This window comes from Phoenix dactylifera, chromosome 8, assembly GCF_051530095.1.
Source record: "Phoenix dactylifera cultivar Ajwa chromosome 8, Ajwa_hap1_PhDact_Kaust_v1.1, whole genome shotgun sequence".
Taxonomy (NCBI): domain Eukaryota; kingdom Viridiplantae; phylum Streptophyta; class Magnoliopsida; order Arecales; family Arecaceae; genus Phoenix; species Phoenix dactylifera.
The window spans coordinates 5905584-5976251 of record NC_143197.1 but is presented as its reverse complement, the minus strand read 5'-3'; the positions used below and the strand labels follow the sequence as shown (position 1 = coordinate 5976251).

General features: G+C 45.0%; 4 protein-coding genes across 9 annotated transcripts; all 4 read left to right on the top strand.

The window, feature by feature from the left end:
- Window positions 1–9753: 9753 nt before the first annotated feature.
- LOC103702189 (uncharacterized) lies at window positions 9754–17073 on the top strand. Of its 5 annotated transcripts, none has more exons than XM_008784519.5 (11): window positions 9754–9984; window positions 12112–12235; window positions 12372–12442; window positions 12525–12574; window positions 14606–14679; window positions 14764–14826; window positions 15165–15255; window positions 16147–16209; window positions 16282–16361; window positions 16442–16513; window positions 16663–17073. In XM_008784519.5, the coding sequence occupies exons 2-11, from the start codon at window positions 12204–12206 to the stop codon at window positions 16745–16747; spliced, it is 681 nt and encodes a 226-aa protein (XP_008782741.3). In that variant the 5' UTR covers window positions 9754–9984; window positions 12112–12203; the 3' UTR covers window positions 16748–17073. The 5 variants fall into 5 exon arrangements, with proteins under 5 accessions (XP_008782741.3, XP_008782745.3, XP_089780844.1 ...); XM_008784523.5 differs by having other exon boundaries at window positions 9756–9984; window positions 15168–15255; XM_089924718.1 differs by having other exon boundaries at window positions 9800–9984; window positions 14606–14689.
- A 14611-nt stretch (window positions 17074–31684) lies between these two features.
- On the top strand, window positions 31685–36305 carry LOC103702188 (chromatin-remodeling complex subunit). Its single transcript, XM_039124451.2, has 3 exons — window positions 31685–32065; window positions 33670–33737; window positions 35963–36305. Exons 1-3 carry the CDS (start codon window positions 31891–31893, stop codon window positions 36092–36094), a joined length of 375 nt encoding a protein of 124 aa, XP_038980379.1. The 5' UTR covers window positions 31685–31890; the 3' UTR covers window positions 36095–36305.
- Window positions 36306–39658: 3353 nt separating this feature from the next.
- LOC103702241 (leucine-rich repeat receptor protein kinase HPCA1-like) lies at window positions 39659–46625 on the top strand. 2 transcript variants are annotated; one of them, XM_039124452.2, is made up of 20 exons: window positions 39659–39977; window positions 40059–40148; window positions 41406–41529; window positions 41602–41673; window positions 42034–42108; window positions 42221–42292; window positions 42425–42568; window positions 42666–42740; window positions 42820–42891; window positions 43012–43083; window positions 43184–43252; window positions 43344–43418; window positions 43516–43587; window positions 43772–43906; window positions 44008–44435; window positions 44519–44659; window positions 44884–45023; window positions 45111–45330; window positions 45421–45656; window positions 45943–46625. In XM_039124452.2, exons 1-20 carry the CDS (start codon window positions 39779–39781, stop codon window positions 46459–46461), a joined length of 3030 nt encoding a protein of 1009 aa, XP_038980380.2. In that variant the 5' UTR covers window positions 39659–39778; the 3' UTR covers window positions 46462–46625. The 2 variants fall into 2 exon arrangements, with proteins under 2 accessions (XP_038980380.2, XP_038980381.2); XM_039124453.3 differs by having other exon boundaries at window positions 39686–39977; window positions 45421–45624; window positions 45943–46558.
- A 10877-nt stretch (window positions 46626–57502) lies between these two features.
- LOC103702185 (leucine-rich repeat receptor protein kinase HPCA1-like) lies at window positions 57503–63938 on the top strand. The gene is made up of 20 exons (XM_008784517.5): window positions 57503–57968; window positions 58119–58257; window positions 58786–58909; window positions 58980–59051; window positions 59372–59446; window positions 59548–59619; window positions 59740–59901; window positions 60048–60122; window positions 60201–60272; window positions 60392–60463; window positions 60551–60619; window positions 60713–60787; window positions 60883–60954; window positions 61065–61199; window positions 61306–61778; window positions 61852–62001; window positions 62272–62411; window positions 62498–62717; window positions 62812–63047; window positions 63310–63938. The coding sequence occupies exons 2-20, from the start codon at window positions 58176–58178 to the stop codon at window positions 63814–63816; spliced, it is 2883 nt and encodes a 960-aa protein (XP_008782739.3). The 5' UTR covers window positions 57503–57968; window positions 58119–58175; the 3' UTR covers window positions 63817–63938.
- The last annotated feature ends 6730 nt before the right edge of the window (window positions 63939–70668 follow it).

Sequence of the window (70668 nt, the reverse complement as noted above, 5' to 3'; positions counted from 1 at the left end):
CCCCCCGAGCGACAACGAGCTGCGGCCGAGGAGGTGGACAAACTCCTCGGAGCCGGCTTCATCCGGGAGGTCTTCTACCCGGACTGGCTCGCCAACATAGTCCTCGTAAAGAAGGCCAACGGAAAATGGCGTATGTGTGTGGACTACACCGACCTGAACAAGGCCTGCCCAAAAGACAGTTTCCCCCTCCCGAGCATCGACCAGCTCGTCGACTCCACCTCGGGACACCAACTGCTAACTTTTATGGACGCCTTTTCAGGATACAATCAAATCCGAATGGCGCCAGAAGACGAGGAGAAGACGGCCTTCATCACCGACAAGGGCACCTACTGCTATAAGGTGATGCCCTTTGGCCTAAAAAACGCTGGGGCCACCTATCAGAGGCTGGTCAGCCAGATTTTTAAAGACCAGATCGGCCGGAACATGGAAGTCTACGTGGACGACATGTTGGTGAAGAGCCGAGCGGCGGAACACCACATAGCCGATCTCGACGAGACGTTCGCCAAGCTCAGAAAATATCAAATGAAACTCAATCCGGCGAAGTGCGCGTTCGGGGTCACCTCGGGCAAGTTCCTGGGTTTCATAGTGACCCAGCGCGGAATTGAGGCCAACCCGGAGAAAATCCGGGCACTGCAAGAGATGTCGCCTCCAAAGACAGTTAAGGAGGTGCAGCGGCTCGCGGGGCGGGTAGCCGCCCTGGGAAGGTTCGTCTCTCGGTCAGCCGAGCGTTGCCTCCCCTTCTTCAAGAGCCTCAAACGGCCGAAAGACTTCCGGTGGACAGAAGAATGCCAGCAGGCCTTTGAAGATCTTCGGAGCCTTCTGGCTTCTCCCCCGCTGCTCACCAAGCCCCGGAAAGGCGAGGTCCTTTACTTATATCTAGCCGTCTCCCCAGCCGCAGTGAGCTCAGTTCTCGTCCGGGAAGAGGACAAGCTCCAAAAGCCGGTCTATTACACCAGCCGGGTTCTCAGGGATGCCGAGACCCGATATTCTAAACTTGAGAAGACCATCTTCGCTCTCATCATCTCGACTCGGAGACTCAGGCCTTACTTCCAAGCCCACACGATAGCTATATTGACCGACCAGCCCATGAAGCAAATATTGCAGAGGTCGGATCGTGCGGGGAGGATCGCCAAATGGGCGGTCGAGCTCGGGGAATTCGACCTCGAATATCGGCCCAGGCCGGCTATCAAAGCTCAGATACTCGCCGACTTCATCGTGGAGTGCACCCTTCCGGACGACCCCGACCTGCCATCTGGACCCGCGGAGGAGGCCCCGAGGCAGCCATGGGTCCTGCACTCGGACGGGTCTTCGACCTCGGGGGGTAGCGGGGACGGACTTATCCTCACTAGTCCAGACGGAGTGGTGGCTGAGCAAGCCCTGCGCCTCGAGTACCCGGCCTCGAACAATGAGGCCGAGTATGAGGCCCTCATCACCGGGCTCAAACTGGTGAAAGAACTAAACGTGGGAGACTTGACGGCATTCAGCGACTCCCAGCTGGTGGTGAACCAGGTCCAAGGAGATTTTGAAGCTAAAGAGCCATCCATGCAAAAGTATCTCCAAAAGGTGCGGGAACTCATATCTGCCCTGAATTCTTTCAACATTCAGTACATTCCCAGAACGGAAAACCTCAGGGCAGACCAGCTATCCAAGCTGGCAAGCTCCCGCATGAGCGAGCTTCCTAAGGGAACCGCGCTCGAGTATCTTCAGACCCCCAGCACGGAGGAACCCGAGCCTACCATGTGCATCGGCTCCGAGCCAAGCTGCATCGACGGGCTCGTCTGCTACCTTCAGGACGGAACCCTACCTCATGACGAGATGGAGGCTCGCCGAATCAAGCGCCAGGCCCTCCGGTATGTCCTATACGAGAACAGGCTCTATCGACGATCATTTACTTCCCCCCTTCTCAGATGCCTCCGCCCCTCCGAGGCGGACTATGCTCTCCGAGAGGTCCATGAAGGGATCTGCGGAAATCACCTGGGGGGCCGAGCCTTGGCCCATAAGATCCTGCGGCAGGGATATTACTGGCCCACACTCCAAAAAGACGCAACAGATTTCGTCCGCAAGTGCGATCGGTGCCAGCGAAACGCCAATATCCAGCGCCGACCTTCAGCTCTGCTGACCTCCATCATCGCCCCCTGGCCGTTTGCCCAATGGGGGATCGACATCCTGGGGCCCTTTCCCCTCGCCACCGGACAGAGAAAGTTCCTGGTCGTCTCCATCGACTATTTCACCAAATGGGTCGAGGCCGAACCTGTCGCCCGGATCACCGAGCAAAAGATGCGGGATTTCGTGTGGAAGTCTATAATCTGCCGATTCGGACTACCCCGTATCCTTATATCTGATAATGGTCGACAATTTGACAATATTCATTTCAGGGAGTTTTGCTCTGAACTCGGCATTGATCATCGCTTCACCTCGGCTGCCCATCCCCAGACAAACGGGGAAACCGAGGTAACTAACCGAACTATTTTGCAGGGACTTAAAGCTAGGCTTGATCGGTCCAAAGGACAGTGGGTCGAGGACTTGTACAATGTCCTTTGGGCGTACCGGACCACGTTCCGACTACCCACGGGAGAGACCCCCTTCAACCTAGCATACGGCACTGAGGCCGTCATCCCGCTGGAGATCGGCCTGCCTTCTCCCAGAATGGAGCATTACGACCCCGACACCAATTCTTCCCAGCTAAGGAGCAACTTGGACCTTGTCGAAGAAACGAGAGAGGTCGCCCGGGTTCGCATGGCGAGATACCAACAGCGAACGGCCCAATACTACAACTCCAGAGTCAAGCCCAAGCTCTTCAAAGTAGGGGACCTCGTCCTCAGGAGAGTCGAGGCTTCTCAACCGACCGAGCAAGGAAAGCTCGCCCCAAATTGGGAAGGGCCGTATCAAATCGCCCGGGTACAACGACCAGGGGCGTACAAATTGAAGTCCCTGGAGGGGACTCTGATCCCACGAAGCTGGAACTCCGAGAATCTACGGATGTATTACCAATGAAACCCTAAGGGGTTCAAAACAATCAGGACAATGGACTCAGCTCCTTTTTCTGCAAATATTTCTCACGCCTTGATAACTGTAATCCTCTTTTAATATTGGGTCGTCTGTGATCCTCAGATTCCCCGGCCAAAATCGGGATGCCTCGAGGCTCGACCGTAGAGTCCCAAACTCCCTCGACCTCGGGAAGAATCGCAAGACGACGAAACGTGGAATGGAGCAGGATTCCTCGACTAAGGCCGAGATGCCCCGAGTGTCGACAGTGCGTGCCCAGACCCCTCGACACTTCGGGAAGACGGGGTAGTACCTTCGCGGCCCCCCGTGGCGCTCATCACCAATAACGGGGTAGTACCTTCGCGGCCCCCCGTAGCGCCTCCTCGACTAAGGTCGGGATGCCCCGAGGGTCGACCGTAGAGAACCAGACTCCCTTGACCTCGGGAAGGCGCCGTGAGGGGTGGAAAGGGTGGCTCCACCTGGGGCGCCACGAAGTGGACCCCCAGGAGCGGTCGACGATCCCCGATCCCCGAAGCGAGCGATCCCTCGACTAAGGTCGAGATGCCCCGAGTGTCGACAGTGCGTACCCAGACCCCTCGACACTTCGGGAAGACGGGGTAGTACCTTCGCGGCCCCCCGTGGCGCTCATCACCAACAACGGGGTAGTACCTTCGCGGCCCCCCGTAGCGCCTCCTCGACTAAGGTCGGGATGCCCCGAGGGTCGACCGTAGAGAACCAGACTCCCTCGACCTCGGGAAGCGTCGCAGGTCGACAGTGCGTACCCAGACCCCTCGACCTGACGAACGATTCCTCGACCAAGGTCGGGATGCCCCGAGGGTCGACCGTAGAGAACCAGACTCCCTCGACCTCGGGAAGGCGCCGTGAGGGGTGGAAAGGGTGGCTCCACCTGGGGCGCCACGAAGTGGACCCCCAGGAGCGGTCGACGATCCCCGATCCCCGAAGCGAGCGATCCCTCGACTAAGGTCGAGATGCCCCGAGTGTCGACAGTGCGTACCCAGACCCCTCGACACTTCGGAAAGACGGGGTAGTACCTTCGCGGCCCCCCGTGGCGTTCATCACCAACAACGGGGTAGTACCTTCGCGGTCCCCCGTAGCGCCCCCTCGACTAAGGTCGGGATGCCCCGAGGATCGACCGTAGAGAACCAGACTCCCTCGACCTCGGAAAGCATCGCAGATCGGTAGAGCGTGCCCAGACCCGCCGACCTGACGTATGATCCCTCGACTGAGGTCGGGATGCCCCGAGGGTCGACCGTAGAGAATCAGACTCCCTCGACTTCGGGAGGTACCACAGGTCAGCAAAGCGTCCGCGGACCCGCCGACCTGACACAAGACCCCTCGGCCAAAGTTGAGGTGCCCCAAGGTCCGACCACAGGGTCTCAAACTCCCTCGACCTCGCAAAGAGCTACAAATCAATAAAGTCTCCCCAAGCCCTCTCAACCTCGGCGGGTGCTGTCGGGTCCGTGAGAAGCCCGAGCCCCCTTAAAGTCAAAAATGACTCCGCAGGTCGACGAGGAAGGGAAGCAGCCTACTCCACCATGCGAAGCATAACTCTGAGAATGAAAGAGGTACATTCAACTGGACGCCCTCCTTGTCAAATTTTATTTACATATTGCTGAGCGGAATCTTAATGTTGAAGCCTTATCTCGCCCCAAAGTCGGGCCTCTCTAACGGGTCGGCTTAGGATCGACCTCCTAATTACATTATGCATGCACCGTTCGTCAAGCCTCCGAAACTGGTACAGAGGATTTCATAAATTAGTGCCCGACTTGGCTCTTCGACGTAAACTCCTACGTCCGGCTAAAAAGTGGTCCCGGCCACGAATGCGCCAGCCAAACACGGGTACCAAGGCAATCTCTGGAAATCCCAGCCTTGCTCACCGAAGCCTCGGCAGAGTCCGAGAACAATAACTACGAAAACCTTCGGTAATAACCTGCCTATTGGCCCGCGCTCCCTCTGAGGAGTTTGGAGTTAAGTTCGGAGACCCGACTAAACTCCCCGATTAGCGGCACGCACAGACCTAGTCCGGTCTTAGTTAAAGGGCTAAGGCCCGACCTCGACACCTTGGGACTTCCCTAAAGGCTAAACGCGATGACCTCCACGACTCCCAAATCCGAGCTACAGGACTTAGAGAAATTTTCTAAAAAAACTCAAGACTCGGAGCTCCTCTTCGTCGGGATGACTGGAACCCGAGAAGGCTAAGACGTAGCCCGGGAAGAAGGGCAACTTCGTTAAGCAGCCCGGAAATTAAAATGCAAAGCTAGGCCATCGAGGCTGTTCGCTAAGGCCCTGGCCTCGGTCACGACAACAGAGGGAAAGATGAACACGGAATGGCAAAAATACTTTTTCATTAACAAAGGGCCGGAAGGCCAATTACAAAATTGGAAGTCGGCCGCTCAAGGGCCGACCTCGGATACAATGAAAAAGAAAGAAAAATACGCTAAGTCCTAAGCGGCGGGAGCCACATCCGGGGGGTCGTCCGGCACATTGATGACCTCAAGACCTTCCTCCGGAACAGGCTCGGGGTCGGGAGCAGGAGCTTCGGGCACCACCTCCGGGACAGCGTCCGTCTCGGCCGCCAGAGCCACCTCCATGACACCGTCCGCCTCGGCTACCCTCGTCGAAGGCTCGGCGGGGTCTTGCTCATATATTCCCGCCTCGGATGTCAGGATGGTGGGAAGGGCTCGCACGTCGGACCCCCAGCCCCGGTCCTCCCTCGGACGGACCGTCGAGAAGTCATACTGAGGGCAGTACAGACGCACCTGCTCTCGGAAGTTCTCGAAGCCTCGAAGGAAACCGTCGACCGTCTCCTCCTCCAACATGTCGCGGAACTCTTGCGACTCTTTGAAGAGCTCCACGGCGTGCTCGGCTCGTTCGAGAGCCCTCCTCTCCCGGGCCTCAAGTTGCTCGAGTCGGAGGCGAAGGGCCCTCTCCTCATACTCGAGGGCCGCGACCCTGGCCTGGACCTCCCCCAAGCGCGCCTCCGTGCCGCGCATGGTTGCCTTGGTCATGGCGTGAGCCGCCTTCTCCTCCTCAAGCGCCCCCACCACGGCAAGGCGCTCGGCCTCGGTGGCCGCCCACCGAGCCTCGGCCGCGGCCGACACCGCTTCTAGCTCGGCGATTCTTTTCTTGGCCGGCTCCAGCTGCTGGCCGAGCTGCCGAACTTCTTCTCGATACCCGTGGACGAGGAACGCCATGGTGTCGAGCTCGAGAATATGCTGAAAAAAAAAAAGAAGCGAGGGTATTGTGAGTTGAAAGGCACGTATGCACGCTAATAACTCAGGAAAATTAAGAAGGAAACTTACCCGGGCGGTGCTGCAGTAAGCACTGCCGGCGACCTCCTCCAGCGAAATCCCCCGGAACATGGCCCGGTCCGCTGGGAGCACTGCACGCCGCAACATGGAGCGTGCAACCTCGGCGTCCTGAAGGGCCGAGCTCCCCTCAGGAACGGAAGAGTCTGGCTCAACCGACTCTTCTCGGAAAGCTCGGGAAGAGCTCGGCACGATCGGACCCGAGGTCCCGGAGCCGCTCGCCTCGGGGCCTCGGGCAGGCCCGGGTCCTGACTGCTGCGGCCGGGCCACGGATGATTCCCCCCGCTGGGCAAGGGGGGCAGGGCAAGGAGGGGCCGATGGGCTCGCACCACTGACCACCCGCTCCCGCCTCGGGTCGGCTGCAGGGGCCCCCGCCTCGGGGCCACTCGTCCCGGCCGACGAGGAAGCGTCGTCTGTCCTCGCCCTCCTCCGAGGCTGGGGATTAGCCCCCCCGGCCTCGGCCTCCCGCCTCCTCAGGCGGGAAAAAAGCGACGTGTTACTGGTCGGCATGCGGGGAATATCTGAAATCAAAAATTTTGTTAAGTGTCAGGCCAGTGGCAGTAAAAGCGAAAGACAAAGAATGAAAATAACGTAGCCGCCCTTACCCTCGGGGCGCGCCGAGCTCAGACCCACGCTCGCCAGGGCGTCCTCCCGCAGGAGCTCGGTCAGGTCGTTGCCCCTTCCGAGGGCTCGCACAGAGTCTAGGATCCTCAGCTCCCTCCCCGTGGGCTCGGAGAGTCTGTTGAGGGCCTTCAGCCGTGGGTGTCCCCACCTCGGCTCAAACCCCCAAGGCGCCGCGGACGCCAGGAAGAAAAACTTCACCTTCCACTCGTGGATCGAGGAAGGGGCGCCCCGGAAGAGTGACATACCGCCCCGAAAGGCGAAATATAGCCACCCTGCGTCCGCCGGGTTCTTCTTTAACAGAAAACACCGGCGGAAAAGGCCTACCGTGATCGGGATCCCGTGCCCGAGGCACAGGGACAAAAACCCGATTATGGTCCTCCATGAGTTCGGAGCCAACTGCGCCGGGACGAGCTGGTACTCGGCCAGCAAGCTGCTCACGAACTCATGGGTGGGAAAACGCAGGCCCGCCCAGAGTGTCTCGCGGTAAACCGCGATCCGACCTGGGGGCGGCTGCGTCACCCTGTCCCCCGGCCCTGCGGTTTCAAGACGAAACCCGGGCTGGAAGAAGAAACGGGAGCGGATTGTCTCCAGTTCCTCCTCTGACATATTCGACCCAACTTCTTCGGGACCGAGACTCATTCTCACAGAAGAATGGAGTAAAAATTAAGAGCAGAAAATGGAAGTTGGCAAGGAGAAGAAAAGAGGAAACTCTAGTGAAAACAGGAAGAAAACCTACTGGACATTGCCAGAAATTGCTCCGGGCACCGCCGGCAAAATTCGGTTGAGGGAGAAAACAAGGGAAAAAAGACGACGAAAATGAGGGGAAGCCAAACAAGACCTTTAGGGCAGACTCGTGGGGTTTATATAGACCCCCCTGACGGCCCAGATCGATGGGGTCGGTTCCCATCCCCCGATCGGGCTGCGCCACGTGGCGACCTCTGAGGCCGAGGCACTGCATCCACTCCGGATCAATAAATCGAATACGAAATCAAAGTGTTGTCCCATCGGATCTCGGGACCTCATTATGGGTCCACAGAACCCCATCGCCTCGAAGAATGAGCGGACGGCACCCCCGCTCCCCTCGTTTAATAAAATCTGGGACACATGGAGCCCCGGTGTAGCCTCCACTCCCCCGAAATTATGACCCGGTAACACGAAATCGGAAGCGTCCGACCCCTGGTCATGCCGCGTGTCCGTTTTGAAACCCAAAGTGGCACGCTCATTGATGAGCGGGAACTCTCGATTGTGGGGCCGAGGCGCCGCCTCGTCGAACCCGAGGACCCTCATCCTGGGTCCGCCTCACAAACCAACCTTGGTAATCCAAGAGACACCGCCCCCGCTATAGTCGCCTCGAAAGACGTAGGGATATGGACCCCATCATTAATTCGCCGAACAAAGTAACCTCGAAACGCCCAAGGGCGCAGGTCCTACCACGAAAATTCCAAGAAACATGAGGGTGCGGACGAAGTTCGCCCCCCAACTTTAACGATGGACTTTACTTCCTACGTCCGAGCCCACAAGCCGCTCGAACTCGGAAGTCGGGGGGTAGTGTTGGGGGAATAAGGTTTTTCCCCCAAATGACACGAATGCCCCAAAGAAGCCGCACAATCGTCGACCCTGGAAGGCCGAAGTCGGCACCCGAACTCGGAACCTCCGACCTAAGAGAAACCCCAATGCCCGAGGCCTACTTTTGTCAGCCACCTACTACGGCTATACGTCTCCGAGGTCCGGCCAGAGACCGTACTATGACGCCCCTCCGGCATTTATTGCGCATGACCGCTGTGATCCTCCGGCACACTCCACAATAAATATGGATCTCCGGCTTACTCCACAATGAATGCGGATCTCCGGCTTACTCCACAATAAATGCGGATCTCCGGCTTACTCCACAATAAATGTGGATCTCCGGCTCACTCAACAATTAATGCACGTGACTCCTGTCATCTACGGACTCCCAGCTCTCCACGGCAAATAAGCCAGCAGAGTCTAGTCAACTGTGATAAGTCTCTGATCTCGGCCATACCTCCGACACTGATGCAATAAATTCGCCTGGTAGCGTGCTAGTTCGGGTTGTACAACGCCCTCATCGCCGACATCAGTGCAATTATTCGCCTGACCAAGCGCCGACCTGAACGACATGCCGAGCCGTACTACGGCTTCGCCCCGTTACATCGCAGGTAAACCGACCCCCGGTCTATAAAAGGGGGTTGGAAAGTCGATACTGGGGGCGGGCACTGTTTACCTCTACTCTACACGATTTGCCCCCTCCCTGACTTGAGCGTCGGAGGGCCGGCGCCGGAAGACCCGGCCACCGGCTCGTGTGCAGGCACCCAGACGGAGGACGCCGCCCACTGTCGGATCGTCGCCCAGCCGCGGGAATCAGCCGCTCCTTCTCGCCGATCGCCCCAGACGAAGGACGCCGCCCGTCGACGGACCACCGCCCCGCCGTGAGTAACCACCTCCCGCTCCCTCTCCTCGACCGAAGATTGCCCCCGGGTCCAATTTCCAGCAACAATATTATTTCTATATCATGATGGACCCAAGGAAACCGATGGCCCATGATAAGCTCTGTTGTATGATTTGATTAACGGTCGGGTTTTCAAAAGTCCATTTTGCCTTGCTTTGTTGAAAATGAAAGCACGAATTCACGCTGCCTCGCTCGGTTGGCCCGCTGGAACTTTGGGCGGGGCGGGGCGAGGCGAAGGACGCGCTTTCACGTGACGTGCGCCGTTCACACCTGCCAACCGAGAAATTATTACCCGGACCACGTGTGGGGCCACCGTTTCATCTACCGGTCCGGCAGCAGCGCAAAGGCGTGACGACAACAACTTCCTTATCCGAAAGGACTCCCCACCCGCTTCATCCCATTTGGTCGTCGGTCCGAACTCCGGACCAAACCGATCTCCCCTCTCGTTTCTCTCTATCCCCCCCTTCCTTCGGAGCTTTCCGCTGGCGATTTCGGCAGGAAGGCGAGGCGTTTTTCTCTTTGGTTTTAACAATCTTGGAGGCCCTTTGCGAGATTTTCTGGCGATGTCGACGAATTAGGGTATCAATTTCGTATCTTTCTTGATCTAAGATGCCGTTAATTGGCTGGGGTTTAGTTAATGTTCTGTTCTTTAATCCTTCTCTGGTAGATACTTTTTTTTTTTTTGAAAATTCTTTATTGCACTTTATTTCACTGGGTTGTGGAGAGATTCTTGTTCTCCTTTTCTTACGGGATCCGAGCAAGGAACCCGAAATTCTGATGCGCTTCAAGGAATTTAGGGCTTCTCCATTTAATGTTCATGGCACGTCTGAGTGATTTTTTATTTTATTTGCGGTCCCAAAATAGAAGATTTTCTCCTCAATAATCTTCGTTTTAACTAAATTTAGCAGAAATTCAAAGCCGCAGAACTGGAAGACAGAAAGAAGAACAAGTTTTCCTTTTTGTTACTGAGAAAATTCATGTTATATGCATGCCAGGCTGGATCCTTCTCTAATAAAAGAGAGAGAGGTCAAAACGACCTTCGATTCCAATAGTCTAATTAACCACACAACGCTAATTACGTAATAATGAACACAGCGAAAAAAGAGAAACGAAAATCTGGTCAGTTGAACGGTCTGAAGTGGTGGAAATCAAACTTAGATATGCAAAGATGTTTGAGTGCACACATCTGTGGTTTCAGTCACATCTCGCACTTTTTTTCCTAGGGTAGTCCAAATAATAAAAAGTCGAGATGATCAATATGTACAAAGGCTAAAAGATAATATCTCTTGGTGGGGTTCTTCTCCCTCTTTTGTATCCTAGTCTTCTTCCATACGTAGTTTGAAATATTGAAATTACATTATAAATGTAGATCCATGTAGGGGAAATTAATAATGCATGTTACATGTTAGCACTTAATTCTTGTGTGTTTGCACCCTAGAAGAGAATTGGAAAGTTATTTTGATTTATTATTTTTTTTCTTTTTGGACCAAAATTCCTATGATAAAATATTATAATTATAGAAAATATTTCTTTATATTTATTAATATATAATGATAATAAATATAATATGTTATATATTTATTATTGTATTATACTATAAATACAATATTTTATTACATTATATCATAATCTATTGAATAATATTAAATTATATTATATTATTATGCTATAGTATACAATATTATATTACTATGTTATAATAATATTATATTACATTACAATAATATTATGCTATATCATATATTTATGTATTAATATATATTATATTTTATTATACTTTGTTGTATAATATTATGCAATATCCTTTATGGTCATTTTGTTATACCAAAAGTACTTTCTCAGTTTGTTAACCAAACACATATTAAAGTTCCACAATACTTTAAAAATGTAGTTACCAAACAGCAAATAATTTTTTATAAAAGCTTTACTTTAAAAAGCTCTACTGCCAACACTCTGCCAAATAGGGCCTTAGTTATTTCTCTTGACTTGGTTTAATACTCCTCGATTTCCATCAGACGTATTATTTTCCTAGAGATAATTTTTATTGCTGGAAGGATCGATGGATGTAAGGATGTTGTACGACCCAAAGTACTGGGCAATAAAGAAACTACATTAAAACAAGTTGAATGTAGTAGAAATAAGAATGTTAAAATGTTGTCAGAGTAAAACAAAATGAAGAGTAACTATATTAGAGGAGCTGTAGCAGTTGCACAAAATGAGGATAAAGGGACGAAAAATTGGTTGAGCTGGTATGGACATGTACAACGAAGGTCCAAGAAAGCTCTAGTAAGGAGGTGTACTTTGATTTATGTTGAAGGTGGTAAGAAAAGGAGAGGAAGATCTAAGGTAACATGGATAGAAATTGTGAAGATATGGAGAAACTTGGAATAACATCAAAAATGATCTTAAATAGAAATACTTAGCGAATGAGGGCCCATAAGCGAACCTGAATTAGTTGGGAAAAAGCTTGATGATTATGATTATGAATGATGAAGGGATGTATTATGTAATAAAACATGATGCAATTTTCAAAGCTATCAAAAAAGTCAATTCTTCAACTTATTTATATACAATATTCTGTATATACATTTCATGTCAAGAATACCTTTGACTCTTCTCTTTTTCCTTATTTCGCTGTGCATGCTTCTCTTCTTGAACTTCTTGAACTTGTTAAATTTACGGCCCTTTTTATTTGTCACTACACAGATGTGAGACAGAATTATAACTTCCAAGTGCCTGTTTCTGCTAGAAAGACATCAAAACTCAATACACTTCTGTTCATTTGAGGGATTCTCAACATGAAGTTTTTGGAATACACTCCCCTAGACAGGTATTTTCTAGATTTTCTTGGAGGCATGCTTAGGAATCTAAGTAACTAGTTTCGCAAGTATTATTAGAGGATGTCATACTTCTTAGTCTCAACATTGTCATTTTATTCTTAAGATAATGTTTTTTTTTTCATCCAGTATAAATCTTTTCCTGAATCATTTGAATCTTGGGGAAAGTACTATCAAGGGAAATCTTGAAGCATTCTCATGTAAGTATAGGTTGTGATTTACTTGCTTAGTTCGTTGATATAATTGGAAGACTTATTAGTTACTTGTTTCTTGGGCATGTAGGTAAACATACAGGGAGTGATCGAAAGCTCTCTCTTAGCTTAGAGCATGAGGTAGCTACAACTTTCTGACTTGCTTGACATTAAATGCTAAGATTTCTTATTTCTGCTGCAAGTACTGTTAAATAGAAAATAGAGTTTATGTACATGCACTTCTCACTCTGTACACTCAAAGCTTGCCTTATCAATGAATTCGTATGATATAGTCTATTGGTCAAAGATTGTGATTGGTACCACCATCCATATTATTGAACCGGAAGATTTGAAACTTTTTACAAATAAATGAAAGAGCATTAACATGAAGGGGAAAAAGGGATGAAAGAAGAGCACCCTCCAATGAGTAGAGAACAAGGCATCTAAATGAGCATTGTGGATTGCCTCATTTGGTTCGTTGCAGTCTAATTATATGATTATGTGGCTTTCTCTTGATCTAGGCTTGCTTGTCTCATGTGCTGGCTTCATACTCGTTGGAACCGCATATGATGGCTCTAATTAGTAGTTGCATATGATGGCTTCATACTCGACATCCGATGACTTTTGGGTGAGTGCTTCTCCCATTGGGCCATTCATGCCTACATAGAGGCAAATAGTTTGGCTGACCGGGTGGCATCCTTTGTGGCTCAGCATTCCGGGGGTTTTATTTGGGACAACCACACTTTGGTCCCGTCGTCCTTGTATTCTCTTATCCTTTTTGATCTTATGGGTTGCACCCACACCCACTGTGTGTGAGGCGCCATTGCACCAAAAAAAATGATAATAAATAACTACTTTAACGTAGAATATGAAGGAAAAAAATATATGGCCGATATTCATTTGGATCTAGTTTTAAGCTTGTTGTTTCAAGACAAACCATTACCATGAAAAGAACTAGCTCGTTATACTGCTTGTCTGCTTTTGTTTTGTTTTGATTCATTTTGATAGATAATGCCATTAAAATTGCATGTCAGTACAAGTTTTATGCAGTTCAGTCTAGGTTCCAGCTGATTTTTAATGCATGAAGCTTGCTGTCTTATTTATGCTTTATATCATGTTGGTTGCTGGGCCCTGAAACCTTACCCCTATATTATTTATGCGGAGCCTTGTCAAATTGATGGCGCATGTGTCCATGCTGTTTCATTACCATTTGTTCTTTTCTATTATGTTTGCATTATATCGAGTTTCCTTGTTATGTTGCTTTTGGGCTGCTCTTTCAACTTTTAGCATGAGGGTGGATGATAGGGTACAGAAATGTGGATGTTCATATCACTTATGAAAATCTATTCCTCTATCTTTTTTCCCTTGATTATTTCAGTGAATCATTTGCTATGACCAGGAATTGAGTTCCAGGGCTGATTGATGCCTGCGACGTTTAGCAATATAATCTATCACAATATCTGATTCATCATTCGGTTTCGCTCTCTCTACTATATGCTTTATGAAACATCCCGATTTCATGGGTGAACCATGCTTAGCCATGTGGAATATGAAACTGATTTCTCTTAGAGCTTTACCATGCTTTCTTGTCTGATCTTGTTTGTGTTTGGGAGGAAAAAAAGAATACTGTCTACCAGTCAGAAACATGAGGATTGCGCTATACCCTCCTATTTTCTTCGAAAGCTGGAGCAGAATTTATATATGATGCCGATTGGGGTACAATTTTTGGCTCTTTATTGTAAATTGTGTTCCTAAATACTATTAATCAACTAAGGAATGTGATGGTTTCTTAATGTAAGCGTTATATCTAGATCGTGCAGTTCTGTTATCCTTCGCCCTCCAATTTTAGTTTTGGCGAGAATATTGGTAGTTAAGCATTATCATTTTAATATACATGGTTATCTAAAAGTGAATAGAGGTGAAAATTATTCAAACATCATGATTTCGTCTAATACTATTTCAATCACTACCTGTAGGATTAGTGACTTTTGACTATTGTTTTGTGATGTCGCCGCCATGCTCATGGTTATTGATATGCTCTGGTTTACAAGTTCGAATTTAGTTATTAGCTGTGAGTTTTTGTAGGTCTTTGTGCAGGTATGGATATCTGCTAATTATTTTGACTGCAGCTTTTGTACATTTTTTTAACCTTTTTTTTTAATCTTTATTCAGATTCTTGACTTCCTTGGGCAATCATCTGACAGTGACCCTTCATCTCCTGTGGAATTCTTGTCTAGTAGATCAAGGTGGTAAAAGGCATGTACAAATCGATGTTATGTATCCTTTGATTCTTCAAGGACCTAATCTCGTATTTCTTGTGTTTGTTCCAGTCGGAAAACATTGATATATCTGGTTCTTACGCTTGGTCATATGTATCCAGATTATGATTTCAGGTATTTCTTTTCCAAAGTTGTGACACATTAAATTTTGACAAATAAGTGGGAGGAAGGATCCTGGGTAATGTCATTGTCAGCTTCACTGGCGACATGGCAACCCGCTCTATATCCTTTCTGACCGGCACAGGGAGTGTTGTCAAGTGGCTTGACAGACGGTTTTAACCGTTGCTCTATGAGCTGAGAGTTCAATTCTCTCCATTTCCCTATAAATTTTTGTTGTCCTCTTATGCTGCGTTCATGGGTTTGTGCTGGAGTCACTTGCCTCTGAAATTATGCTGGGTGAGTGCAATTTAATAATCTACATAACATTATCTTATCGACATTTATCGGCTTAGCAGTGCAGTGCGAGCCCATCTGTTTTTCAGAGAAGAAGAGTGGGAGAACTTCAAGCAGATATATGACACCTACTTGTTTGAAGCAGCTAGGGTATGCTTTTATCTTATTATATTATCAAATGGAGTTGACAACGTTGTTGTCTTCATCCTTCATACCTCTAAAGGTATAACTGTGCATGCTGATGTCTCATGCCTCTCTTTATATCTACAAGTGCATGCATGTTTCTTCATATTTGTTTAGAAATAGGTAACATAGCTTGGTAGTGCTTTATATAAAATTCATATAAATTGAGTTTTGACAGAATTGCATAGTCCATGGTGAAGACACTTTTTGAAAATGTGAAATTTTGAGGTAGTTGCATAAATTGCTAAAAAAGAAGACGCTTTTGAAAGAAGCGACAAGACTCAATTGTTCATTAAAGAATCGATAAGACTTGAATCTTTCTTATTAAAGCAAGTATTTGATTTTTTTAAAGAACATGAAGAATCTTATTGAAAAGATCAAGCAACTTATATTACTTTGGAAATTTTCATAATCAAGCCCTTTCTTTTGGTGGTATTTGTGTTGTACGCTGACTAGCCTTTTCTTTCTTATTATTGAAGAATGTCATCAGGGACTTCTATAAAGCTGCCATGTTGTAAAATATGCTGTAGATGCTTGTGATTTTATTATTGGGCATAGCCCTTCTTTTCTATCTAATTACTTGTGAATCTATCATCATATCCATAATTATTTGTCAGTGACAACTAGATTCTTTTTCTCAGGAAGAGTGGATGATTTTTAGTTGCACTAAAATTTGTCTAGGAGAAATATTATATATTAATTAGACATTCTTTCTCATGCTATTGATTAAATATCTTTGCTTGGCCTTTCATTTCAACCAGCTAGTCCTTACTTAAGCTCTAGAACTGTACTGTGTCCTGGAATTGCTGTCTACCTTCTGGTGTATGAGAGCGTGTATGTAAAATGTTTGCATTACAGGAATGGGCTTTAGTTCATGGAGGTAGTTCCCTTCTGGAAAGCATGACCAAGGCAATAGATGAGGTGAATATTTCTCTTCCTATGGCTATAGGAATAAATGATTGGTGGTTATTGATATATGCTCCTTTGATGCAGGTTGTTAAATTAAGCGAGTGTGAGATCTACAGCTACAACCCGGACTTTGATGGGGATCCTTTTCTGGAGAAAGGAGCCATGTAAGATCCTCTTAATTGAGCATATCTAGTAATGGATCAACAGTTGCTGAGTCATCTGACATGGGTTTTGTTCCTTGCAGATGGTCGTTCAATTTCTTTTTCTATAATAGGAAGCTGAAGTGCGTTGTCAGCTTTCGGTGTTGTTGCATAAGGTAGGTCCTTGGCTTCATCTGCTAGCATAAAGTTGGAAATAAATTGCATCCTTTTTTTTTCTTTTTTCTTTTTTTTGTTTTGGGGGGGGGGGGGGGGGGTGCATTTCATATTGCTCTCAATTTATTGACTGAGTTTCTGTTCATGGCAGCAATCAAGCAGTAGATGGCTTTCTTGCTGATGAGATGTACAATGAGGAGGAAGAGGATGATCTGTTCATTGACATGGATATGTGACTTGTTGCATGTGATGTACATAATGACCAACCCTGGGAACGTCCTCCGCTGTATAAGAATCTTAGGTGCACTATGGATGACTCAAGTGAGTCAAGTGTGGTGTGTTTGTACAGGTGGTCTATGGATAAGCAAGATCGTCTAACTTGGTCGTCATTGTTATTACCTGTATCAGTTCTAGATGTAAGTGCTGAATTGGTGCAGCAGTTAACATTTAGTACTCCGGACTTGTTTTCCTCTGTATTTAAATTTGTAGTAAACCAGAAGTTGGAACTAATAAGTGGGACTAATGTTTGAAAGTGAAAGCAATTTCTGTTTTCTGGGTTAAATGAAGTTATGCTGCTGATCAAATAGTTAGATTTTCGAGCGACTTGTTTAGCATGTCAAAAATTTCTGGTGCTTATTGAACTTGAGCATGATCATCAAACTTTTTGATGAAAAATAGCATCAGCTGAGGATAACAGTCTTGAATTTTATTATCCCAATTGATTTATGTCAAAAGGGGGGTTGTTTGCAAGGATATGCTCATGTCATTTTCCCCCTGTACATAAACTTGTCGTAAACCAGACTGGGACCATTGTCTGAAGGTGAAAGCAGTTTCCGTGTTCTGGGTTGGATGAAATTATGCAGCTGATCATCTGTTAGATTGTTGGTGGACTTGTTTAGCATGTCAAATTTCTGATGCTTGTTGAACTTTAGCATGATTGTCAGGACTTCTTGATGAAAAGCTGAGGATGGGAGGCTTGAATTTTAGGCTCCAAGTTGATTTATGAGGAAAGGGGTTGTTTGCAAAGGTATGCTCATGCCATTAATATGGTCCATGGTCATATTATTGGTTAATTAGGCTATCGGTGTGCTTAATTAGGAACCGGATCATCTCCAGGGGCAGCAAGTGAAGACTGGATGTACGATTGCCGAAGCGATGCTTCTAGTAACCCAACCAAAGTATTTTTAATGATTCGTATGCTTGATTGACACTAAATATAAATATTAGGAAGCAATTCTAATTACACCATTGTTGTTACTTCGGTATCTTTCTCTTTGTTCTGTCTTTCTGGTATTGTTGGTTGGCTGCCATTACAAAATTTTGTGTAGGTTTGTTCAAGTTGCGCGTGTTTGACATGCTAAAAAAAGAGTACCAAGCCACAGCAGACCTAATCCGTCCTGACCCAAAAATGGCGTCTTTTCAAGCTGGGCTATAAGGTCCTATTGGGCGGATTAGAAAATACTTTCTAATCCTTCGATGATAGTATTTGGTAAAAAATCGAAAAATTATTTTAGCTTTGTCAGGAAGTTAAAAGCGTCTATTTGGAAAAAAAAATTCTATTTTGGAGCTTCTCTCCAAAAATACTTTCCGACCAATATCGAGAAGCCGTTTTAGTTTTAATAGAATTTTTAATAACCAAAATATCTACCAACAAATCTTATGATTACATCTCATATTATATCATATCATATTATAATTTATGATTATATTATAAGTATAATATAATAATAATAAATTAAGAAAAATATTATGTTATATTATATTTTATTATTACACTATAATAGTATAATATAGTTGTTGGGGGAATAAGGTTTTTCCTCAAAATGACACGAATGCCCCTAAGAAGCCGCACAATCGTCGACCCTGGAAGGCCGAAGTCGGCATCCGAACTCGGAACCTCCGACCTAAGAGAAACCCCAATGTCCGAGGCCTACTTTTGTCAGCCACCTACTACGGCCGTACGTCTCCGAGGTCCGGCCAGAGACCGTACTATGACGCCCCTCCGGCATTTATTGCGCATGACCGCTGTGATCCTCCGGCACACTCCACAATAAATGCGGATCTCCGGCTTACTCCACAATAAATGTGGATCTCCGGCTTACTCCACAATAAATGCGGATCTCCAGCTTACTCCACAATAAATGTGGATCTCCGGCTCACTCAACAATTAATGCACGTGACTCCTGTCATCTACGGACTCCCAGCTCTCCACGGCAAATAAGCCCAGCAGAGTCTAGTCGACTGTGATAAGTCTCTGATCTCGGCCATACCTCCGACACTGATGCAATAAATTCGCCTGGTAGCGTGCTAGTTCGGGTTGTACGACGCCCTCATCGCCGACATCAGTGCAATGATTCGCCTGACCAAGCGCCGACCTGAACGACATGCCGAGCCGTACTACGGCTTCGCCCCGTTACATCGCAGGTAAACCGACCCCCGGTCTATAAAAGGGGGTTGGAAAATCGATACTCTGGACAAGCACTGTTTACCTCTACTCTACACGATTTGCCCCCTCCCTGACTTGAGCGTCGGAGGGCCGGCGCCGGAAGACCCGGCCACCGGTTCGTGTGCAGGCACCCAGACGGAGGACGCCGCCCACTGTCGGATCGTCGCCCAGCCACGGGAACCAGCCGCTCCTTCTCTCCGATCGCCCCAGACGGAGGACGCCGCCCGTCGACGGACCACCGCCTCGCCGTGAGTAACCACCTTCCGCTCCCTCTCCTCGACCGAAGATTGCCCCCGGGTCCAATTTCCAGCAACAGTTGGCGCTAGAGGAAGGGACCGAGTAGCAGTCATGAAGTTGAGAAGTAAGGGAGCCTCTAACGTCTCCCGGCGTCCCCCGCAAAGTCCTGGACACTCCGTCCAGAATTTCCCAACTCCAGCTGACCCAGGTCCTCAGGTCCAGCCGGAACAGTTCAATGCCCTGGTACAGCAAGTCCAGGCCCTGGCCGCCGTCGTTCAGGGCCTACGGCGCGTGGAAGCTTCACCGGCGCTTCCCCCGCAGGCCCAGGCCCCGCCGGAGTGTCTCCCCAACGGCCCGGTTCTCCCCAGTCAAAATCTGCATGGCTCCTCCAGAGCCAACAACGGAGAACGGGCTGGTCCCCGTAGGGAGTTACCGGGAGAAGGTTTCGATCGGAGACCCCAACTTTCCGAGGCGGAGTCAACCCCGGACCGCCAAGGGCCGGCGCAAACCACAACGACAATCCCACGGGTGGGGGAGCTCGACCGAAAAGTTGAACATCTGGAGCGCCAGATTGCGGCACTCCACGGCAAGAAGGCAAGACAGGAAGGGGACTTTGAGTTCACTGCCAAGTCCCCCTTCTCCCGCCAGATCGAGGACGAGCCGGTTCCCGCGAGATTCAAAATGCCTCAGGTGGAGCCCTACAGCGGAATCACCGACCCCTTCGACCACTTGGAGAGTTATCGGGCCCTCATGGCCCTACAAGGGTCCTCGGAGGCCATACTCTGCAAAGCCTTTCCAGCGACCCTCCGAGGGACCGCTCGGCTTTGATTTTCTGGACTGAAGCCGAACACGGTGTCCTCCTTTGAGCAGCTCGGCAGGCAGTTCGCCACCAACTTTGCTGCCAGCCGGCGCCAGCGACGGACATCAGACTCCCTCCTGGATATCAAGCAGAAGGAGGGGGAGTCCCTCAAAGAGTACCTGGACCGCTTTACCGCCGCCACATGGGAGGTCCGCGAGCTAGACCAGTCAATAGCCATGTCGGCTCTGAAAACTGGGGTTCGCTCCTACCGATTCCTCTTCTCCATCGAGAAGAGCTTCCCGGCCGACTTCACCGAAATGCTGGCCCGAGCCCGGAAGTATGCCAAGGCCGAGGAGGCAGTCGCCTCCAGGCGGGGAGCAATCGAGCCCGCCTCTAAGAAGCAGAAGAAGCGCTGCGAGGAGCGCGGCCGACAAAGGAGCCGGTCTCCCCGCAGAGAGAAAAATCTCCCCAGACTGAGGAGTCCGCCCCGTCAGCAGGGGCGACCTCAGCAGAGGACACCTCCTCGTCCGAGGTCTCCACCACGGCCCCGGATGTACCAGGCGAGGTACGAGAACTATACACCCGTCAATGCTCCCCGGGCCGAGATCCTGATGGAAATTGAGGGTCGGGACTTCTTCCGACCCCCGCCTCCTATGCGAGACACGGGATTTCCCCGAAATACCAGGAAGTATTGCCGCTTCCACCGAGACCGTGGGCACGACACGGAGGACTGCTTCCAACTCCGGAACGAGATAGAAGCGCTCATCCGACGGGGAGTACTCAACCGGTTCGTGAGGAATCGACCTGAGGAAAGAAGGCCGGCGGAGAATGTCGCACCAACCGAAAATCCAGGCGACAACAGGCCCATCGCCGGCACCATCAACATGATCGGGCGGGCCTCGGCAGGAGCGGCCGCCCAGGGAACACCCCCGAAGCGCCCACGTACTGATGAAGTCATCTCGTTCTCGGACGAGGACTTAGAAGGGGTCGAGACCCCTCACGATGACGCTGTGGTCATCTCAATGATTGTAAATAGGTTTGATGTAAAGCGTGTCCTAGTTGACAATGGAAGTTCAGCCAACATTTTGTACTACCATGCCTACCAAAAAATGGGGTTGACAGAAGGACATCTCCGGAGAATCAATGCCCCGCTAGTCGGGTTTACCGGAGATGCGGTCTCGGTTGAAGGTGAGGCTAGCTTCCTTGTCACAGTTGGCCTCGCCCCCCGGGAGAGCACTGTGAGGATGGACTTCTTGGTGGTCCGTCTGCCCTCGGTCTACAACGCCATCCTTGGGCGCCCAGGGTTAAACACCCTTCGAGCCGTGGTTTCAACTCGCCATTTACTCATGCGGTTCCCCACCGGCCAAGGAGTAGGCGAGGTCCGCGGAGACCAACTGGTCGCCAAGCAATGCTACATGGCGGCCCACACAGTGAAACAACCAGCTGAGGCGCCAGACCGCCCGACGCGCCCTTCACTCCCCATAGAAACCCTCGATGCGAGGGACACCCCCTGGAAGAAGCAAGTAGAGCCCGGTGAGCTCCTTATTCAAATCCCACTACGAGAAAATTTTTCCGAGCTAACCGTGCAGGTCGGCTCCGGCCTCGGCGCCCATGAGAGGGATCGCCTCGTCAGCTTCCTGCGGGATAATGCCGACGTCTTCGCCTGGTCGCCCGCGGACGTGCCAGGAATTGACCCTGAGGTCATGGTCCACCGACTTCAGGTGAAACCAACCAGCAGGCCTGTAAAGCAGAAGAAAAGAGGCTCCGCCCCCGAGCGACAACGAGCTGCGGCCGAGGAGGTGGACAAACTCCTCGGAGCCGGCTTCATCCGGGAGGTCTCCTACCCGGACTGGCTCGCCAACATAGTCCTCGTAAAGAAGGCCAACGGAAAATGGCGTATGTGTGTGGACTATACCGACCTGAACAAGGCCTGCCCAAAAGACAGTTTCCCCCTCCCGAGCATCGACCAGCTCGTCGACTCCACCTCGGGACACCAACTGCTAACTTTTATGGACGCCTTTTCAGGATACAATCAAATCCGAATGGCGCCAGAAGACGAGGAGAAGACGGCCTTCATCACCGACAAGGGCACCTACTGCTATGAGGTGATGCCCTTTGGCCTGAAAAACGCTGGGGCCACCTATCAGAGGCTGGTCAGCCAGATTTTTAAAGACCAGATCGGCCGGAACATGGAAGTCTACGTGGACGACATGTTGGTGAAGAGCCGAGCGGCGGAACACCACATAGCCGATCTCGACGAGACGTTCGCCAAGCTCAGAAAATATCAAATGAAACTCAATCCGGCGAAGTGCGCGTTTGGGGTCACCTCGGGCAAGTTCCTGGGTTTTATAGTGACCCAGCGCGGAATTGAGGCCAACCCGGAGAAAATCCGGGCACTGCAAGAGATGTCACCTCCAAAGACAGTTAAGGAGGTGCAGCGGCTCGCGGGGCGGGTAGCCGCCCTGGGAAGGTTCGTCTCTCGGTCGGCCGAGCGTTGCCTCCCCTTCTTCAAGAGCCTCAAACGGCCGAAAGACTTCCGGTGGACAGAAGAATGCCAGCAGGCCTTTGAAGAGCTTCGGAGCCTTCTGGCTTCTCCCCCGCTGCTCACCAAGCCCCGGAAAGGCGAGGTCCTTTACTTATATCTGGCCGTCTCCCCAGCCGCAGTGAGCTCAGTTCTCGTCCGGGAAGAGGACAAGCTCCAAAAGCCGGTCTATTACACCAGCCGGGTTCTCAGGGATGCCGAGACCCGATATTCTAAACTTGAGAAGACCATCTTCGCTCTCATCATCTCGGCTCGGAGACTCAGGCCTTACTTCCAAGCCCACACGATAGCTATATTGACCGACCAGCCCATGAAGCAAATATTGCAGAGGTCGGATCGTGCGGGGAGGGTCGCCAAATGGGCGGTCGAGCTCGGGGAATTCGACCTCGAATATCGGCCCAGGCCGGCTATCAAAGCTCAGATACTCGCCGACTTCATCGTGGAGTGCACCCTTCCGGACGACCCCGAGCTGCCATCTGGACCCGCGGAGGAGGCCCCGAGGCAGCCATGGGTCCTGCACTCGGACGGGTCTTCGACCTCGGGGGGTAGCGGGGCCGGACTTATCCTCACTAGTTCAGACGGAGTGGTGGCTGAGCAAGCCCTGCGCCTCGAGTTCCCGGCCTCGAACAATGAGGCCGAGTATGAGGCCCTCATCGCCGGGCTCAAACTGGCGAAAGAACTAAACGTGGAAGACCTGACGGCATTCAGCGACTCCCAGCTGGTGGTGAACCAGGTCCAAGGAGATTTTGAAGCTAAAGAGCCATCCATGCAAAAGTATCTCCAAAAGGTGCGGGAACTCATATCTGCCCTGAATTCTTTCAACATCCAGTACATTCCCAGAACGGAAAACCTCAGGGCAGACCAGCTATCCAAGCTGGCAACCTCCCGCATGAGCGAGCTTCCTAAGGGAACCGCGCTCGAGTATCTTCAGACCCCCAGCACGGAGGAACCCGAGCCTACCATGTGCATCGGCTCCGAGCCAAGCTGGATCGACGGGCTCGTCTGCTACTTTCAGGACGGAACCCTACCTCATGACGAGATGGAGGCTCGCCGAATCAAGCGCCAGGCCCCCCGGTATGTCCTATACGAGAACAGGCTCTATCGACGATCATTTACTTCCCCCCTTCTCAGATGCCTCCGCCCCTCCGAGGCGGACTATGCTCTCCGAGAGGTCCATGAAGGGATCTGCGGAAATCACCTGGGGGGCCGGGCCTTGGCCCATAAGATCCTGCGGCAGGGATATTACTGGCCCACACTCCGAAAAGACGCAACAGATTTCGTCCGCAAGTGCGATCGGTGCCAGCGAAACGCCAATATCCAGCGCCGACCTTCAGCTCTGCTGACCTCCATCATCGCCCCCTGGCCGTTTGCCCAATGGGGGATCGACATCCTGGGGCCCTTTCCCCTCGCCACCGGACAGAGAAAGTTCCTGGTCGTCTCCATCGACTATTTCACCAAATGGGTCGAGGCCGAACCTGTCGCCCGGATCACCGAGCAAAAGATGCGGGATTTCGTGTGGAAGTCTATAATCTGCCGATTCGGACTACCCCGTATCCTTATATCTGATAATGGTCGACAATTTGACAATATTCATTTCAGGGAGTTTTGCTCTGAACTCGGCATTGATCATCGCTTCACCTCGGTTGCCCATCCCCAGACAAACGGGGAAACCGAGGTAACTAACCGAACTATTTTGCAGGGACTTAAAGCTAGGCTTGATCGGTCCAAAGGACAGTGGGTCGAGGACTTGTACAATGTCCTTTGGGCGTACCGGACCACGTTCCGACTACCCACGGGAGAGACCCCCTTCAACCTAGCATACGGCACTGAGGCCGTCATCCCGTTGGAGATCGGCCTGCCTTCTCCCAGAGTGGAGCATTACGACCCCGACACCAACTCTTCCCAGCTAAGGAGCAACTTGGACCTTGTCGAAGAAACGAGAGAGGTCGCCCGGGTTCGCATGGCGAGATACCAACAGCGAACGGCCCAATACTACAACTCCAGAGTCAAGCCCAAGCTCTTCAAAGTAGGGGACCTCGTCCTCAGGAGAGCCGAGGCTTCTCAACCGACCGAGCAAGGAAAGCTCGCCCCAAATTGGGAAGGGCCGTATCAAATCGCCCGGGTACAACGACCAGGGGCGTACAAATTGAAGTCCTTGGAGGGGACTCTGATCCCACGAAGCTGGAACTCCGAGAATCTACGGATGTATTACCAATGAAACCCTAAGGGGTTCAAAACAATCAGGACAATGGACTCAGCTCCTTTTTCTGCAAATATTTCTCTCACCTTGATAACTATAATCCTCTTTTAATATTGGGTCGTCTGTGATCCTCAGATTCCCCGGCCAAAATCGGGATTCCTCGAGGCTCGACCGTAGAGTCCCAAACTCCCTCGACCTCGGAAAGAATCGCAAGACGATGAAACGTGGAATGGAGCAGGATTCCTCGACTAAGGCCGAGATGCCCCGAGTGTCGACAGTGCATGCCCAGACCCCTCGACACTTCGGGAAGACGGGGTAGTACCTTCGCGGCCCCCCGTGGCGCTCATCACCAACAACGGGGTAGTACCTTCGCGGCCCCCCGTAGCGCCTCCTCGACAGTGCCTTCGCAGGTCGACAGTGCGTACCCAGACCCCTCGACCTGACGAACGATTCCTCGACCAAGGTCGGGATGCCCCGAGGGTCGACCGTAGAGAACCAGACTCCCTCGACCTTGGGAAGGCGCCGTGAGGGGTGGAAAGGGTGGCTCCACCTGGGGCGCCACGAAGTGGACCCCCAGGAGCGGTCGACGATCCCCGATCCCCGAAGCGAGCGATCCCTCGACTAAGGTCGAGATGCCCCGAGTGTCGACAGTGCGTACCCAGACCCCTCGACACTTCGGGAAGACGGGGTAGTACCTTCGCGGCCCCCCGTGGCGCTCATCACCAACAATGGGGTAGTACCTTCGCGGCCCCCCGTAGCGCCTCCTCGACTAAGGTCGGGATGCCCCGAGGGTCGACCGTAGAGAACCAGACTCCCTCGACCTCGGGAAGCGTCGCAGGTCGACAGTGCGTACCCAGACCCCTCGACCTGACGAACGATTCCTCGACCAAGGTCGGGATGCCCCGAGGGTCGACCGTAGAGAACCAGACTCCCTCGACCTCGGGAAGGCGCCGTGAGGGGTGGAAAGGGTGGCTCCACCTGGGGCGCCACGAAGTGGACCCCCAGGAGCGGTCGACGATCCCCGATCCCCGAAGCGAGCGATCCCTCGACTAAGGTCGAGATGCCCCGAGTGTCGACAGTGCGTACCCAGACCCCTCGACACTTTGGGAAGACGGGGTAGTACCTTCGCGGCCCCCCGTGGCGCTCTTCACCAACAACGGGGTAGTACCTTCGCGGCCCCCCGTAGCGCCCCCTCGACTAAGGTCGGGATGCCCCGAGGGTCGACCGTAGAGAATCAGACTCCCTCGACTTCGGGAGGTACCACAGGTCAGCAAAGCGTCCGCAGACCCGCCGACCCGACACAAGACCCCTCGACCAAAGTTGAGGTGCCCCGAGGTCCGACCACAGGGTCTCAAACTCCCTCGACCTCGCAAAGAGCTACAAATCAATAAAGTCTCCCCAAGCCCTCTCAACCTCGGCGGGTGCTGTCGGGTCCGTGAGAAGCCCGAGCCCCCTTAAAGTCAAAAATGACTCCGCAGGTCGACGAGGAAGGGAAGCAGCCTACTCCACCATGCGAAGCATAACTCTGAGAATGAAAGAGGTACATTCAACTGGACGCCCTCCTTGTCAAATTTTATTTACATATTGCTGAGCGGAATCTTAATGTTGGAGCCTTATCTCGCCCCAAAGTCGGGCCTCTCTAACGGGTCGGCTTAGGATCGACCTCCTAATTACATTATGCATGCACCGTTCGTCAAGTCTCCGAAACTGGTACAGAGGATTTCATAAATTAGTGCCCAACTCGGCTCTTCGACGTAAACTCCTACGTCCGGCTGAAAAAGTGGTCCCGGCCACGAATGTGCCAGCCAAACACGGGTACCAAGGCAATCTCTGGAAACCCCAGCCTTGCTCACCGAAGCCTCGGCAGAGTCCGAGAACAATAACTACGAAAACCTTCGGTAATAACCTGCCTATTGGCCCGCGCTCCCTCTGAGGGGTTTGGAGTTAAGTTCGGAGACCCGACTAAACTCCCCGATTAGCGGCACGCACAGACCTAGTCCGATCTTAGTTAAAGGGATAAGGCCCGACCTCGACGCCTTGGGACTTTCCTAAAGGCTAAACGCAATGACCTCCACGACTCCCAAATCCGAGCTATAGGACTTAGAGAAATTTTCTAAAAAACTCAAGACTCGGAGCTCCTCTTCGTCGGGATGACTGGAACCCGAGAAGGCTAAGACGTAGCCCGGGAAGAAGGGCAACTTCGTTAAGCAGCCCGGAAATTAAAATGCAAAGCTAGGCCATCGAGGCGGTTCGCTAAGGCCCTGGCCTCGGTCACGACAACAGAGGGAAAGATGAACACGGAATGGCAAAAATACTTTTTCATTAACAAAGGGCCGGAAGGCCAATTACAAAATTGGAAGTCGGCCGCTCAAGGGCCGACCCCGGATACAATGAAAAAGAAAAGAAAAATATGCTAAGTCCTAAGCGGCGGGAGCCACATCCGGGGGGTCGTCCGGCACATTGATGACCTCAAGACCTTCCTCCGGAACAGGCTCGGGGTCGGGAGCAGGTGCTTCGGGCACCACCTCCGGGACAGCGTCCGTCTCGGCCGCCAGAGCTACCTCCATGACACCGTCCGCCTCGGCTACCCCCGTCGAAGGCTCGGCGGGGTCTTGCTCATATATTCCCGCCTCGGATGTCAGGATGGTGGGAAGGGCTCGCACGTCGGACCCCCAGCCCCGGTCCTCCCTCGGACGGACCGTCGAGAAGTCGTACTGAGGGCAGTACAGACGCACCTGCTCTCGGAAGTTCTCGAAGCCTCGAAGGAAACCGTCGACCGTCTCCTCCTCCAACATGTCGCGGAACTCTTGCGACTCTTTGAAGAGCTCCACGGCGTGCTCGGCTCGTTCGAGAGCCCTCCTCTCCCGGGCCTCAAGTTGCTCGAGTCGGAGGCGAAGGGCCCTCTCCTCATACTCGAGGGCCGCGACCCTGGCCTGGACCTCCCCCTAGCGCGCCTCCGTGCCGCGCATGGTTGCCTTGGTCATGGCGTGAGCCGCCTTCTCCTCCTCAAGCGCCCCCACCACGGCAAGGCGCTCGGCCTCGGTGGCCGCCCACCGAGCCTCGGCCGCGGCCGACACCGCTTCTAGCTCGGCGATTCTTTTCTTGGCCGGCTCCAGCTGCTGGCCGAGCTGCCGAACTTCTTCCCGATACCCGTGGGCGAGGAACGCCATGGTGTCGAGCTCGAGAATATGCTGAAAAAAAAAAGAGAGAGAAAGAAGAAGCGAGGGTATTGTGAGTTGAAAGGCACGTATGCACGCTAATAACTCCAGAAAATTAAGAAGGGAACTTACCCGGGCGGTGCTGCAGTAAGCACTGCCGGCGACCTCCTCCAGCGAAATCCCCCGGAACACGGCCCGGTCCGCTGGAAGCACTGCACGCCGCAACATGGAGCGTGCGACCTCGGCGTCCTGAAAGGCCGAGCTCCCCTCAAGAATGGAAGAGTCCGGCTCAACCGACTCTTCTCGGAAAGCTCGGGAAGAGCTCGGCACGATCGAACCCGAGGTCCCGGAGCCGCTCGCCTCGGGGCCTCGGGCAGGCCCGGGTCCTGGCTGCTGCGGCCGGGCCGCGGACGATTCCCCCCGCCGGGCAAGGGGGGCAGGGCAAGGAGGGGCCGATGGGCCCGCACCACTGACCACCCGCTCCCGCCTCGGGTCGGCCGCAGGGGCCCCCGCCTCGGGGCCACTCGTCCCGGCCGACGAGGAAGCGCCGTCTGTCCTCGCCCTCCTCCGAGGCTGGGGATTAGCCCCCCTGGCCTCGGCCTCCCGCCTCCTCAGGCGGGAAAAAAGCGACGTGTTACTGGTCGGCATACGGAGAATATCTGAAATCAAAAATTTTGTTAAGTGTCAGGCCAGTAGTAGTAAAAGCGAAAGACAAAGAATGAAAATAATGTAGCCGCCCTTACCCTCGGGGCGCGCCGAGCTCAGACCCACGCTCGCCAGGGCGTCCTCCCGCAGGAGCTCGGTCAGGTCGTTGCCCCTCCCGAGGGCTCGCACAGAGTCTAGGATCCTCAGCTCCCTCCCCGTGGGCTCGGAGAGTCTGTTGAGGGCCTTCAGCCGTGGGTGTCCCCACCTCGGCTCAAACCCCCAAGGCGCCGCGGACGCCAGGAAGAAAAACTTCAACTTCCACTCATGGATCGAGGAAGGGGCGCCCCGGAAGAGTGACATACCGCCCCGAAAGGCGAAATATAGCCACCCTGCGTCCGCCGGGTTCTTCTTTAACAGAAAACACCGGCGGAAAAGGCCCACCGTGATCGGGATCCCGTGCCCGAGGCACAGGGACAAAAACCCGATTATGGTCCTCCATGAGTTCGGAGCCAACTGCGCCGGGACGAGCTGGTACTCGGCCAGCAAGCTGCTCACGAACCCATGGGTGGGAAAACGCAGGCCCGCCCAGAGTGTCTCGCGGTAAACCGCGATCCGACCTGGGGGCGGCTGCGTCACCCTGTCCCCCGGCCCTGCGGTTTCAAGACGAAACCCGGGCTGGAAGAAGAAACGGGAGCGGATTGTCTCCAGTTCCTCCTCTGACATATTCGACCCAACTTCTTCGGGACCGAGGCCCATTCTCACAGAAGAATGGAGTAAAAATTAAGAGCAGAAAATGGAAGTTGGCGAGGAGAAGAAAAGAGGAAACTCTAGTGAAAACAGGAAGAAAACCTACTGGACATTGCCGGAAATTGCTCCGGGCACCGCCGGCAAAATTCGGTTGAGGGAGAAAACAAGGAGAAAAAGACGACGAAAATGAGGGGAAGCCAAACAAGGCCTTTAGGGCAGACTCGTGGGGTTTATATAGACCCCCCTGACGGCCCAGATCGATGGGGTCGGTTCCCATCCCTCGATCGGGCTGCGCCACGTGGCGACCTCTGAGGCCGAGGCACTGCATCCACTCCGGATCAATAAATCGAATACGAAATCAAAGTGTTGTCCCATCGGATCTCGGGACCTCATTATGGGTCCACAGAATCCCATCGCCTCGAAGAATGAGCGGACGGCACCCCCGCTCCCCTCGTTTAATAAAATCTGGGACACGTGGAGCCCCGGTGTGGCCTCCATTCCCCCGAAATTATGACCCGGTAACACGAAATCGGAAGCGTCCGACCCCTGGTCATGCCGCGTGTCCGTTTTGAAACTCGAAATGGCATGCTCATTGATGAGCGGGAACTCTCGATTGTGGGGCCGAGGCGCCGCCTCGTTGAACCCGAGGACCCTCATCCTGGGTCCGCCTCGCAAAGCAACCTCGGTAATCCAAGAGACACCGCCCCCGCTATAGTCGCCTCGAAAGACGTAGGGATATGGACCCCATCATTAATTCGCCGAACAAAGTAACCTCGAAACGCCCAAGGGCGCAGGTCCTACCATGAAAATTCCAAGAAACATGAGGGTGCGGACGAAGTTCGCCCCCCAACTTTAACGATGGACTTTACTTCCTACGTCCGAGCCCACAAGCCGCTCGAACTCGGAAGTCGGGGGGTAGTGTTGGGGGAATAAGGTTTTTCCCCCAAATGACACGAATGCCCCTAAGAAGCCGCACAATCGTCGACCCTGGAAGGCCGAAGTCGGCATCCGAACTCGGAACCTCCGACCTAAGAGAAACCCCAATGTCCGAGGCCTACTTTTGTCAGCCACCTACTACGGCCGTACGTCTCCGAGGTCCGGCCAGAGATCGTACTATGACGCCCCTCCGGCATTTATTGCGCATGACCGCTGTGATCCTCCGGCACACTCCACAATAAATGCGGATCTCCGGCTTACTCCACAATAAATGCGGATCTCCGGCTTACTCCACAATAAATGTGGATCTCCGGCTCACTCAACAATTAATGCACGTGACTCCTGTCATCTACGGACTCCCAGCTCTCCACGGCAAATAAGCCCAGCAGAGTCTAGTCGACTGTGATAAGTCTCTGATCTTGGCCATACCTCCGACACTGATGCAATAAATTCGCCTGGTAGCGTGCTAGTTCGGGTTGTACGACGCCCTCATCGCCGACATCAGTGCAATGATTCGCCTGACCAAGCGCCGACCTGAACGACATGCCGAGCCGTACTACGGCTTCGCCCCGTTACATCGCAGGTAAACCGACCCCCGGTCTATAAAAGGGGGTTGGAAAATCGATACTCTGGACAAGCACTGTTTACCTCTACTCTACACGATTTGCCCCCTCCCTGACTTGAGCGTCGGAGGGCCGGCGCCGGAAGACCCGGCCACCGGTTCGTGTGCAGGCACCCAGACGGAGGACGCCGCCCACTGTCGGATCGTCGCCCAGCCACGGGAACCAGCCGCTCCTTCTCTCCGATCACCCCAGACGGAGGACGCCGCCCGTCGACGGACCACCGCCTCGCCGTGAGTAACCACCTTCCGCTCCCTCTCCTCGACCGAAGATTGCCCCCGGGTCCAATTTCCAGCAACAATAGTAATATCATATATTGTTACATTATATTATATTGTATTATACGATTATATTATAATAATATTATATTATTAATAATATAAACATATAATATAATATTATTATTATATCACGATAATACAATCTAATATAACAATATTTAATAATAATATAATATCATTATCCTACAATATAATCTATTGTTAGGTTAGATTTTAATCCATTTTATTATATTATACTATATTATATTATTATAGTACAATAATATTATATAATATTATCTTATATAATATGTCTTATGATAATATAATATAATATAATATAATATTATAGTAATATTGTACCATTAATAATATATTATTATATGATATTATTATGCTATATTATTCAATATTATATTATACTATAGTATAATATTATTATACTAAATAATAATATTTTAACCTATAATATTATATTATACTCTAGTATATAATATTTTTTATTTTTATTTTATCGTACCAATTTTTTTTTTTTTAGTTATGAAATATATATTAAAACGAGCAGCAATCCCAATCCCAACGTGCAAGTCTGTAACAGTGCCACGGTCAGGGAGCAAGCACTCCTTGCCGTCCCTTCAAAGTAACCCTAGTTTCTCTCTCTCTCTCAGGGTTTCCCGTGATCCACCGTTATTCCGTTAACATCCAACTCTAATTAGGGTTCCAAGCGGTGAGGAAACTTGGAAAGAAATCAAGATCGTGCCTCCTCGATTCATCCGGTTGGAAGCTGCGATGGAGCCGGAGGTGGTGAATTCGGAGATGCTGCTGCCCCCCGTGCTTCCCTTCAAGAGGGTACAGATGTCGGACAAGTACCCGAAAGGGCACGCCCGAGGCCGCCACTGGAAGCACCTCAAGCAGATCCTCCAAGCCGAGAACTATCCCTCCTACCCGGCCAACGAACCCAATTGTAAGCTAAGCTCTCCTCTTCTTTCATATGTTTGCATTATATCCCTCTATTGTTAGATGCACTTCGTCGTGCAATATTTGTTGTCGGTGCATGCGATGTGCAGGCGAAAATTTAAATTTCAATCGATGAATTTGCTTGGCTGATGATATTTGATTTGAATGATTGTTTGATTTGTTTGGTAGCGTAAGATGAGAAAGAATTTCAACTCGATCGATAAGGCTATTTGCAATCACTGGGAGCCTTTGTTTTTTGGCTTCTTTTCTTGCATTGCGTGGCAATGGAAAACCGCAATCCTAGTTGAGATAATGTTCGGGGAGAGAATTTTTTAGGGGAGAGATTGCGACTATATTGATGCCGGAATTTTGTTTACAGTGTCATAGTGCCGTGTCTGTTGATATATGAGAAATCTAGGTGGGCATTTGATTAGAATGGGTTTTGCTAATGGTAGCTGATTTGGGTGAAACGTGATCCTTTTTTTGTTAAAAAAAATTTGTTTGGTGTCCTAGAATAGTAAACAATTTAACTCTAAATTTGCAAGGATCTTTGCAGTCATGGAGGCCTGGTTTCTCCATAGCTTTTCTTGTGAAGGGCGATGACAGAACAGACACAGATAATGATTAACATAGTATGGGGCAAGTAGTTTAGTGAAAATTATGTGCATTGATATAAATATTTTGTTTACAATGTGATTCATGTGCATGGTGTCGTGGAGAACTAATAAAAATTACCTACAAGTTGCGGGTCACAAATTGTTGCTTTGTTAGTTAAATTAATTTTAAAAAAGCTCTATTTGCTTTGACTGGTCTTAATTGAACAATTTTTCCAGAACAATTGTCAGTCACAAGGTCATGATGTTCCCTAGAAAAGCTCCAAAAGTGGAGCGCTGATTGTTAAATTTTGGGGTACTGAATTAGCAAGAAATTCACTATAAACTTATCACTTCTGTTCTCTGTTACCCTGGTATTTTCTGGAACTTGGGCCTTGTTGTCTTTTTTGTGCATCAGTATTTATATAGAATATCATCACCCATAAAAGCATATCTAAGATGCTCGGTCAGTTGCTGTAGGGTTTGACAGTTTGGTTCAGTAGTGTTTTCAAACTATGACAAATTATATTGCAGCCTCTGCTTATAACCTGATTACTTAACTCTATGTTTTTCTTTGTCGCTGTTACCAATAACAACATTAGTTGTTTGTATGATATTACTGAAAGACTTAAACAGTCTTCACATGGGATGTATGAAAGGCATAACTACATATTTGCTGAGCTAAGCTAACATAGCTGGAAATTGTGAAGAGGCATTTGGAGTAGTTTGCACTGGCATTAGAGGTAGTCTTTAGTAGGTAGGAGTTTTTCATGAATAATGATTCATAAAGCTGACCTCAAATAGTAGGGACAAAGTTTATTGTTATGGTTTATGGTTATGCTACATTTTATCACAGAAAGAAGCTGGATTAGCTTGATTTTGTTCTATGTATCATATTGGCTCTTTTCCCCCTAATGTACAAAATCAATCTGCATGGTTGCTTTTTATTGATTCTTAAGGGTGCTAAAATTATAAAATTGTGCATTGGGATGCCTCTGACCTTTACTTTGTTTCTCAGATTTAAATATTGAGACACCTCCATCCATGTATCCGTCAAAGAAATTTTGTGATATAACAGGTTATGAGGTAAATGCTCATTTCCTTCAACTTTCAAGATGAACAATGTTGTTAGTTATAACTCATGATATTATTAAAGCCTAAAGCTTTCTTGGTGTACATCCTATACTCGTGCATATGCAAAGTGTTAGAAGTTGCATGCCTGCTTAACTTTTCGTGGCAAAAAGGCAATTAATCTTGTCTAGTAATAAGGCACAACTATGTCTTGTAAGCACTTAGAAATATTGCAAGCATTCTATGCTCCTTTTGGCAAGGTATGAGTTGCTTTTATCATACTGTATTCTCTTTATATGAATCATAAATTATGGTATCCAGGTGTTTACAAACTGATACAGTGTGATTGTATAGCACATGTCGCTTGAATGGTCCTACCCATGCTCATACCTTTATGGGATGCACATTTGATCATGTTTCCTACATAGTAGGCTTGCTTATGATCCAAGTTACTTAATGCAACACATATTATGGACTAAACCAGTCCAAACTCCAAACTACATGATTTTGTATGCAATGGTTGATGTGGTCAAAGTTTGACCTTGTATATCCTTCTTGGAGCAATTTCTATTCTAAAGGGCTAAGAGCATCTAGAAATGATGGCCATTCAAAATTGGTTCCATCAGATGTATAACAAGGTTACTATCATGGTTTGTCGTACTAGACTGTACCATCATATACCAGGCATATGGTACTGTACTGATAACGAACCAGGACTTCGTATGAGGGGTGTACCAAGAGTGGTACCATGAATCGACCTGTATTGACACTAAACTAGTGAGGTACTGGTGTGGCTATTGAAAATCATATTATGAAACATGGTTAGTATTCATAGTATGGTATATTGTGTTCTAATTGGTTGATCCAATGTTGTTAAGATTAGGATCGAGTCAGAAATTGTAGAGAGGGCTAGATCGCTTCAGATTGTAGATTGTAAGATTTTATTGCTTTTTTAAAAACTTCTAAACAAGGTTCACCGAATTGGTACCAGAAGGGTATCGACTGGCGACCGGTTCGGCATAATACGGGTCGGTACCATGCCGTTTCGGGGTATATACCAACACAGAGATCCAGGGAGGGAGGTGAGAGGGAGAAGGAGACAAAGGAAAAGAGAGGGAGGGAGGGAGGGAGGGAGGGAGAGGAAGAGGAAGGGAGGTGGGACAGAGGTTGAGACCAAGAGGCCATTGTGTCGAGTCGGAGAGGGAGGGAGGGAGAGGGAGGAAGGAAGGGAGAGACCTCGTTGTTTGACGGTGGAAGAGGGAGAGGAAGGGAGGGAGAGGAAGGGGGGTACCTCGTCGGCGGTGTGGCATCGTTCAGCTTTGTCATCGAGTGCTTAGGGTTTTCGAGGGAGGGGAATGGGCACAACAATCGAATTGGAAAAAAAAAAGTCAGAGGCACAGTTGGGCTGGGGTGATTTATATACCAAACTGTGTAATCGAACCATGCCGAGAGCCAACCGGTCGGTTTGGTATGCCTCGAACTGGCCGGTTCGGCATGATTCAAAATTCCTTGATCCTAAATGTAAAAGAAATGTGAAAAATTGAAACATCAGTCAACCATAAAGTGGATGAATGAAGAATATAAAGTATACTCACAAAAAGTCTAGTTTTAATTTAGGCCTATGTACAATATTTTATATGAAGCAAACATTTTGTTTGGTTACTCAATATGTGTATATACTATGTATCAATTTAATTATCCTTTTATGTAGAATACTTAAGAAGAAACTAGGATAAGACTTTAACATGTGTCTTTAAAATACAAAAACTTGTATCTTATTTTTAACCCTATGAACTCCAACAAGAGACATGCTAATTTTACTATTTGAGATTTATTAGTGATAAGTAATTTAAGAAGAAAATGGACCTATACATGATTTAATATGTAAATAACAAAATGAAATTAGATACTGTGATCCAAACGAATTTATAGCCCCTCATATGCAGATTCTCCCATTTCTTATGTAAAGAGATGTGGATTATTGATGTCTCTATAAGATTGATGCTCTAGTTTTTAGGTAGATGTATTTTGGTCTCTCTTCTTGGGGTTTCATTTAACCATTAATGTCTGTCTCAAAGATTGTGGTATGCTTTCACTGAAGATTTTTGGTTTTGTTTTTCATCGATCGGCGTTCCTTCTCCACAAATGGCGGAAAAACAAATAAAAAAACTCATGCTTGGAACCTGAAGATATATTTTAACATTTTATTTTTCTATTTTGACATGGTTTAATGGCTGCAGGCACAATACATAGACCCAAGGACAAACCTGCGCTATGCAAACCCGGATGTCTTCAAGCGCATAAGAATGCTTCCTGATGATCATGTCCAAAGATATCTGGCTTTGAGAAATGCAGCGGTTGTTTTGAAATAGCATTTGTCCTCAGTAACAGGGTAGAGACAAAAGAATGTTGATTTAGAGCTTCCGCTTTCTTTTAGGGAAGCAATGGAAAACTTGTGAGGTGCTCCTTGTAATTATGATTTTAATGTTCGGTTGTTCATAGCATTTGTATATTTGCTGGTAAGTTGAACACAGTGAAACTACCTCTTCATAGCTATGGGAGATTTGAAGGGATTGTTTTGTATTTTGGTTGTGGCAATGTCAGTGCTTTTCTGCAAGAACTGTGCATGGAGGTAGACAGGCTAACATGAACATGTTGAATGGAATATTTATCAAATTGCCTTGGTGCCGTGTGATCAGGGTTGTTCATTGGATAAAAGAAGCCAAAAATTTTTTCCAATGTTCTCAACTACTCTAATACAAATATTCAGTTGACTCATTCCGGGGACTAATCCACATGGAACACTTCATATTTTTCTTGAATCAAAATGTAGCCATATTTGTTTTACTAAAGCTATTCAATGGATCAAAGGCATTGAAAGATAAAAGTTTGATTGGTCAGGTTGATGTCAATCCCTTATGGTGGATGGATTCTGCCTTTTGTGAAGGGCTTCATAGAGGAGACTTGTTTAGATGCTTGAAGATCTTAGGTTCTTTGTTTTAAATATGACATAATTCAGGTGAGAGACAGGATGGGAGGAGATTTTAAGGGTTAACAGAAGCAGCAAGAAAGGTAATTTACTTTATCGTAGAAAAAATATGTATAAGTTATGGTCGGTGGACTCCTTATCTCTCCAGCTCCATGCACATATATGTTTTAAATGGGGGTGCTACTGCATACATGGCTATATTTGAGAGTGTCCTGCCGGAGGAAATCCGGCCAAAATCTAGATGACGATGAGAGTTTATTGGTAGTAACCCTCCCTGACTTTCCCAACTCTATTAGTTGGTAACCATTTGGGTAGATGCATTGCACACCATCTTGATTTTGCTAATCATGTTCTTGATTGTCTGTCAAGTGTCCTTTTATTTTATTTTATTTTATTTTATTGTTTTAATTTTCTATAAAGGTGAAGGGTGAGTTTGATTGGTCAACATCTTTGACTACGATCAGATGTTACAAGTTGGAAAATTAGCTTTATTATATGCACTTGTAGCCTAAAATTTCGGTAGCTTGGTTTGTTTAGGGTCTTCCTAGAAGTTAGACCCACATTTTTCTTCTGATTGGCATTGTCTTGGTGGATTAATATTGATGGTCAGAGAGGCAATAAAAAAAAAAAAAAAGGTCTAACACCCTCCATTAGATGATTTTCCATTAATTAGATAATGAGTTTTTACCGCTGAGGACTCATTTGGATCATGAGAAGAATATTTTTTTATTAGAATATTTTTTTTTAGAAGATGATTCTTAAGAATATGATATCTGAAAAAATGGTTTTGACATGTTTGGTTGATAATTAAAAAGCGATACATTTCAGCATGGCTTATGTTTTGTTAAGCATGTACTTTTTTAAAAAAATTATATAAAATATCTATTATATTCTTAAAGAGGAAAAAGATCTTATTCATTGATTTTCATGGCTTAAAGATAGTTTTAGAAAAAAAATCTCAATTTTCAACCGGTGAAAAAATAACTTTTCTACGTTTTTCATGAATTTTTTTTTATAAAATATAAAAATCTCATTTTAATGAGAATGCTACTTTCCCACCTCTTTATTTTGAGGTGGGAAAAGAGGTGCATTGGGTGGAATATTAGTAATTGCATGTGAATCCAACCATATTTAGTAGATGGAAGGTCAAAGGGGACCATCAATTCAATACATGGTCATAAACGCATGCTTATAGGACTAGTGGCATGTTTGGTAGAATATATGTCCTGTTTAGTTGATTGCCATCAGAAGACTTGACTGCTCTCATATCTGACAATTGAAATGGGATAATACGTCATGCATGTCTGACTTATTTCATATTCTTCTCTCGTGGTAATCCATAATTTATCAGTTTCAACTTACCAAAAATAAAAATAACTTATTAGTTTATGTATTTTTCGTGTCTCAAACTTTCTCAAGTGTATGAAGTAGATTTTATATCCATGAAATAGGTAACTATCAGCTCTCTTTTTTTTTTTTTTTTTTTTTAAATCTCGGATGTTTTTATTGGCCATCCTAGCATTAAATATTGGTTGGTACTATTTAATCTCTTTTCAGCTATTTTTTATGATTTTAAACTACTTAGTATTAAAATAAAACATATAGAATGCTATTTAACATTGTCTTTATTGTCTCAGCTGATATTTTAAAAATTCACTTATCGTATCAAATCGAAACACTCAATTATCTTGACAATTTTAAAATTATTAAGTATAGAAAAATTTTGGAGTACATGAGACAACTTTCACGCCATATTGGAAAGTTAACAACCCTCTTGTTAATACAAGAGATAGTTTGACCATGCCATTATTTCATGTTTAATTGGACTTTCAATTTTTTTTTTTTTTGAGATCCTAAGAGAGACTAATTCACACCTTCTATCCACATCCACCTCAATCTAGGGTTGACTCCGGCCTGAATCCTCGCCCCCTTGCCATTTGGGCAAGAGACGATAGCATTCTAGCAAACGCTCAATGGTATTTGTCCTAGTTTATCATCCCGATTGACTATCACAACATAAATATATTGGTTGATACTTTTCAATCCAGTTCTCTTTTATGATTTTTAAATTATTTAGTATTGCAATAAAGTATATAGAAAGGTATCTAATATTACTTTTACTGTGCTATCTGATATTTTGAAAACTCATGCATCATATATCAACGGAGACACCCAGTTATTCTAACAATTTTAAATATTTGAAAAATACTAGTCGAAGGCAACTACCATATTAGCCCATCAAGTGCCAACTGCCAGTCGGTAAAGTTTTTGTATTTGTTAAAGGAACCTAGACCGGTCTCACCCTCACTCTAAATATGATTGGGTTGTTATCCGTCCTAATTACCTAACTCAACTATTTTATCAGACATTATAACGTCAAGGCATTGATTGATATTATTTAATCTCTTTCTAATTCTCCTTTTATAGTTTTTCTAAATTACTGAGTATCAAACTAGAAATTATAGCCATTACATCGCCAAGACATTGATTGACATTGTGTCCAAGTGTCACATTGCTCCTCTTTAATAAACCACCATCAGTTTTGTGGAGATTTGAGGAGCCTTGCATTATACAAAGATGACCATTTCTATATTCCACCTAGTAAAAATCTTCCAGAAAGAAGCATCCTTCAAGCAATTCGTTCTTTCAGACGCCCTTAAATTATTAAATAAATGGGTCTAGCATTACCACGACATCATTTCATAATAATAATAATAATAATAATAATAATAATAATAATAATAATAATAATAATAATAATAATAATAATGCTTTCTTTTTAGCTGCACGGTACCATGGGCTTTCTCCATGCCGCGTTCACATCTTTGGCAGGTGCATGGCTCTTGTCCACTTGCTGCAGTTGCTGCTCGCTGTGTGGCGTCCGCACCCATTCCAAACACGCTTTTGTTTGACTTGCCCCAATCCCAACGTCTTTTCGAAGGTCGATGACCGTTCAGCGTTGACGGGTCGTAGCCCTGTCGGCGAGTGCGCAGAGAACTGGAAATCCCTCTGCAGATTCCGTATGAGATTATGTACCCGGGGATAGTTTCTTGGGAAAAGTTCTCGGATGCTTCGGTTCAGGGTCGGCTTTACGTGGGGCATCATCTCTCTCTTCATTTTCTCGAACCAGTTCCAATTCCGACTACCTTCCCCCTTTTTAGTCATCACCCAACCATCCATATTCCGTTGGCTGCAAAAGAATCCGAGGCTTTTGGGCAGATCACCTCTTCTCCAATTTCTGATATTTTTAGTGAAGATTATGTCTGGTTAGCTCCTGGCCTCTCCTACAGATCTGTGCTAGCTAGCTGAGCTGAAGGTTTTCTAAGGTTTGCCCGTATTGATCTCAGTTGGAATGGGACGGATGAAGGGAATTCTTCTGTTGTTGGTTTGCGCTGCCAGTCTTCGGCCTGCTTTCGCAAGCACTAATCCATCAGATGGTATTTCCTCCTCTTCTTCTTCCTTTTATTTTTATGGAGCTGAATCAATTCAGTTGAATTAAATGGATACGTGGTTTCTTTTTTTTTTTTGGTTCCAACATTCAGCAGTGTTGGGCTGAGAGTACATCTTGTTGTTCCAGTACTTGAGCCTAGAAATTGAAGGGTGTGATGAAAGTATATGCTTTCAATACTTGCATGACATAGATGCTTTTACCATTAAGTTTTATTCCTTATTCTTCATAGTAGTTGGACAATTGGTTTCATTTTCATGTTTGAAGGTTCGTAGCTACTTCAATATTAAGAGTACAAGGTCTTAATAAGAGTCTATCCAAGCAATGGTTATTTCGATGTATTCATCGGTATGCTTAACCTATACAAATAATTCAAAGAGGACTGAAAATGATTTGGATGTACCCTGACTATATATGCTTCTGAATCCAGAATTGGTAGGATATGAATTGAATATCTAAATTCATGCCCCTTCCAGATATCGATGCAGGTTCAGAATTTTTTTAAACTGATTTTTACCTTTTTAAATATTGAATGGTCCAGATACAGATATGTATATATCATCCACAAACAGATAAGGATATCCAGATATCTGGATGCGGATATGGATGAGGACACTGTCATCAGCATATTACAAGCATGGTTCTCTTTTTTTTAAATCTTAGTTTCATATAAAAGTTTTACTGTGGTCATTTCATTAGTTTCATATTGTTTGATTTAGAGACTAATTTTTTCAACAGATCCTTGGTTTGTCCCATTATTTTTAATTTTATATGTTTCTGATCCATTCATCTACAACAGATGTTCTGAAATCTCATTTATATACATATATTTGGTCACAGAAACCATGTATATTGCAAATAATTGATTTGAATCTACATATGTTTTTAGAAATATGGAATTAGTCATCTTCATACCATATCCATTTGAATTTTCTACATATCTTAAATAAATGTGGATATTAGTAATAAAATAACCTTATGTTTGTTTGTTTAGAGCCGATTGATGATTCCATATTCACGTAGTGCTGATTTATGTCCATATCAATATTCTTATTTAATGAACAAATACAAATATGGGTATGGAGGTCCAATCCTTGACCCATATTCTTTCAATGTGACCTTAAGACTATGAAGTCTTCTTGGAAGGATTTCTAGATTCTAACAAAAGATGGATGACAAGGCTAACATACATGGATTTTCTGTAATAGCACGCTGAGCTGATTGTTAACCAATAAAATTCCTACAGTTGCTGCTCTCCGATCTCTTGCGAATCAATGGAAGAACACACCACCAAACTGGGGGCAGTCAGATGATCCCTGTGGTACACCTTGGGAAGGAGTAACTTGCAACAATTCGAGGGTGACTGTCCTGTGAGTATTTTAATACTGAACTCATCACTGCCTACTCTCCTACCACTGCTCACCTAATTTTAATGCCCACAGGAAGCTATTCAGCATGGGGCTTGAAGGTACATTAAGCAGTGACATACAAAACCTCACGCAATTGCAAATTCTGTAAGTTTGCTTGTTTAAATTGTTCACAAACTTTGTTCTATCATTATACGATTTCAGCATACTTGAGAGCATCCTGGGAGAAGTTGCTAATCCCTTGCATGCAGAAGCCTGAACTAAATTTGAGATACTTAACAACATCCTCTATACAATTTCTGCATGGTGGAACATTGGAACCATAGCTGACTCATCTTTAACTGCAGTTTATTATTAACTTCAAATCCACTCACATTGATTGCTCTCCACCAACAACTAGCTCTATTGATCCATGTCTAAAGCTTTCTGATCATGAAACAATTCATAGATGCATAAGATTCATGATATATGACATGAACCATAACTAGTTAGCGATGTTATATGCAGGGACCTCTCTTACAACCAAAAACTTGGTGGTACACTCCCACGAGCTATCGGAAATTTGACGCAGCTTACTAGCTTGTAAGTCCAGCAGGCCTATTTCTTGGCAGAAAAGACTCATCTATATTTATGAAACTCACCTATTCATAATGGACTCTACTTCATAACAGATGCTTCCTTCACTCTTTTTCAGGATCTTGGTCCATTGCAGCTTCAACGGTAGCATCCCAGAAGAATTAGGCAACCTATCAGAGCTCACATTCTTGTAAGGATTATGGTCTTGTAAATATTTGCTGTTTGTTCTTCTTGCCGTCAGGTTTTTGGCTAAATAGTATTGTCAACTAGCGGAACAAGAATTTTGATTGTTCTTTTTTTATTTTTTGACTACTATTCCCAGGGCTCTGAACTTAAACGAGTTCACCGGCGAGATACCTGCCTCCCTGGGGAGGCTCTCCAAGCTCAACTATCTGGACCTGGCAGAGAATCATTTAGTAGGATCTCTTCCAGTAGGCTTGAATCAGCTTCTCAACGCACAGCACTTGTGAGCCATTTGCTTCTTCATCATCCCTCTGGATAAATAATAAACGAATTCATATGGATAATATGTGTAACGAGCTTCTATGTTATGTTCATGACAGCCATTTCAACGGGAATAATTTGTCAGGTGAAATCCCCAAAAATCTTTTCAACTCCAATATGAGTTTAATACATATGTAAGCTGAAACACCCCATTGTCAGTTTTCTTCTATAATTCGGCATTTCTTCTGCGTCCTGATGATTCCTTGTACACAGACTGTTTAATAGTAATCAATTGAAAGGGACAATTCCAGAGTCCATAGGATTGGTGCACACGCTTAATGCTCTGTAAGTATTCTTTAACCAGATAAACTACTAGCCTGCTGTCTAATCTATTTTTCATCTTATTTTAACTTTGTTCTGTTGAATAAAGTCGACTGATAATTGTGATTTGCCTTCTTACGACAGTCGTCTCGATAAGAACGGTCTGAGCGGCCAAGTTCCTTCCAACATTACCAATCTTAAAAACCTCAACTTACTGTAAGCAATCGTCACAATGGATTATTCCCAACTTAAAATCATCACAAGTTGTTCTTCTAGGTACCATCTGCACTCATTACATGGTTCCACCCCCTTTCAGGAATTTAGCAAATAATGATCTAAGTGGACAAATGCCGAATCTAACTGGGATGGATGCTCTCAACTATGTGTAAGAACTCATATAAACTGTAACTATACTCTCATTTTTTTCCCATTCTAGTTAGAATATAGAGATGATAACTGCCTAATCTATTCTGCAGGGATTTAAGCAACAACTCGTTTGTTCCTTCAGAAGCTCCAGCATGGTTCTCAAGTTTAGAAAATCTCACAACTCTGTAAGTTCTCCAAGTACCTAGTTGAAATTGTGAACTTGGCGATCTTTTCAGTAGCCTGCAGCTTCAACCGGGTCTTTCTTAATGGTGTACAATCCAGTGTTGTAGAATCCGGTAGGCTTCAAGGGCGAGTGCCGCAGGAGCTATTCAGCTTTCCTCGTCTACAGGAAGTGTAAGCATGCTAAACTGTTGATAGATCTTTTCTAGGATAAGAAGAAGAAAACCTGTTGATAGATAAATATTGACATTTCTAGGTCTTAAAAAAAAAAGGAAAAAAAACTGGTTGTTCTAATGAAGGAACATATTGTTTCCTGGTCCTGTTACAACTATCTGATTATTCGATTGTTTTTTAACAGAACACTGAAAAACAATAGTTTTAATGGTACCCTCGACTTGGGCAACAACATCAGCAAGAACCTACAGGTGGTGGATTTCCAAAATAACGATCTTGCCTCTGTCACACTGTCTTACAACTATAATCAGAGTCTTATGTAAGAGCATTTTAACATGCCATTCTAACTCATGAGAGCTGAAGTGCATCTTTACCACATCCTTACCTGTGTAACATTCCTTCAATCCTTGGTGATCGCAGACTTGTAGGAAATCCTGTGTGCCGCAATGTTGAGCTTGCAGTCACAACCTACTGCCGACTTGTGCAACTTCAGGAGAAGGGGAAAAATGTCTCCAATCAAGTCGATTGCTCCCATCCATATGAAGGAGATATGGTTTTCAGAGCACCTTACTTTCATGACATGGAAGGCTATAAAAAATTACTGGAGAACAGCTTATCAGACCGACTTAACAGTATTTCTGCTGCAGTTAATTTCACTCTTCAGAATTCCTTTGATAATGGAAATGGTTATCTGCTGGTGCAGCTGAAAGTTTGCCCTTTAAGTGGAACGTACTTTAACAGGACAGAGATATTGCTTTGGCTTGATCTAAGCAGCGAATCTTATAGCACCCCTGAAATATATGGACCATTCTATTTCAATGCCGATCCATACCAATTCGAAACCAGAGGTGCCTACTCCATTTCTTTGCTTCGCAAAATAATTCAAAGCTTTTCATTTCCTACAGGTTACTGACAAAACCTTATGTTTCAGGAAACCCACTGAACAGCGGCTTGATCATTGGAGCGACAGTTGGTTGTGTCCTCATGATCCTTGGACTTGTCATGGTGGGGATCTACGCCTTGCGACAAAGGAAGCAAGCTCAAAGAGCCATTGCTCTAACCAATCCTTTTGGTAATGTGTTTTAAGAAACATATGGAGTACAAAAATTTTCTTGACCAAGTAATAATTATGTTTTTAGTTAAGGCAATAAACATCTAGCCGCAGGCTGTAGGTCTGATAAAAACAATCATCTGTTGAACTGTGTGTGTGTGTGAAGCATAAAACATGGGTATATCATACTATACAAACACAGGAATGCACTTTAGTAACTTTTTTTTTTAAAATCCATATTTCAGCATCATGGGTATCCACTGGTGAAGATGATGGAGGTGCACCGCAGCTAAAGGGAGCAAAATGCTTTAGTTTTGATGAACTCCGGAAGTACACTAATAATTTCCTGGAAATTAATGCTATTGGTTCAGGAGGCTATGGCAAGGTGATGCATCACAAAATCTTATTTTGGTGTCTCAAGAGAATCTTTGGGAACTGGACAATCCTGTGACTATTTCCATCCTTTCTTCAGGTCTACAGAGGAATGCTTCCAGATGGGCAGATTGTTGCAATCAAGAGATCGAAACAAGGTTCCACACAAGGAGGAATGGAGTTCAAGAATGAGATAGAGTTGCTCTCCAGGGTTCATCACAAAAACCTAGTAGGACTTGTTGGCTTTTGCTTCGAGAAAGGGGAGAAGATGCTGGTATATGAATATATCTCTAACGGATCACTAATGGAGAGCTTGTCTGGTACTTCATCCAACCACAACTGAATGGGTTCCTAAATGTCATCTTTTAATCTTCACCTTCACTCATTGTTGCTGCAATTATTGGCCGCAGGAAAGAGTGGCATACAATTGGACTGGAAGAGGAGGCTTAGGATTGCTTTTGATTCAGCTAGAGGATTAGCTTATCTTCACGAACTTGCTAATCCGCCAATAATACACAGAGATGTGAAGTCGGCCAATATTCTTTTGGATGAAAATTTAACAGCAAAGGTTGCAGACTTTGGTCTTTCAAAGTGGGTATCAGACAGTGAACAAGGTTATGTTTCTACTCATGTTAAGGGAACACTAGTGAGTATTTGCTCCTTAATCACCTCAGTGCCATGCTGCATGCTTCTTTATCATGCATTGCAGAGTCTTCATTTTTAAGATGTCTTGTTTGCTATGAAGCTCTCACCTGCACTGGTGGCTTGAATCAAATAATAATAATAATAACAACAAGTAGGATTATAAGTTCTTTCCCGATTTAATTTAAAATAAATATTCCTTGACAGACGCAATTTGTTTTTTCAAGCAATGACGGAGATTAAAGAGTTGTGTTTCTTATTATTTGTCTGTGCTGTGTTAATCTTTACAGGGTTATCTGGATCCCGAGTATTACATGACACACCAGCTGACTGGAAAGAGTGATGTTTACAGTTTCGGTGTGGTAATGCTGGAGCTAATATCTGCTCGGCCGCCAATACATAATGGCAAGTATGTTGTTCGAGAGGTGAAGATGGCAATCGATAAGAATGACAAAGAGTACTATGGTCTGAAGGAGATAATGGATCCTGTCATCCGAAATACAGGTTATCTGGCTGGTTTTCAGAGGTTTGTAGATTTGGCCTTGCAATGCCTTCAAGATGAAGCTGTACGTCGTCCGACAATGAGTGATGTTGCGAAGGAAATCGAGACAATTCTGCGTAATGATGGACTGATGACCACCTCAACTTCAGCATCTTCGTCTGCAATTGACTTGGGAAATTCCAATGGCGCTTTTCAATTTTTCTGGGGCGATCTGCTTCCTAGAAAGGATACAAGCAGCAGTATAAGTGGCAATGCTTTTGAATACAGCGGTGGATACTCGCTCTCAGAAAGGCCTCAACCCAAGTAGCTTTTATAATTTCTTCCACAACAAACATTCCAAGGCTAAGGGAGTTGATTAAAAAAATAAAATAAAAAAAAAATGAAAGACAATATGCTTTTGGTGACTCAATCTCTAAGTGAGAATTGAGAATGCATATCATTATATTTATAATAATGATACATGATTGTATATATCTGTCACGCCCCGAACCCGAATTTAGGCCCGGGATGCGCCAGACGCCGCACACCCGCACGGCGGACCGCACGGGCGTGCAAGGCTGAATAATCAGACACTCAAGTCACAACATCAGATCACAATATCAATACTAAAAATCTATCATTTATGATAATCAAATCAATAATTCAATTTCAAATGTCTCAAATAAAGTTGGTAACATTTATTTACAAGATCAATTACTTATGACAAAATGAATCTAAATCTATCTATGTCCAATGTCATAAGTCCTCTCCTCCCGAATCCCCCATCAATCATCTCCTACAATTATGTCAAAAACAGGTATGAGCTACAACAGCTCAGTAGGCGACATCATGCAATAAAGTCATCATATAACATGTCATAATGCATATAAAAGCAGCTAAACACATAAATCCAAAAATCCACACAATAATCTGTAAACCCAATCCGAGACTCAAAATAACTCAACCGCATGACTACGGCCACATCACCCAGTGGCATGGTTACACCGAAGTGCCAATACAACTCTCCGAAGAGCCGCTCCACTGAGCCAACGCACCACTGTGCCGCACCCCCTGGTGCCAAACTCACGCTCCACCGAGCCGCTCTGAAGAGCAAAACGCACCCCTGTGCCGCCACTATTCTATCACCGGTGGTCGCGGTGTCGGAACTAGTTCCTCAGTACAAGTCGACAGGGCCAACGTATCATCCCATTGGCGGGGTCTAGACTATAGTCACGTGGATTTTGAAAATCAATAAATCAACTTTCTATATCAAAATCATAATCATACTCCCCACAGTAAAGCGCATAACAGTTTATGAAATTAAATATTTAATTTTAATTCTAACACATATTGCTAATAATAAATCAATAAATCAACATATGCAAGATACATGTTAGAATTTTACTTTAAAGCAATAGATCACCTACCTGGGTTCGCTTAAAAATTTCTGCCACAGATATCACGAACCCCTGATTAAAACATAAACATTAATTATTTAATTAACTAAGAAACATAATTTTAAACTATTTCCAATTCCTTAAACTCCTAAGTTCATAGATCCAAGAATGGGCCCCTAAGATCAAACATAGACCCTAAAATCAGAACCCTTTAAACCCAAGTCAATTGTGGCCCAACACAGATTAGGCCCAATTGAACCAAACCAGATAACAGGTTCAGATCAGATTTCGGGCCCAATCCAAACCAGCCCACAGATCTAATCAGGCCCAACTCAGCCCAAGAACAGTTCTCTAGCCCAAACCAAACCAGGTCTGATCAGACCATAACAAAACCCATTCATGAAATAGGTGGAACCGGTTCACAATATAAACCCGGTTCAAGATCTGGTTCCCAAATAAAGCACGGATTTCAAAGCGAGGAAAAAAAACACCTAGGCCGAATAAAGAAGAAGAAGAAGAAGAAGAAGAGAAGAAGAAGAAGAGGGAAAGGAAGAAGGGGGGTGGCTGGTGGCTCCGGTCGGCCCTCGGCGGCGGCGCTCGGCCAGCCGCCGTCGGTCACCCCACGGTCACAGGCGACGGAAGGGAAGAAGAAGAGAAGAAGGAGAGAGAGAGAGGAAGAAAAGGAAGGAAGAGAGGGAGCTCGGGGCTGGGAAGCCCGGCCCCCCGTTCGCCCATCTCCGGCCGAACTCATCTCGGCCGGATTGACCCCGGCCGGCCACTGTCGGCCGGCCGAAATTCACCAAGAACTTCCCCCGAAACAGGGGAAGTGAAACCGACTGATTCCCATCATTTTTCTCCCTTAAATCTATATAAAAAAAAATCTATTTAGTCTTGCTCACCTCCGGTCGTCGACGAGTGGTTCCCCGGCGGCGATGGCGGCTCCGGCAGCGGCGGCGGCTCCGGCGGCGGCAGCGGCTCTCAAGGAAGGGGAAAGAGGAGGAATGGGGCTCTCAGAGAAGAGAAAGAGAGGGAGAGAGAGAGAGATAGAGAGGGAGAGGGAAGAGGGGAAGAGGGAAGAGGGAAGAGGGGGGGGGTGGTGTGCGGAGATCCCGCTGGCCGTTCGGCCGGCGGGTTCATCGTGGGAAGACCACGATGAATAGACTGAAGTCGGCATCCATTGCCGACTTCAGTTCATTGGGCCCAAGAACGAGCCCAATTTCTGGTCTTTACACTCTAACCAACTAAAAAAAAATTTCGTCCTCGAAATTAAAACATACCTCAATCCTAGAACAAGGCAGGAAACTTCTCTCTCATCTCCTCCTCCAGCTCCCAAGTAGCTTCTCTCTCACTGTGATTGCTCCACTGCACCTTTACATAAGGAATCGTGCGCCTCCTCAAAATTTGGTCCTTCCTATCCACTATACGGATAGGCTGCTCAACATAAGAAAGATCTGCGCGGAGCTGCAAAGGTGCCACTTCAATCACATGACTGGGATCAGCAATGTACCTCCTCAACATAGAGACATGAAAAACAGAATGGACCCCCGATAAGGCAGGTGGAAGTGCCAGCTTATAAGCAACAGCTCCAACTCTCTCGAGAATCTCGAATGGTCCCACATATCTCGGGCTGAGCTTACCCCGAACTCCAAATCGCATTACCCCTTTAGAAGGGGACACTCTGAGAAAAACATGATCTCCGATTTGGAATTCCAGATCCCGCCTCCTGATATCAGCATAACTCTTCTGTCTGCTCTGAGCTGCCCGAAGTCGTTCTCTGATCAGCTGAACCTTCTCCACTGTCTGCTGAATAATCTCTGGACCCAGAATTTTCCTCTCCCCCACATCATCCCAACAAATAAGAGATCCATAGAATCAACAACATTCTCCTGAAACTAACTCAAGTATTTCATCATAATGCCTTTTAGATCAAATATTAATGATCTTAACCAGTTTCAAAATAAGTCAAACCACCACACTTCCGCTGCACACTCTGATTTAATTCATTTAATTCTCTAAAGTCACAAAATAATTTCTGACTAAAGTATCACTTTGCATTGAGACTAAGAAACTCCAAATTTCAAATTTCCAAGTAGAACTAGAGCAAAACCTCTAGATCTTTTTGTCCTCAATTTATATAGAGTATAGTTATCATAACTAACCCCCAATCCTTTAGTCAAGTTTAAGGTCACTACGTGATCTCCACAACCTTCTTAGAATCCAAAAAAATATCTAAGTTTAATTTAAAGGGGGTAATTCTTGTATTCCCTTAGCAATTTAATTAGAAAATCTACATTGATTTTCCTTCCAACAGAATTTACTTCAAATTCAATAGGTTAGATCTGTTGAGCCAATACCACTATGAGTAGGAATTAACTCTATCGATCTCTAGATCTTTCTTCACCAAGATTCTTAACATCCATCAACAATGCTATATATGATAATTCATGTAAGCATCTCATGACCGAAGTCTCTACTCAATATGACATCTATTAGTGGCTTCATCAACAATGACAAAAGATCCCTGCTCAAATCTTAAATCTAGGCTCGAGTTTTAGATTAACACATCCAATAATCTCCAACAATTATAAGAAAATTCAGGAGCCCAATCCAAACATGCGAATTCAAATAATTAGAATTCTCCCATCAATATGCATACTCTATGGCCTCAAAATAATCAAATACATCCATAGGAAATAGACCTATTTGCAATATCCAACATGCCAACACCAGATATAATCCACATACATTTTCAACTTCGAAGAACGTTCCTTTCAATATTATGAAATCTCCTTAGCTTACTCCAATACTAAATCAACGTACAAATCCCACTCTAATAATTAGCAGCAAAACCAAAAGTATGATCACATTAAAACCCCCATCAAATTTGAACTTTCAAATCATTTAAATAATATCTAAACATGGTATACTCGATATGCCATTGTTGACCTATACTTATCTTAGGTCAAACCTCTCTTATTATGATCAAAGACAATTTATACTTTTCTTCCGTATGCATCGAAAACCAAACCGATGCATACATTTTATCACAATGCCCAGTGATCTTACAGCTTAAACACTGAATTTAATTGTCATGTCCTAAGTGGTCATAACCTTAAGCTATGATATATTTCTGTCACGATCCCTAGTGATCTTAAACATATGCTCAGATTCCAACTGGTCACATTTTCCAATAATCTTAAACCTCAAACTTTAGTGCCACTAAGGCCACAGTCCCTAGTGGTCTTAAACCTTAGATTATAATATCATTCTTGTTACAATCTCAAGTGATTATAACCCAAATCTCTGATAGTTTTTCTATCATAATTCTCCACTGATACTCGCCTGAACATAAACCCTAGGATACCTTAACCTTAAGCTCTGATACCAATAAATCTGTCACGATCCCTAGTGATCTTAAACATATGCTCAGATTCCAACTGGTCACATTTTCCAATAATCTTAAACCTCAAACTTTAGTGCCACTAAGGCCACAGTCCCTAGTGGTCTTAAACCTTAGATTATAATATCATTCTTGTTACAATCTCAAGTGATTATAAACCAAGGCTTTGATAGTTTTTCTATCATAATTCTCCACTCACACTTACCTGAACCTAAACCCTAGGATACCTTAACCTTAAGCTCTGATACCACTAAATCTGTCACGCCCCGAATCCGAACCTAGGCCCGGGACGCGCCAGACGCCGCACACCCGCACGGCGGACCGCACGGGCGTGCAAGGCTGAATAATCAGACACTCAAGTCACAACATCAGATCACAATATCAATACTAAAAATCTATCATTTATGATAATCAAATCAATAATTCAATTTCAAATGTCTCAAATAAAGTTGATAACATTTATTTACAAGATCAATTACTTATGACAAAATGAATCTAAATCTATCTATGTCCAGTGTCATAAGTCCTCTCCTCCCGAATCCCCCATCAATCATCTCCTGCAATTATGTCAAAAACAGGTATGAGCTACAACAGCTCAGTAGGTAACAACATGCATAAAGTCACGATAACATGTATTAAAGCATATGCAATGTAACTACAGGTCATGTGCACAAAATAAATATGATGATCTGCAAACCAATCCGATACTCAAGTAATATATATATACCATCTCAGTCTATCATATCACGCATAACATAATCCACAGTTCAAACCGCATGACTACGGCCACATCACCCAGTGGCATGGTCACACCGAAGTGTCAACACTCTGCTCCAAATGGAGCCCTGCACCGCAGTGCTGCACCCCAGGGTGCCCCAATCTCTGCTCCTCAGAGCATGCTCCGCAGAGCCAAAACACCCCATAGTGCCGGAACTAGCTCCTCATACAAGTCGACAGGGCCAACGTTTCCACCCCATTGGCGGGAATCCTAGACAATAGTCACGCGGTCTCCAAAATCACATCCACAAATTCCAACAATCAAACTTAATATAAACATAAGTTTTCAAAACCAATATATATGCATAATAGATTTTCAGATGATCGATTTACAGTCAAAAACATGCTTCTAAATGATAATACTGCCAAGAATATAAAACATATCAATATGCTGGAAATAATCACACATATGCATAGTACATGTAAATCATACTTTAAGCAATAGATCACCTACCTGGGTTCGCTTAAAAATTCCTGCCACAGATATCACGAACCCCTGATTAAAACATAAACATTAATTATTTAATTAACTAAGAAACATAATTTTAAACTATTTCCAATTCCTTAAACTCCTAAGTTCATAGATCCAAGAATGGGCCCCTAAAATCAAACATAGACCCTAAAATCAGAACCCTTTAAACCCAAGTCAATTGTGGCCCAACACAGATTAGGCCCAATTGAACCAAACCAGATAACAGGTTCAGATCAGATTTCGGGCCCAATCCAAACCAGCCCACAGATCCAATCAGGCCCAACTCAGCCCAAGAACAGTTCTCTAGCCCAAACCAAACCAGGTCTGATCAGACCATAACAAAACCCATTCATGAAATAGGTGGAACCGGTTCACAATATAAACCCGGTTCAAGATCTGGTTCCCAAATAAAGCCGGATTTCAAAGCGAGGAAAAAAAACACCCAGGCCGAATAAAGAAGAAGAAGAAGAAGAAGAAGAGAAGAAGAAGAAGAGGGAAAGGAAGAAGGGGGGTGGCTGGTGGCTCCGGTCGGCCCTCGGCGGCCGACCGTGGCCCTCGGCGGCGGCGCTCGGCCAGCCGCCGTCGGTCACCCCACGGTCACAGGCGACGGAAGGGAAGAAGAAGAGAAGAAGGAGAGAGAGAGAGAGGAAGAAAAGGAAGGAAGAGAGGGAGCTCGGGGCTGGGAAGCCCGGCCCCCCGTTCGCCCATCTCCGGCCGAACTCATCTCGGCCGGATTGACCCCGGCCGGCCACTGTCGGCCGGCCGAAATTCACCAAGAACTTCCCCCGAAACAGGGGAAGTGAAACCGACTGATTCCCATCATTTTTCTCCCTTAAATCTATATAAAAAAAAATCTATTTAGTCTTGCTCACCTCCGGTCGTCGACGAGTGGTTCCCCGGCGGCGATGGCGGCTCCGGCAGCGGCGGCGGCTCCGGCGGCGGCAGCGGCTCTCAAGGAAGGGGAAAGAGGAGGAATGGGGCTCTCAGAGAAGAGAAAGAGAGGGAGAGAGAGAGAGATAGAGAGGGAGAGGGAAGAGGGGAAGAGGGAAGAGGGAAGAGGGGGGGGGGTGGTGTGCGGAGATCCCGCTGGCCGTTCGGCCGGCGGGTTCATCGTGGGAAGACCACGATGAATAGACTGAAGTCGGCATCCATTGCCGACTTCAGTTCATTGGGCCCAAGAACGGGCCCAATTTCTGGTCTTTACAATATCATCAAGATTACGAATAATAATACATTCAAACTTAAATAATAAATAATAGAAAACTCTTTTCAATACAGGAGGAAAGAATCTCTTAAGTTGCTACAATAGTCATCTAATTATAGAAGATTTGCATAATTTCTTGCTAAGTTGATGAAGATCAGGAGAATCATTTTGATCTCTTGGAATCATAGAGGATTTGTCCGATTTCTTGCGGAGTTGATGAAGATCTAGGGAGTCATTTCATCTATGATCATTTGTCCGATTTCTTACCAAGTTGATGAAGATTTGGAGGATCCTACTGTATCAGTGTTGTTGTCAGTGATTACCCCATCGCATGCCCAATGTCAAGAACTAGAGCCATGTTGCAGCGGATCGAGATCAGGTCTGGAGCTGATTGTGGAAACATGAGGAACCTGATTCATTAAGCCAACTTTTAGATGTCATGGCTTTGTACAGATTTATTTTGGTCCTGAGAGATCTAACCAGCCACGGGTTGTATCAGTCGACTTGTGAAGATTTCTTTCCCTACAGCAAAAGTAAATAATCTGAGCACTTCGCAAATTCACTTCCCTGTTCCCTTGCTACGTACTGAAGCTAAAACAAAACAACAACAACAAAAAAAAATATATGCTGTTCTCCATTGATATATAGAGGGCACGTACCGTAGGTGCTAAATATTAGTAAGCCAACTACGTAGTGCCATATCTTTCTACATCTGAAGTCAATCATTCCTTTTGCACAGCAGGCTGAGTTCCTCGTTCTTGCAGGGTGTCGTGGGTTCAATGATACGGTATTTTAATGGCACCCTGCACTCATTGACCAAGTGGCTCATGTAGCTCCTTTACACTGCACTTATTTCCTTTCTCCTCACGGTCTCTGCCGTCTAAGCGACGCATCCAGAGCTGAGAAGCCTCGTCTCCGGCTTCAAGGTCGTGGTAAAACATAGTCGTCCAAAGTTCTCTGCCTCCAAAGTTCTAAAGAGGATCGCCTTCATGCCTGCCATCTTGTGTACGTCGGCTTGATTTAAGGTCTCGCACGGCGACAAAAAGGGTTTCCCTTGAGTTGGGTTAGGTTAAAGTTTCGCCTTCACCTGAGCCTCTACTTTGAAGAGCTTGGGGCCCTCGATCGATCATTTACGTCCGGATTCAATCCATTTACCTGAATATCTAGCTGGACTACCTTAATTTCATGTCGTGTTCTGGAAAACAGGTCAAGCTTGGCTCTATCAACTCTTTTTTTGTTTTTTTCTTTGGTGAAAACGGCATTTCATATAGCTCTAATGTGAGTACATCCAGCCAGATCAAAAGAAAGTAAAGAGTACAAGGTAGGAGGTATGTCTTCTACAGATGTTCAGATGAACTCCTTGGAGTGCCAGGCCACAAATGAGGCAACTCAGTCAGCTGCGCTGTTTGCCTCCCAAAATACATGTAATGCCTGAAAGTCGCTCAGCTCTTGAGCCAATCTACAGGTATCATAAATAAGAGGATGACCATTACCGTATCTGTATACTCTCTGAACCTAATCGATCACTACAGAGGAGTCCCTCTCGAGGTATATACGCTCAGCACAAAGTACCCGCCTCGCATAGGAAATACCCTCCCAAGCTGCTCGCAGCTCAGCCCCAATTGCAATAAGTCCAGGCGTGCGGTGACCACTAGTTGCTATCATCCTGCCGAGATGGTCTCTGATCACAAAGCCAACACCTCCAGACACTCCGTCCATCGACATACTGTCATCGAAGTTTACTTTGAGATGACCGAGGGATGGGGGTACCCAAGAAATAAGGGCGAACTTGGGCGCTGTGACAGCGGAAAGAGTACCCCAAATATCTCTGGTCATCCCAGAAGAGAACATAGCGATAGCTGTGGTGACCTCCCTTGCATGAAGCATAGCTCTGTCCACCACCATCCTCGGGAGTAGCCTCCTGCCCTCAAACAGGCCGGCATTCCTATCCAACCAAATATAATAAACCAAATATGCCCAAAGGATCCCCGCCTCAATAGTACTAGGCCTCCGCATGGAGACTCTCAGCCGATGAATTAAATCCTGTGCCGACTCGACCGAGTGGGGCAAAGAGTCAGGTGACCTACTCCAAATCTCTCTGGCTCTGGGACACTGCAAAAGAACATGATCCATAGTCTCCTCGGTATCCGTGCACACCTTGCAACACTGTGTGATTCTCATCCCTTGCCGAGCTAACAAGCTCCTGGTCGGTAAGCAACCCCATGCCACCTTTCAGATGAAGAGCGCCACACGCAGATGAATCCGCATCCTCCAAATCTATCATCCCTCTGTCTGCCAGACTGGCTCTCGACTCATCATTATATGAAGATCTTGGCTCGTACCTGCGACCGCTCTATCGGCATCCAGACTAGTCTATCCGGCCCCTCCCAAGCAAGAACTGGTAGGGCCAGGACCATCTCTGCCAACTATTCCCCAAAAGCCTTCCGAATCAACTCCTCCCACCAACGACCACCCCTAGGCTCCATCAGGTCTCTAACCCTGAAATCGGCTAACCTCGGTGCATCCACCATAATCATTAACTGTTCTGTTTTTTATTAGGTTGGATCTACTAAAATTACACCCGGTTTCGTCAACTGCTCCCTTCGGACAGCAGAACCAAACTCGTAGTAGTAGGATAGACATCGTATATAAGTACATATACGTTCATTGGCCAGCCCTCTGAACCAAAACCAAAGCTTAGCCAAAGAGTTAACCTTGTATTTGATTCATTTTGAATTTTTAATTTAAAAAAAAACTAAAATTTTAAAAATAAATCAATCTTATCTCCTATTTGTTAATTATCTTCGGAAGCTTTAAAATTCCTTATCTTTTTTTATTCCCATATCGAATATGTGAAAACAAGATCTTTTGCTTAAATGAAAATCTTGTCCTGTAAAGCCTAAATAACATTCGAAGGAAGTGAACTGGTGACCACATATAATCGTGTTGTGCGACGTGTCTTAGCAAGATTTTTTATTTAAATTATATTTAACTCTATAACGCGCCTATATACGACCCTCTTAAGAGCTAGCAGAAAATCCCCAGCTGATATTGGGGTGAGGGCAAAGCTTGAATTCAGAGATCCTTGTACCAACCCTTAAAAACTTCATCAACTGCACTCATTGACACCCCCAACGTACAAGTTGATCTTTCACTGCCCAAGATAAGGTTTCAAATATCAAAGTCATTCCTAAGTCATTTTAAATAGCTTAATTACTAATTAGTTTAAACATGATATTCAAATCTAAGCATGGTGGCCATACCATTTGAACATCAACACCGATGAATCTACGGCAGCACTAAAGGGTGACAAGAAACCCCACGTATGGCTTCCTTACTCTTGACTAAGACGGGCTTGGAAGGCCCGGATTTAACCAAATCTTCGTTGTTATCCTTGATGTCTCTTTCTTACTCTATCAATGACAAATTTTCAGAAAAAAAATAAATGCACAGAGGTAGACCGATGAAGACGCCTCTGACTTTTCTCTGGTGTGTAAGGATACTGGATCCTGAGCTCGGATCTTTTATGTGCATATTTTGCACCGCGGATTTGTGCCTGCTCCGATAGCCGCCACGTCGCTCACCTTAAAGATAGAGATGCATGCCTATCAGTCATTACCACATGCCATCAAGCAATCTATCAATCCGACAGAGAATCTAACATTGGGGGCCATTTCCACCCCACATGCAGCCACCGTCGAAAGCTAAGGATGAGAGAGGAGGATCTAAATATCTCAAATGCAGCTTTCAATAGCAGCTACACTGTAGCTGTATGGACCATGGAGCAAACATTAGTCCTCCACAGGACAAGCTCTCTGTGAACAACATAAAATTACTTTGCGTTCATCTGTTGCTTAAAAACCACAATATTACTATCATTCTTATTTTTGAGAATTTCTGCAAGTCGGCGTATATCATTAATATTTTATCCTAAAAATTCATATTGGCATTGACCAATAGTTTCCCTAGAAAAAGAACATGGATTAATAGTTACTCTAACCTCCGGAGACGGCAAGCTTCTTGGTGCTGCAACTTTTCTCTAAAGTTTTTCAGGCTCTGTAATTGGACTTTTTTCCCCTCCTAATCAAATGGTAGAAAACTAGAGCTACTACCTTTTTCACGTTGAAAAGCTTGTTGGTGCTCACCACCTTCACGCTCCATTGACCCAAAAAGGGGCTCCAAGTTGATGGCAGCCCAGAAACTCTCAAGATCTTTTGCCCTCCAGTTGCGAGAGCTATTTTGCTGCACGGCCGGAGCGTGATCTAATTAAAAACCTCTTTCCTTCTTGGCATCCCTCTAAGCTATCAATCATCCAGCTATCCATGAACAACCAATCAGATCCAAAGAAGCATCAGAGCCTTGACTTCGTCTCCCGGGCCGCGTACATACCAGGGCTTAACTGGCAATTCCACTCGACTCCACTATTCTCAATTGTGGAAGTGGATTGACCATAGAAACAAGGGAATGGTAACAGGTCCAATGTCATCTTACCCTGACATGATTATTCTCAAGACCCAGAGAAAGAGAGCCTTTGAGACGACGCCTCGATCGCACTGATCCAAGGTTGATTGACTTCGAAGATAAGGCAAGACCTTTTGGACAAAGCATTCTTTTCTAACATCCAATCTCATGATTTGATTCCTGGAACCCAGAAGTCATGATGGAGTGAATCATGGTAGTTACTAGCTCCTACTGTGCTAACCCACTAACTAAACTAAGTGGCTTCTAATACCAGGCTGATCATTGAGGGACGGCAAGGCGTGAGGTTCACCTTCTCCGAGCTGCTTCCGGCATGGGAATGAGCTTTCTTCTGCTGCTGCTCGCATTTGTCGCAGGCCTTCAAGTCAGTTCTGGTACCACAGATCCCACAGATGGTATTTCTCCTGTCTCTCTGTGCCTTTGTATTGTAAAGATTGATTTAGAAAAGAGAGAGCTTTCTCTTTGTTGGATATGGATTGCACATCCACAGAATTCTGCAGTGGTTCCGCTGAGAATCTTGTGTTGCTATTTCAACACAGCGACATGAAGATGCTGCACCTCCTATAATTTCTGTCAGAAAAACCTTTCATATTAAAAAGTCCTTTTGTCTGTAAAAATCACGCACAGAAAAAGTAGTCACGTTTCAATTAAGCTTTAGGTATATAACAATAGAGTTGAATTACCCACTGATACAAGCAAGAGAAATTTTAGCAAGAGATCTCTAGATGTCAATATTTCAGGAAATATCCATCATCTGCTTGGTTTAGAAATAGAAAATTCTTTCCATAATTTAACAATTCATTCCGTACAAACTTTTTTGGCTTTGGATTCCAGTATTGAGATTTCCGGTTACCTTCATAGATTTCTCCTTTCAAGTGAGGGAAACATATAAAGCTAACTATGAACCAATGAATCACTTACAGCTGCTGCTCTCCGATCTCTAATGGATGGATGGCAGAACACACCACCAAGTTGGGGGCAGTCAGATGATCCCTGTGGTACACCATGGGAAGGAGTCAACTGCATCAATTCCAGAGTGACTGTCCTGTAAGCTTCTTCTGAACTTATCATCAGCCGACATTGCCGTAGTCCCTTTACTCACCCATCATATTTTCAGGAAACTGTCAACTATGGGCCTCAAAGGCACATTAAGTGGGGACATAGGGCAACTCAGCGAACTGCAGACCCTGTAAGTTTGATACTGCAGCTCGGATATAATTTGAATTATTCCAGTGTTGCATGGATGTAATAACTTGCAGGACACCAATAAAAGAATATGAATTTAACTATATTTAACCTCCTGGCAAATAGATAGTGCCTTAAAAATCAATATAATGGCACACCTGCAATATGCTATTTTGGATGCAAATTTCAACAACCAACTTCAAATCATTAGCACTTATCAAAATTCAGAGCACGACACATGTAATAAGGTCTAAATCTTTTTGAGTAAACCACTAATATGCAAGCTCAATCAGATAAATTAGGATTTAACAATGGTACCTGCAGGGACCTGTCCTACAATAATGAGCTCGGTGGTCCACTTGCATCAAATATTGGAAACCTGAAGAAGATCACCACCCTGTAAGTTCAGCAGGCCTGTTACCAGGACCAACCTGCTTCAATTCAAGCTTATCTAGTCATTTTGAAGTTTCCTTGACACTCACCACTTTCCTATTCCACAGAATCTTGGTTGGCTGCAGCTTCAGTGGTCAAATCCCAGAGGAATTAGGAAATTTAGAAAAGCTCTCTTACCTGTAAGATTTACTGTAACATTCTTATTCTGCTCCATCTTTCTGACTGAAATGATTAACATGTTGAAGGATTTGATTCGCCCCACCCCCTCCCTTTTTTTTAACTTTGTATTTTAATTCCAGAGCTATCAATTCAAACAAGTTCACCGGTAGGATACCTGCTTCCCTGGGTACCCTTTCAAATCTCTACTGGCTAGATGTGGCAGACAATCAGTTGAGTGGGCCTATCCCCGTTTCTGATAATGGGGCTCCTGGACTAGACCAGCTTTTGAACACAAAGCATTTGTAAGTCTTTTATATTCTTCATGATTCTGCTAACAATGATGTAAATTAAACAACCTGTAGACAAAGCTGTGTTATTTCTGTCCAATGATTATCCGTCTTTTGCTTCTGTCTAATGAATATGTATCTCTATATTGTGTGCTGAACAGTCATTTTAACAAGAATCAGCTATCAGGTCGCATCCCTGAAAAGCTCTTCAGCTCAGATATGTCGCTGATACACGTGTAAGCTGCTATCTGCCTGTTGCTAGTTTCCTTCTTTTAGCTCTATACTTTCGACTCCTGATGGTTAACTTTGGGTAGACTTTTTGATGGAAATCAACTTACTGGGGAAATTCCAGCTTCCATAGGGCTATTAAAATCTCTTGAGAATTTGTGAGTGTCCTTCAACCAGATATGCCTCCAGTTCTACTATCACATCAATCAGAAATCTCTTTTCCAACTTGCTTATATTGTATCAGGTGGATTGATTATAATTTGCCCTTCTGTAACAGGAGACTTGACAGAAATTCCCTGAATGGCCCAGTTCCGTCAAATATTAACAACCTGACAAGCATCACTGAACTGTAAGCTATCTATTAACCAATCAAAATCCAACAAAAGAATATTGGATATATAATAGCTTACAGTTTTTCCCTATTTGCATCTTTCAGTAACTTAGCAAACAACCAGTTAAGCGGACCTATGCCAGATCTAACTGGGATGAACAACCTCAACTATGTGTACGAACTCAACTATGTTCTAGTGGTACTTTCATACCTAGCCTTCATTTTCAAATTAACCAGTAACTTGCAAAACCTTCTTATGGTCCGCAGGGATTTAAGCAACAACACTTTTGATTCTTCAGAAAGCCCAGCTTGGTTCTCGCAAATAGAATCTCTCACTGCTCTGTAAGTTCTCTGACTGCCCATGAGAATTGTAACTGAGTAATTTTGTTAACTAGCTGGAAGTCTCAGCAAAAACCTTCATGTTGGCGCTCATTCAGAGTGATACAATCTGGAGGGCTTCATGGGCAAGTGCCACAAAAGCTGTTCAGCTTTCCTCAACTACAGCAAGTGTAAGTTTGCCACGACAGATGATTGACTGGAAAGTTGAAGAGATCCAATGAAAAGAAATCGTAAGTACTGATGCATGACAAACTATTTGATTGTTGTGAAACTTTGACAGAATACTTGATGACAACAAATTCAATGGTACCCTGGACATGGGCAAGAGCATTAGCCAGCAATTACAGTTTGTGAGTTTCAAAAATAATGCCCTGGATTCTGTCACCCTGACTTCCAGCTATGACAAGGCTTTAATGTGAGAATCCCAACATTCCGGTCTATGATTACTGACAAATGAAGTGCATTTTTGTTTTGCCCATCCCCATCTTTTTTTTAATACCTTCATTTCCTGCTAATTGCAGACTTGCTGGAAACCCTGTGTGCAATAATAATAGTTTCTCAGATACTATATATTGCCTTCAGCAAAAGGCATCAACACCTTACTCCACCAGTCTCGCCAAGTGCGGCCCTAACCAATGTTCCGCAAATCAGAGTCTCAGTCCTTCAAAATGCAACTGTGCCTATCCATACCAGGGAGTGATGTTCTTCAGAGGGCCTAACTTCCGAGATGTGACAAACATGTCATTGTTCCAAGAGCTGGAGAGTACCATGTGGACAAAACTTGGCCTAGAGCCTGGCTCAGTGTTTCTTGAAAATCCCTTTTTCGATGGTAATTCTTATCTGCAGTTGCAAGTAAAACTCTTCCCATCTAATGGAATGTGCTTCAGCCGGTCCGAGATTCAGAGAATTGGGTTTGATCTGAGCAACCAAACTTACAAACCTCCAAAGATGTTTGGACCATATTATTTCATTGCATTACCATACCCTTTCCAAGGTGTCTACTCTATTCCTTACTCAGCAATAAAAACCAAATGAATTTGTTATACTGAACAAAACTTACATTCCAGATGTTGAAGGAAGATCTTCAACAAGCACTGGTTTGATCGTTGGCATAGCAGTTGGTTGTGCCCTTCTCCTTGGACTTGTAGGATCAGGAGTCTATGCCTTGAGACAGAAGAAAAGGGCACAAAGAGCAATGGAACTGAGTAAACCTTTTGGTAATGTGTTTCAAAAAGCATGTCATTTATAATAGCTTTCTTCAGCAAGTGAAGCATTTATCCATCAGATAAGGCAGGATGTGTCATATTGCAATCTTACACAGATCAGTCAGCAGGCTTACATCTTAGACTAAAAATCACAGTTCCACCAATATTCGTATAACTGCTAGATATGATTTTCATCTGCTAATGTACCTCATCTTGTACTGTACTAAAGAAAAGCACCCTGAAAGCACATTGAGCTCTCTGACTGTATTGTTTTTATTCCAGCATCATGGACTCGCAGTGGTGAAGACGGTGGTGGTGCACCACAATTGAAAGGAGCAAGATGGTTTTCATTTGATGAACTAAAGAAGAGCACCAACAATTTCTCAGAAACTAATGAAATTGGATCAGGTGGCTATGGAAAGGTATTTGATGAATCCTATGTCTATCGGAAAATACCATATATTGGGAATGTATGACAAATATTCAGACTACTCTATTCCCTCTTCAGGTCTATAGAGGAATGCTTTCAAGCGGGCAACTAGTTGCAATCAAGAGGGCACAACAGGGATCCAAGCAAGGTGGACTTGAGTTCAAGACAGAGATTGAGTTGCTATCTAGGGTTCATCACAAGAACCTACTAGGACTTGTAGGTTTCTGCTTCGAGGAAGGGGAGCAGATGCTGGTATATGAGTTCATGCCTAATGGAACGCTACGTGAAAGCTTGTCCGGTATGTTCTCCAACAATAACCCAAAAAATTTCTCATAGTCATTTATCTTTTTATAGTTATTTAAATCTTTTGTTGCTACAATAATCTACTGCAGGGAAGAGTGGAGTACAACTGGATTGGAACAGGAGAATCCGCATTGCACTAGGCTCAGCAAGAGGATTGGCTTATCTCCATGAACTTGCTGATCCACCCACAATTCACAGAGATGTTAAGTCAAGTAATATCCTATTGGATGAAAACTTAACTGCAAAGGTTGCAGATTTTGGCCTCTCAAAATTGGTATCAGACAGCGAAAAAGGACATGTTTCTACACAAGTAAAAGGAACGCTGGTAAGTGTCATTCTATATATTAGTGCGAGTACTCATTTTGTTTATCAGCATCTTGCAATGCCACAAGCTTTTTTTTTGTCTCTGTCATATATTGCAAAGGAATCATCTATATGAAATATTATATCACAAAGGATTCAAATGATACGTACATTAGAACTTGATGGAGTTTATGCAACTAAGAATTTGACATAATCAGTATGGCTCTTCAGCAACTAGCATGACAAAACGATAGTATTCTTATCATCTCTGTTTCACTTTACAGGGTTATCTAGATCCTGAGTATTACATGACACAACAGCTGACAGAGAAGAGTGACGTTTATAGCTTTGGAGTGGTGATGTTAGAACTGATAACTGCTAGGAAACCACTAGAGAAGGGCAAGTATATTGTTCGTGAGGTGAAGATGGCAATAAATATAAAAGATGAAGAGTACTATGGTCTCAAGGAGATAATGGATCCCATAATTCACAATACAACATATCCAGTAGCTTTCAGACAATATGTAGAATTGGCCATGAGCTGTGTCGAAGAATCAGCTGCAGACCGCCCAACAATGAGTGATGTTGTAAAGGAAATTGAGAACATGTTGCACAATGATGGTCAGAACACAAACTCAAATTCAGCATCTTCATCTGCCACAGTCTTTGGAAACACAAAGGGTGCTCCTTGTTATCCTTACAATGACTCATTTCCTCAAAAGGATGTTAGCAACAGTGCTTTCGATTACAGTGGCGGATACTCTCCGTCAGCAAATCCTGAACCCAAGTAGCAGATTTCTTTTCTTTTTACATGATCTTTCTTTATTGTATATTTACATTACATACTTCTCAGAGTACTATACAAGTATATCTCGACCAATAAATGTTACTGCATTTTGTATGTCTAGAAAAATTCCCCCCTAAAAGTAAAGCCAAATGTATACTGATTTTTTGATAATATGAGGGATACTCTAATTCCCTCAATAGCAAATTGCTATTGATATCAATAATATGAGGCTTTTCCCACAAGATTTTAACATTTCGACCAACATTTATAATCAACAAGTGTATATGTCATAAGTTTACCACTTTTTTAAAAAAAATTTTTCTTTTTATCTTGTGAATTATTTTTTCTTCCATATTTTCCTTTTAAGGACAAAATTATCCCTTGTAGATGGTCCAGAAGTAAGTAACTTTGTTCTAAATGAAGCAACACTTGGTTATCAACTAGATAATTGTTCCCATGCTATAATGCAGTCTTTTCCTAATCTATGGCACACCATATAACAAAAGAAATTAATATATCTATATCCTCAAGGACATTCTAGAAATTATAACCTCAAGGAACAAATCAAGATGATTACTGATGGCTGATGGCGATCCAAGATCATGTCATGATGCATGGGAGGACTAGGGCCTTAGGAACTTATATTGGAGTTAGTTTTAGTTGTCAATGCTATATTTTTCTTTTAATTTTGGTTATCTTTAGTTTTTAATGATTAAGTGAATCAGGGGCTGTGATTAAAAAATCTCTAATTGATAGCTTGATGGTCTAGTTACCATACCGGTACTGTTAATGCAGTATTATTCACGCTACAAGTCCTGGGTATTGCTTTAAAGGAAAAAAAAAAATGTGAACAGTAACTGCTGCCTTATGATGACTATTTTAGGGAGATTAAAGTCATTTGTTTTTTCTTTCAATAGGGGAACCGAGTTATATAATGCAAAAGATGAATGAAATTTTGGGTTCCCTTTTCTTATACTTGGTAGTCATCAAACAAGCATAAGACTTCCAAACCATGGGTCTGATTCCTCAGTCTAGGAGTGAGAATGATATTCTCTCTGTTTTAATTTTATATTTCTTTGTTGTTTAACATCTGATTATGTTTTCCCTACTTTCCTTTCAAGTACTAATCCTCAAATTTATTCTATCAATACTTATACATCTCTCCAGTAAGCCTTAACCCTTGCTACATAAATTAATTTTCAACATCCAGCCAAACCCTTTTATTTTTTTCTACAAAAATTAATTTTTAACATCGAGCCAAATCCTTTTATTTTTCCCCCTTTTCACCTACATCTCAACCCACTACTTAAACCCTGAATCCAAAATCCTTCTTTCATGTAGAGAGCTCGCCATGTTAGTTCACTTGATATGAAAAACCAGATCTAACTTCTGAATGGACACTAAGGCATTAAATATATTCCTAAGAACCTCCAACCCTCTTATTTCCTACCTGAGCCCTAATTTCATTATGTTTATATTCATAACCCTATCTGTGGAGTGATTGATTAAAACCCCATTTGATTTTGATGAGCTCAAAGCATTTGAGTATATCTTGTGATTACTAATGAATTCAATTGAGTGTTTCAGTGAAAATCCTGTCCAAGTGTCTCTAGATTTGATTCATAGTATTTTGGATAAGGTAAGAAGTCTGCTGAACCAAAGTCTGAGACTCGAGTCGACTCCCGAGTATCACGAGTCGACTCCAAGCGTATCAAGTTCACTGGCACGAGCTCGAGTCGACTCCAGATCAGTACGAGTCGACTCCGACTGAGAACAGACAGAAGGACAGAAAGCTTCAACTCAGAAACTGTCAACGAGTCGACTCCCGAAGTGCGCGAGTCGACTCCAATGTTCAACGAGTCGACTCCAGGGTAGTAAGAGTCGACTCCAAGAGAAACACAAAGAAAAGTCAGAGAGCAGTTTTCGGGTCTGAGATTCGAGTCGACTCCAGTGGAACGCGAGTCGACTCCGATGGTTGGCAGGTCGACTCCAAAGAAGGTAAGAGTCGACTCTCAGAGGAACACAAGAAAAAAGTCAGAGAACGATTTTCGGACTCTGAGATTCGAGTCGACTCCCGCAGTACGCGAGTCGACTCCGAGACTGAGCGACCATCAACAGACAGAAGACCATGTTACTGCCTCTGAGATTCGAGTCGACTCACAGACAGCTCGAGTCGACTCCGAGACAAGCTTCACGTCAAAAGGCAGAAGACCAACTTTCGGAAACTGAGAGCCGAGTCGACTCCAAGGAAGTTCGAGTCGACTCCAAGACTGGATGAGCCAAAAGACAGAGAATCGGGAGTTCGGGCTCTGAGATTCGAGTCGACTCCCAGAACAGTCGAGTCGACTCGAGTGGACAAAATTCAAAATTGGATCCACGGACTTCAGTGGATGAGCCGACTCCAAAATTGCCAGGTCAGCTCCAGAAGTTGGCGAGTCGACTCCAGGTCAAGACGAGTCGACTCCCAGTCAAGACGGCAACTTTAATTCAAATTTGGAACAGTTGCCGAGTCGACTCCGGAAAAGCGTGAGTCGACTCCTGCTACAGCCGAGTCGACTCCTGATCGCGCGAGTCGACTCCAACCCACCAACGGTCATATTGTCAGGCTGCGCAGAGTGTGCAGAACGGCCAGAAAAAGCAGAGTAACGGCTAGTTTCCGTGGGGGTTGGCTTAAATAGCCACAGAGGACTGTAGCAAGGTAGAGAACAGATATTCCACTCCAAGCATTCAAGTTTTCAAGCTCTCCAAGTGCTCTTAAACGAAAAAGGGAAGATCTGCATTTACTGCTCCAACAACTTCTTCCCAACAATCAAAGCTTCCTCCTCCTGCATTCAAGTCGACCACTCTTTCAAGAGGAGACCGGAGTTCCAGAAGCCATACCTCTTCACCAGCTTAAAAGCGTTTGAGGGCTTCTAACTCCTTTACGATTATATTGTTTTAAATCTGCTTTTTGAGAAGCTATTTTCTGTTTTCTTCTATCTCTTGTATTTACTTGATTCAATCGGAGGATTGAATCAAGGGGTTTAAGGTTGGTTGGTGAGCCAAGTTAAAACCAACGTGTGTAAGGGTTTGATTGTGAGCCCGGGAAAACAATCGGGGTTGGTTCTAGTCGGTGAGCCTGGGAAAACCGACCGAGTTCGTTGTGAGCTCGTAAAACAACAAGTTTGGTTGTGAGCTTGCAAAACAACCGGCTGTAATCCAAGGGGGTTATAGTGAAATTCCCAAGTGAGACTTGGGGAGTGGACGTAGGAGCAAGGGTTAGCTCCGAACCACTATAAAACTTTGTGTTTGTAGTGCATTGTCTCTCATCTTCTTCCCCGCACATTACTCACAGCACTAGGCTTTAATTAAATAACTTGCTATAGTTTTTAATTAATCATCCACAAAGTTTTAATTAGCCAAATTATTTTAAAAACCCAATTCACCCCCCCTCTTGGGTTGTCTATCTGGGCAACAAGTGGTATCAGAGCCAAAAACTCTTCCACTCAAGAGTTAAAAGATCAAAATGACAACCCCATTTGGATCTTCTCACATTGAGGGTCAGTCCACCCAAAGACCCCCTTTCTTCAATGGATCTGACTACTCATACTGGAAGGCTAGGATGAGAATATTCATCCAAGCCCAAGACTATGAGATGTGGTCCATTGTAGTAAATGGGCCATACATCCCATCCATTTACGTAGATGGTGTTAAGGTACCTAAACTAGAAATGGACTGGGATGAACATGACATGAGGAAGGCACAATTAAACTCTAAAGCAATGAATGTCTTCTATTGCGCCTTAGACCGTAATGAATTCAATAGGATTTCAACTTGTAATTCAGCAAAAGAAATTTGGGACAGACTTGAAGTGACCCATGAGGGCACGAATCAAGTCAAGGAATCCAAAATAAACATCTTGGTTCATAAATATGAACTATTTAAAATGGATTCAAATGAAACAATCACATCCATGTTCACTAGGTTTACTGATATTGTCAATGGTCTAAAAAGCCTTGGCAAGAACTATACTAACAGTGAGCTTGTCAGGAAAATCCTTCGGTGTCTACCGAGGTCGTGGGAAGCTAAAGTGACAGCAATCCAAGAAGCCAAGGACTTGAACAAGCTACCACTTGAGGAGCTTCTTGGATCCCTCATGACGCACGAGCTCACCATGAAACAACACAACGAGGAAGAGTCCTCCCATAAGAAAAAGGTAATAGCCCTTAAATCTACTTCTTCTAACAAGGACTTGTCTTGCAGCAGCAGCAGTGAAGAAGAAGAAGATGAGGAAGATGGTGGTGAGGCTCTTCTTGTGCGCAAGTTCAAGAAATTCATCAACCACAAGAAGTCCTATCATCAAAGGAGAGGCCCCTCAAATTCCTACCGCAAAGACAAAGGTAAGGAAAGAGAAAATGAGGGGATTGGTTGTTACGAGTGCAAGAAGCCGGGTCACATAAGAGCGGAGTGCCCCTTACTGAAGAAGGGGAGTAAGTACAAGAAGAAAAAGGCACTTGTCACTACCCTATCGGACTCCGACTCATCATCCTCCTCATCAGATGATGAACAAGAAGAGAAGGCCAATTTCTGTTTCATGGCCAACGAAAACGAGGTAACTTCCGACACGCATCCTGATTTTTCTTTTGATGAACTTTATGATGCATTTAATGAATTAATGGTAGAATATAAGGCTATAAATCTTAAGAATAAAGAACTGAAAATAACTAATCAATCATACCTACATAAATACGATAAATTAGTTAAGGATAAGGATTTAATCACCAAAGAAAATATAGAACTTAAAACAAGCAACCAACTTTTAACTCAAAAGACCAACACCTTAACTAAAGAAAATGAAAAACTAACTAAGGAATTTTCAGAACTTAAAAAATATAAACAAACCTTAGATAAGGATCTTACTAAAGAACTTAATGATCTAAAAGCCGAAAATCAGACACTAACTAAAGAACTTAACAAATACAAACCCTTAGTTGAAAGATTTACCTATAGTTCTGAAAAATTAAACATGATACTAAATAGTCAACGTGCAGTGTTTAATAAAGCCGGTTTAGGATATAAACCAAGGAATAAGCAAAAACTTCTTAGTAACTTCTTTGTTAAAGCTGGGGAAACAAAAACTAAGAAAATAACCTGCTTTTGTTGTGGTACAGTAGGCCATAAAGCAAATGTATGTAATTTTAGGAAAAGTAAAACTAAAAGAAAAATTAAAAGGGTATGGGTTCCAAAAGGAACCAACTTGACTAACCATGAAGGACCCAAGAAAACTTGGGTACCTAAGATGACATGATTTGCTTGTGTAGGAGTGTCTTGCAGCCAAGGTCAACAAAAATTGCTGGTATTTGGATAGTGGCTGCTCAAGGCACATGACGGGTGATAAAGACCAATTTTTCACCCTTGAAGCTAAGAAGGGAGGTGCTGTGACGTTTGGAGACAACAACCAAGGTCACATCATTGGTATTGGTAAAGTTCAAATCACCCCTTCTACTTTTATAGATAATGTTAGATATGTTGATGGTCTTAAGCATAACTTGTTAAGCATCAGTCAATTATGTGATAAAGGATATGATGTTATGTTTAAACCATCACTATGTATTATAACAAATCCTAATGATAATAGCTTAGTTTTTAAAGGGATTAGACGTGGAAATGTATATGTTGTAGACCTAGAAGATCTTGCAAAACATAACCAATGTCTAGTTGTAAATGAAACTAAAGATAATGATGCTAGTTGGTTATGGCACCGTAAGTTAGGTCATGCAAGCATGGACACAATAACTAAATTAGTTAAAAGAGACTCCGTGATAGGTTTGCCAAAATTAAAATTTGAAAAGAACAAAATATGTGAAGCATGTCAATTTGGCAAACAATCTAGGAACTCTTTTAAATCCATAAAATGTGTCTCTACCTCTAGGCCTCTAGAATTATTACACATGGACCTATTTGGTCCAACTAGAACAACAAGCCTAGGTGGAAATAAATATGGTCTAGTCATAGTAGATGATTACTCTAGGTACACATGGGTCATGTTTCTAGCACATAAGGACCAAGCATTTTCAATGTTTAAAAAGTTCCATAAGGAAGTAACAAATGCTAGAGAGTCTTCAGTCATAGCCATTAGAAGTGACCATGGTACCGAATTCGAAAATCAATTATTTGATGAATTTTGTAGTAAAAAGGGGATAACCCATAATTTTTCTGCACCTAGGACACCACAACAAAATGGAGTTGTGGAAAGGAAGAATAGAACTCTAGAGGAAATGGCTAGAACGATGTTATGTGAAAGTAACCTCCCTAAGTACTTTTGGGGAGAAGCCATTAATACTTCTTGCCATATATTAAATAGAGTTTTATTAAGACCCATTATAAAGAAAACACCTTATGAACTGTGGAAAAACAGAAAACCAAAAGTTAACTATTTTCATGTTTTTGGATGTAGGTGTTTTGTACATAATAATGGGAAAGATAATCTAGGGAAATTTGATCCTAAATCTGATGAAGGAATGTTCCTAGGTTATTCTACAACTAGTAAAGCCTATAGAATCTTTAATAAAAGAACCCTAGTTATAGAAGAATCTATACATGTTGTTTTTGATGACTCTAGTGACATCTCATCTAGTAAGAAGGTTAATTTTGATGATGATATTGAAATACTTGAAGAAAAGATAGATGAGATGGGATTACAAGATGATAATCAAAAGTTGATTGAAGGAGAATCGTCAAACCAAGAGCCTATAGTGGATCATGGGCTAGCTAAAGCTTGGAGGTATGCTCACGGGCATCCTAAGGAACTAATTCTAGATGATCCATCACAACCGGTTAGGACTAGAGCATCCCTTAGGAATTTGAATAATCATCT

Coding starts and splice junctions, on each gene's coding strand:
- LOC103702185 (XM_008784517.5), top strand. CDS start 58,176: ATGGGAATGAGCTTTCTTCTGCTGCTGCTCGCATTTGTCGCAGGCCTT. Junction 60,464..60,550: donor CTGACAAGCATCACTGAACT/GTAAGCTATCTA, acceptor TGCATCTTTCAG/TAACTTAGCAAACAACCAGT. Junction 60,788..60,882: donor ATAGAATCTCTCACTGCTCT/GTAAGTTCTCTG, acceptor GCGCTCATTCAG/AGTGATACAATCTGGAGGGC.
- LOC103702241 (XM_039124452.2), top strand. CDS start 39,779: ATGCTTCGGTTCAGGGTCGGCTTTACGTGGGGCATCATCTCTCTCTTC. Junction 42,892..43,011: donor GTGCACACGCTTAATGCTCT/GTAAGTATTCTT, acceptor TTCTTACGACAG/TCGTCTCGATAAGAACGGTC. Junction 44,436..44,518: donor ATACCAATTCGAAACCAGAG/GTGCCTACTCCA, acceptor CTTATGTTTCAG/GAAACCCACTGAACAGCGGC.
- LOC103702189 (XM_008784519.5), top strand. CDS start 12,204: ATGAAGTTTTTGGAATACACTCCCCTAGACAG. Junction 12,236..12,371: donor GAATACACTCCCCTAGACAG/GTATTTTCTAGA, acceptor TTTTTCATCCAG/TATAAATCTTTTCCTGAATC. Junction 12,443..12,524: donor AAATCTTGAAGCATTCTCAT/GTAAGTATAGGT, acceptor TTGGGCATGTAG/GTAAACATACAGGGAGTGAT.
- LOC103702188 (XM_039124451.2), top strand. CDS start 31,891: ATGGAGCCGGAGGTGGTGAATTCGGAGATGCTGCTGCCCCCCGTGCTT. Junction 32,066..33,669: donor CCCGGCCAACGAACCCAATT/GTAAGCTAAGCT, acceptor TTTGTTTCTCAG/ATTTAAATATTGAGACACCT. Junction 33,738..35,962: donor GTGATATAACAGGTTATGAG/GTAAATGCTCAT, acceptor TAATGGCTGCAG/GCACAATACATAGACCCAAG.